This window comes from Prionailurus viverrinus, chromosome C1 (assembly GCF_022837055.1).
Source record: "Prionailurus viverrinus isolate Anna chromosome C1, UM_Priviv_1.0, whole genome shotgun sequence".
Classification (NCBI taxonomy): domain Eukaryota; kingdom Metazoa; phylum Chordata; class Mammalia; order Carnivora; family Felidae; genus Prionailurus; species Prionailurus viverrinus.
Genome location: NC_062568.1, coordinates 70,820,337 through 70,892,425, shown reverse-complemented (window position 1 = coordinate 70,892,425; position 72,089 = coordinate 70,820,337). Strand labels below are relative to the sequence as shown.

The window sequence follows — 72,089 nt, the reverse complement described above, 5'->3', positions numbered from 1 at the left end:
TAACAACGCTCATAAGGTCCTCCGTAGTCCAGCTCCTGCTAGTGTCTCCAGAACCTTCTCCTCTCATTCCCTGCCTAACAATATCCCTTGAGCTACAAGTGAACTGCATTGTATGAACTGGTTAACCAGGAATTCTCAATGAGTATTAAAAAGAAAAACTTCAAGGCTCTTGCTAATTTACTATTCAAAAAAAATAATTTTAGGGAGAATTTCTTTGTCTGGTTGGGATCAGTAAGAAAGAATACAGGTTACTCTCCAAGGGCTTCAGTGATGGCTCTTCTCTCTGATTTTTGATTGTTAAGCTCCAAACATGATATTTTCTTGTCCCTGAATTATAATTTATTTTGATTAGAGATTGACTCTTTCTTTAGTAAATATTTATAACCTTGAAATAGATATGTGGACAGCTGCAAATGCATGATTTTTTAACAATAGGCATTATATTTGTTTTTGCCATAAATTTTCAATAAAGTATAAATAAAATATAAAAGTATATGATTTCCATAGACATATTTGCATCTTTCTAACCATGTATGGGTACTTCACACACCTCCATGAAATGGTGATTTATGTAGACATATTGTTTTCAAGCATGAAATCCATACTTTTCCTAAATCTCTTGTGTTAATTCTTTGAAAAACAAGTGCTTATTTTTAATACGAGCTGTATTATCATATGTATCAACATTTACATACTCTTCATCTTACAGAAAAGATTGTAATTTAGGTATGTGAATTTATTTTCTAAGAGAATGGGTTTTTTCTTTTCTTTCAAAGAAATTGAGCATTTACATTACCCCACTTGAAAAAGAAAGGTATAGAGTGAACATTTCATGATGGATAAATAAAATAGCGTTGGAATAACAGTGACTTTTCTCCCTCAATAGCCAACATCCCTGATTTTTTTGCTTACCTTTATAAAAACTTCAAAAGGACAATCACAACATGCAAAACGTAAAAAAAAAGAGGTCATATTCCACAAACATCTGTCCACAGAAAAATTCATAGCCTTCAAGTGGACCATGCAATTTGATGCTTTGAAGCGTGACCCGGACACCCAGAACGTGCCTTTAAAAACAGAGCACATCATCACTTTGTGGTTCTGGTGTTACCCTTTGCATAAGATTTGTCGACAGCAAGATATGTGACAATCCTGAGTCTGGACTTCGAGTTTAAAGCTGAGAGGTAATGCAGACAACTCTGAATGAGTGTCTTCTTAAAGAAACCAGGCAACGTTTTCAAAGAACCAAGTGTTATTAACAAGCAATTAGTGATAAGAAGAAAGAATAGCAATGTGTATTCCTTTTGCAATATATACATGTACGATGTTGCACACCTGAAATAAACATAATGTTTAGAAAAGCAACAACAGGAAAAAATACCAAGATCCATTAAAATCCTTGCCTTCTGGATACATATACTTATGAAGAACAAGTACTATTTCCATGACCCATTATGCAATAAACTTGCATTCCTTGCAGCAGTATTTATATTTTAGTTTAAATACGACTCCTCTTTGGGGCGCCTGGGTGGCTGAGTCGGTTGAGCATCCGACTTCAGCTCAGGTCATAATCTCACAGCTTGTGAGTTTGAGCCCCGCATCGGGCTCTGTGCTGACAGCTCGGAGCCTGCAGCCTGCTTCAGATTCTGTGCCTCCCTCTCTCTCTGCCCCAACCCACTCGCATTCTGTCTCTGTCTCTCTCAAAAATAAACATCAAAAAAAAAAAAATTAAAAATAAATGAATAAATATTACTCCTCTTTAAATGAGAAAACTTTCTCTTTTTTATTAAGTTTTCAGAGATGTTACAAATTTGAGGTATTCATAAGCTATTTATTTTTCTACAGGAGCATAAAAATCAAAGAAAACTAAATCATTCACTTGGGGGAAATTGAAACTTTGGATCCTAAGCTGACTCGCATGTGTGGTTGCTGATTTATTCTTCTTTGCTTCTTTCTTCTCACTAATGAAAACTAATTATCAGTCATTCCTTAAGACTTTCACAGCCATAGGCTGTTGAACCAATCTTGATAGATGATTTTTTTTGTATGCTTTGCTCTATGCAAGAAAAGCAGAAAATGTTAGGAAATAGAAAGTGACAAATATATTTTCAATTAATAAAGTATAAAAAATCAGAAATAAAGTATAGCTATTGCATTATTATAAAATGACTTCTCAAGCTAGGATATTCACAACTTTTAAGGTATGGATTACAGTGGTAGAAAATATTTTAAACCAACAAGATTAAAATGAGGAATGGGTGCCTCTTGGTTAATTTTATTTGATGGTGAGGAAAAAAATAGCTTTTTTTTTTTAAATTTACCAAACTTATGCATGAGTACATGATCCCTTGAAAAAATCTTCAATGCAGAAATCTACATAATAAAATGGGAAAGGTTTATTCACCTTCTCCAATTCCTTTACCCCTCCACATAAGTAACCACTGTCATATGAGTAAGGGAAATGACACCATCAAGATGACAACATAAGTCATTTCTGAATTCATTTCCATTTTCAAATCTCAGATATAAATCCCAATTGATCATGGTGAATGATCCTTTTAATATGCTGATGAATTCAATTTGCTAATATTTCGTTGAAAAATTTTGCATTTATGGGTGCCTGGCTGGCTCAGTTGGTAAAACATGTGACTCTTGATCTTGGGTTGTAAGTTCAAGCTCCACATTGGGTGGAGAGATTACTTAAAAATAAAATCTTAAAAAAAAAAAAGAAAAGAAAATTTTGCATTTACATTCATGAGGGATATTGGCCCAGCCTTTTCTTTTCTAGTAGCTTCTTCTTCTAGTTTTGATATCAGGATAATACTGGTCTTATAAAATAAGTTTGGAAGTGTTCCCTCCTCTTTCATTTTTTAGAAAAGCTTGACGTTTGGTGTTAATTATAAATGTTTGATAAAATTCACCAGTGGAGCCATCTAGTCATGGGCTTCATTGGAAATTTTTGATTACTGATTTAATCTCATTATTAATTGGTCTATTCAGGTTTTCTATTTCCTCCTAATTTAGTATTGATAAATTGTATGTTTCTAAAAATTTTCATTTCTTCCAAGTTGCCCGTTTTTTGGCATAGAGTTGTTCATAGTAGCCTCTTATGATTTTGAATTTTTAAATTTTTGTGGTATAAGTCACAATGTCTCCTTTTTCACATAAATTTTGTTAATGTGGGTTGATTCTTTTTTTTTTTTTTTTTTTTTTTGCTTTGTTAGTCTAGCCATGGGTTTATCAATATTGGTTATCTTTTCAAAGAGCCCTTAGTTTTGTTAATCTTTACTACTATTTTTCTGTTCTCTATTTCATTTAATTCTGCTCTAATCCTTATTATTTTCTTTCCTCTATTATCTTTGGGCTTAGGTTGTTTTTCTTTTGCTAGCTCCTTAAGGCTCAGGATTAGGTTGCTTATTTGGGATCTCTCTTACTTCTTAATGTAGGCATTTATTGCTATGAACTTCCCTCTTAGAACTCCTTTCGCTGCACCCCATTAGTTCTGGTATATTGTGTTTACATTTTTGTTTGTCGAAAGAAATTTTGTTATTTGCTATTTAAGTTCTTATCTGATCCATTAGTTTTGCAGGAGAATGTCGTTTAATTTCCATGTGTTTGTGAATTTTCTAGTTTTCCTCTTATTAGTGTTTCTAGTTTCATGCCATTGTAGTAAGGGAACATACTTGATATTTCAGTCTTCTTGAATTTGCTAAGACTCTTATGTGGCTTATCACATGGCCTATCCTAGAAAATGTTCCTTGTGCACTTGAGAAAGAGGTGTATCCTGCTGTTGAATAGAATGTTTTATATATGTTCATTAGGTCCAAATAGTCTACAATGTTGTTCAAATTCTCTATGTCCTTATTGATTCTCTGTGTGGATGATCTATCCATTGCTGAGAGTGGGGTATTAAAATCCCCAGCCATTATTGTATCACTGTTTATTTCTCCTTTTAGCTCTGGTAGTTTTTGCTCTATATATTTAGGTGCTCTGATGTTGGGTGCATAAATATTTACAATTGTTATATCTTCTTGATGTATTGACCCATTTATTATTATATAATGATCTTCTTTGTCTCTTTTTATCATTTTCAGTTTAAAGCCTATTTTGTCTAATGTAGGTATAGCTACCCTTGATGGATTTTTTTGATCATCATTTGCTTGAAATATCTCTTTCAAGCCCTTAATTCTTGGTCTGTGTCTTTCTTTTAGGTTAAGGTGAGTCTCTTGTAGGCGGCATATTGTTGGATCTTTTTCTAATCCATTCAGCCATCCTATGTTTTTTGATTGGAGAATTTAATCCATTTTAAAGTAATTATTGATAGGTAAGAACTTTCTATTGCCATTTTATTAATTATTTTCTGGTTGTTTTCTGGATCCATTATTTCTTGTTTCTTATCCTTCTGTATTTTTTTCCTATGTTTTCATGTTTTGTTATATCAAAGTATGCTTTAACTTCTTTATTGTGTGTGTGTGTGGTTTTTTTTTTGGGGGGGGTCTAATTATTACCTTTCCCCTTGTAGTTACCAAGAGGCTTACATAAAATATCTTAAACTTATAAAACTGTATTTTAAACTGATCACCTCAATGGAATTTGTATACTTTGCACTTTTAGTTCTTTTCCTCCTCACATTTTAGCTTATTGTTGTTACAATTTACACAATTTTTATATTGTATAACTAATAACAGATTTTTGTATTTACCATTATTTTTGCTAATTTTTAAAAGCTTTTAAACTAGAGTTGTGAGTTATTTGTCACTCTTACCATAACGTAGAATCTAACTATGACTATATATTTGCCATTACCAATGAATTTTTGTTATCTTTTTGTGTTTTTTGATGTTAGTTTTTTTTTTTCTCCACTCAAAGAATTCCCTTTAGTATTTCTTGCAAGACAAATCTGGTGGTAATGAACTCTCTCAAATTTTGTTTGTTCAGGAAAGTCTTTATCCTTTCTTTCTTTCTGAAGGACAGCTTCACTAGGTATAGAATTCTTAGTTGACACTTATTTTCTTTTAACATTTTGAATACATTATCCCATTATCTTCTGGCCTGAAAATTTTCTGTTGTGAAATCTTTCAATAGTCTTATTCATATATAAAAGAATGAAACTGGACCCCATCTGACACCATTCACAAAAATTAACCCAAAATGGATTAAAGACATAAATTTAAGACCTGAAACCATGAAACTCCTAGAAGAAAACACAGCAACAAAACTCCTTGAGATGGGTCTTGGTAATGTTTTTTGTTGGATATGATATCTAAAGCACAAGTAACAAAATAAAAAATAAACAAGTGGGACTACATGAAACTAAAAAGCTTCTGCACAACAAAAGAAATCATAAACAAGTAAAAAGACAACCTATGGAAAGGGGAAAAAATGCAAGCCATATATCTGATAAGGTGTTAATATCCAAAACAATGAACCCATACAACTCAATAAGAAAAAATCAGATAACCCAATTAAAAGATGCACAAAGTACTTGAATAGACATTTTTCCAAAGAAACTATACAGACAGCCAACAGGTACATGAAAAGACACTCATCATAACTAGTAATTAGTAAAATGCCATCAAAACCACAATGGGATATCACCTCATGCCTGTTAGAAGGCCATCATCAAAAAGACAAGAGATAACAAATGCTGGCATGGATGTAAAGAAAAGGGAACCCTTGTGCACTGTTGGGGAGACTGTAAATCGATATAGCCAGTATGGAAAACAGTTTAGAGGATTCTCAAAAAGTTAAAAATAGAACTATTATATGACCAAACAATCCTACTTTCTGGGAATACATCCAAAGACAATGCAAACACTAACTCAAAAAGATATCTGCACCTCCATGCTCATAGCAGCACTACTTACAAAAGCCAAGACATGGAAAATACCTAAATGTTAAATTGTGAATAAATAGATAAAGAAATTGTGATATATATACAATAGAATATTATTCAGCCCTAAGAAAAAAGGAAATCCTACCATTTGTGACAATGTGGATGGACCTTGACGACATTATGCAAAAGGAAATAAGTTCAAACAGAGAAAGACAAATGCAGCATGATCTCACCTATCTGTGGAACCAAAACAACAACAACAACCCAGACTCATAAAAAAAGAGATCAGGTTTTGATTACTAAAAGCAGAGCATGGGTAAAGGTAGTTGGAAGAAGGTTATCAAAAATGCAAATTTCCAGTTATAAGCTAAATAAGCACTAGGGATGTAATGTACAACATGATGACCATGGCTAACACTGCTGTCTGATACATAGGGAAGTCGTTAAGAGAGTAGGTCCTAAAAGTTCACAAGAGAAGGGTTTTCTTCCTTTCTTCCTTTCTTCTTTCCTTTATTTGGATCCGAGAGGATGGATGTTAGCTGAACCTATTACGGTAATCATTTCACAATATATGTAAATCAAACCATTATGCTCTATGCCTTAAACTTATACAGTGATGTATGTCAATTATTTCTTAATAAGCCTAGAAAAAAAGAAACCTAATTAAAAAAAAAAATAAGTGATATGCAACATTCCAGAAGGTTGTCTGTGCATTTAGATTTATGTGTAAAACATTATATGTAAAATCTATATAATGATCTTATTTATAAATTCATATATTGTATTTATCTATACATTATATATGTATGGTATTGTGATTTTTAGTAAGTAATATGTATTTGGTCTGTCCTCATTTCTGGCACAGAGCTAAACCCCTTGGAATTTCTTAAGTGATGAGTGTGATTTAGGTCTTTTGTTATATGAATGAGGTGACTTTTGGAGTACCCAAGGATCTTGGCTGGTTGCCAGAAAAAACAACCAGGTGATTAGAGGGTTGGACTTTCCGGTCCTACCCTCCCCCCACCTCTGTGAGGGGAAAGGGGCTGGAGACTGAGTTCAGTAGTCAATTGCCAATGATTAAATCATTCAGGCTTATGTAATAGAGCTTCCCAAAAAAACCACAAAAGGGTAGGGTTCAGAGAGCTGCCCGACTGGTGAACACATGGAGAGTGATGCTCTTGGAGAGGGCATGGAAGTTCTGCACCCTTTCTTCATACCTTGCTTTATGCATCTTTTCCATCTGGCTATTCCTGAGTTATAGTCTTTTATAATAAACTGCTGATCTAGTAAGTGAAATGTCTCTGAGTTCTGTGAGGCCCTCTAGCAAATTAGTGGAACCTGAGGAGGGCTTCTTGGGAACTTTTGATTTATAGCCAGTCAGTCAGAAGTATAGGTAACAACCCGCGCTTGCGACTGGCATCTTGAGTTGGAGGGCATTGTTGGAACCTCCATTCTATAGACAGTTGATCAGAACACAGGTAATAACTTGGGCTTATGGCTGGTGTCCAAAGGAAGTTATCCTGTGCAACTAAGCCCTTACCCTATGGGATTTGATGCTTTCTCCAGGTATCATGTCAGAATTGAGTTAAATTATAAGACACTCAACTGATGTACAAGAATTGCTTTTTGGTGTGGGGAACCTCCACACACATTGGAATTAGCACCAGAACCTATAAGAAGATGCTACATAACTATAAATATTATTCTTAACAATATTTCTTAGAGATTTACCATAGCCAGATTTATATATCTTACTTACATTTTTTACCAATTATGCTATATTCTATAGTTTAAATAGATTACATTTTACTTATTAATTCCCCCCCAAAAAAACTTTTTAGTTCTTTTCAAGCTTCACTTTTACAAACAGTGCTATGCTAGGCATCCATGAGCATATATCTTTTCGCTTAAGGAGAATTTCTCTAGGAAGGATACTTAATTTTGGAGCCTATTTTCATAGGTATTGCCAAACTGCCTTCCAAAAATGCTATCCCAATTTACACATACATCAACAATTTTAGGAAATGGCTCATTTCCCCTCATCCTCACCAACAAAGGATACTGTCTGTGCCCCTTAATTTTTTACTAGCTTACAGTTTTAAAAAATGGTCTCTGATTATTGCTTGTTAGAAATGATAGCAAAAAAGAAAAAAGAGAATTGTTGTATTAAAAGATCATTTGAAAAAGTCTAAAACCCTTAGTCTTTCTTCAGGCGTTCCCAAAGGAGAGAAAAAATTATCCAAAAAAAAGAGGGAAAATTTTTCAAAGAAATAATTGCGAATATTTTTTCCAAAACCAAATGGCATTCTATACTGAGATGGCCCCGTGAACACACAACACAGCATCATACATTGAGAAAGACCCACAACATAGCCCAGGAAAATTTTATAATACTAAAGTTAAAAAGAAGATCCTAAAGTAATCAGAATGTCATAGCCAGAGTGATCATTATAAAAATTTAATAAGATGATTTTATTCCCCAACTGAAGTTTCATGGTTTGATTAATTGCTCCCTACTGCTTATTGGTGCAAATATAAAACATAAATTCCTTTGTATGCCTTTGCGAAATCCAGATTCTGATTACCAGTCTAATCCTGGCCAATATCCTCTCCTTGGATTTTATATGCCAGCATTACCCAAAAACCCTGGGCCTTTCATATTTCTCTGCCTTTAATCTTTATATTCCCTTTTTCACTTAGAAGTAAATATCTACTATCTCTGCAAAAGAGAGGGTGCTCCCAGGCATTCTTGGGCACTCCATCACAACATATGGTTTACAGGCCCCTGTTTAGAGTTATTAATATACTGTGCTAAAAGTGTTTGTTTTTATGTATGTCTTCCTTACTAGACTGTAAGAGACTTGAGAGTAGTGACTATGGATTTTCTTCTTTGTTATTTCCCACATTCCTACACTAGCACATAGAGAATCGGCAGTCAAGATTGGTCAGATAAATGAACCCAAAAGAGGCCTTTCATGATGGACAGCATTGTAAACCACCAAATACAACTATAAAGTGATGAGTGGAAGATGGAATTGAAATAAAAAGTACTTGTATTCTCAGGGGCTAATAAGAGAGTGGTAATAGAAATAATAAAACAACCCTACTTTACTGGGGATTAATCATGTCCCGGGCTATTTTCATCTCAGCGACAGATGAAGAAACGGAGACATAGATAGGATAAGTAAATTGCTCAAGATAACACAGTTAATAGTTGGCAAGTCTCAGTATAGATGAGTGTTTTGTTGGTTACCAATGATTGCTACTTTCATTTCAGTGCTCATAGGAAGTATCAGGAATCTTGCTCAATCTTGTACATGATACAGTGCGCTGCATTCTGAAGCTATGAAATAACTATTATCTTTCATATTCAGAACTATTCCCCAGCATACTCCTAAAAGAGTCTAAAGCTACCCTTCCCGGGGGGGGTGGGGGAGCTGGGTGGCTCATCCGGGTGAGCGTCCAACTCTTGATCTCAACTTAGGTCTTGATCTCAACTCAGGTCTTGATCTCAGGGTTGTGAGTTCAAACCCTGTGTCGGGCTCCATGCTGGGCTCCACTGGAGCCTGCTTCTTCCCTTTCTTTTTCAAAAACATATAGGTTTAAACCAGGCAACTAATCTAATTCCTAAAGGATTCCTGATATCAGCACAAGCTACGCTAATTCCTCTCTAAAAACTCCAAATAGAAAAGAACAAGGAGAACAAGATACATACACAGAGTCTTATATACACCACCGAAAACAAAAAGCTCTAAGACAAGGGTTCATCCTATTGAACATGTCAAAATTTCTATTTCACCATGCCTCCAGATCCTAAACACTCAATGGAAGTTCAAGGCACCCAGAATGATGCAAAACTGGGCACTGTGTATCTATCTACTCGCTTATATTTTATCTATCTGACCTAGCCCATTTTAAGCAGACAAACTTTGAACCTGCAAATAAATAAGTTTTATTTTAATTACTAAACAAACATTTTACTTGCCTTCGATTAGGTATGCCATTATTTATGCCCTAATTAGTGTCAGAGCAATTTTGTGTCTGTGTATGTAATAATATGTCTAGTGCCTCAAGCATTTCTTCTGCATTGTGTATCTTAAGAACATAAGTCACTATGTATAAACCCACAAAGAAAGTGTTAAGCAACAAAGCTAACCATTGTCAAAAACTCTCATGTTCATATCAACTCAAAGACATCTTATTCCTTGGAAAAAAATCAATGGAAGTTATCCACATATGTTAAAGAATCATTTCAAAAAAATACTTTTTCTATAAATAAATACATTTTGTATAAGTAAGCCAAATGTACATAATGTAATTTAGATACACTTGGCATCCTAAAAACACTTGGGAGAGTATTCACGAAATCATTCACTAAATGCTATAATATTCTGTCACTGTATCATAATATTTTATATGCAAAATATGCCCTTCCTAAAGTGGGCCTAAAAACACTCATTTCTGAGACGTTTATCTGGAATATAAATGTGTTAATGCACTATGGGGTAAAACACTTGAGTGCGTAAGGATTTTTCCTAGGTCCCAGAAATGTATCTAAAGATAAATCTTTCTTTCTTTTTAATGACATATTCACAGTAGTTAGCATCTAAATATTAAAGTGTTCATAAAATCTTTTTTTCAAATCCTCATTTCATGACATGTTACCCATTGTGCAGTTGGAAACAAACTGGGATACTGGCTCTGACATACAAGAGAAGCAAGACAGTATTGGCCAAGAGAAAGAAAGATGGCCTTAGTCAAGCTTGTGAGACCACTTTAAGCATTATCATTTTACAAATCTGTAAACAGACAAGTACTTCCTAAGAAGATAACAAAAGTTAACTGCCTCAAAAATCAATCTAATTCACAAAGTCGACATTATAAACATGGCCCAAGTCATGTCATGGCTGATAGCAACGTTCTTGTACCCAAAGAAAATTCATATGGTGTGCAATGATGTAGTGAATGTGAAAGGATGTAGAGAACTCATTCATATAGTCTCACTGCATAATTCTGAGCTTCCTTAACATGGCCCCTCCACTCTCGGATTTATCCTATGCCTTCAAAAGATAGAAAGGAACCACAAAGAGGACAGAAAGAGAAACAAAACTGCACAATCACTTCAGGAAGTTTTGTGGTCAAAATCCAGAGCTCAAGGGGTACCTGGGAGACTTAGTCAGTAGACTATCAGACTCTTGATCTCAAGGTCATGAGTTCAAGCCCCACATTGGGGGGTGGAGCCTCGTTGTAAAATAAATGAATAAATACACAAACAAATAAATAAAAACAGAGCTGAAAATAATGTAAGGATTAAATTGAACAAAATGTTTACTATGCAAATTGAAGGGTTTGAACTAAGTTTCCACACTGAAGCCATGACAAGACTAAAAAGAAAAAAAGAAATGGTTAATTTTTTAAAAAACCCTCAATACCACTTACAAACAAATTCCTAGTTATTGAATAAATTAGAATAATAAAAATACCTTGCCATTAAACAGCTTTAGAAATCAAGGTACAAGCACTGTAAACAAAATCACCTAAAAGTCAACACTTCTTTAAATGATCAGAAGAATTAGGGGCGCCTGGGTGGCTCAGTCGGTTAAGCGGCTGACTTTGGCTCAGGTCATGATCTCGCGGTTGGTGAGTTCGAGCCCCATGTTGGGCTCTGTGCTGACGGCTCAGAGCCTGGAGCCTGTTTCAGATACTGTGTCTCCCTCTCTCTGACCCTCCCCCGTTCATGCTCTGTCTCAAAAATAAATAAACGTTAAAAAAATTTAAAAAAAAATGATCAGAAGAATTAAAAATGTTTAAAATAAGCTAGTCATAAAGCTAAAAACAAAAGTCAACCCCCCATCATTCACATTGGTATTTTTAAATGCACAGTTAGTTATATCAGAGATGTTCTTGTTAGAAACGTTTATAGTTAGTTTTAGAAGAAAAAGTCAATGATAGCAGCTTCGTTTATTTCTTTAGTGCAAAAATAAGGTCATTTTCCCACTAAATCATTAACACAATAACAAAAGTAAAACAGTTTAGCAATGACAAATGTTTGCTCACAGCATAGTCTATCTACCTGTGTAATACCTTCTCGTTGCTTTTTAAGGCAAAATGATTAAATTAAATCTCTGGGCTGAAGAATGTGCTAAAATAAAAACGCAAATTATAACCATTTACAAAATGAAAAAAAAAATCTACTGAAATCTTACAGCACCCTCTTCACTTAATAAAACTGTCTAGTAAATACAGTTCATTGACTTTTATTAGGGCAATGCATTTTTTAAAACATCACTTTTTCTCCTTTTTTTCATGGAAATATAGTTGACTAACAGTGTTGTATTAGTTTCATTACATTTTTTTCTTTTTTTAACATTGTTTTTAATAAATAATAATAATGAAGAAAAACACTGAGAATCCCCTGCAGCTAAGGAAGAAGTTTCCATTCAGACACTTTGCAAATCATCTTGAAACTAAAATTATGCGGCAAGTTTTGGTGTACAATACACCTGTTAGAAATTTTAAGATTTTTCAGATAGAACCAATTGGCTGTCATCGACACCAGCTATCATATAGCTACAAACAACAGCATTTCCCCCCAAAAGTGAAACAAACGTGGGTCATTTTTCTTTTCTCTCTTTCAATTAGCACAATAAATCCCCTAGAGTTCAGATATCAACGCTGACTACATAGCTTAGGAGAAAATACCTGTGTGCTCCCCCAATCCGAGACCTCACTGCGAGAAGCTTAAATTCTACATATGGTAAGTATCAGTTCAAATAAAGGCAGACGGTAAGTCAGTATTAGCGTGGGATCGTACACAGGATCCTACCCAGAAATAATTACACGCAGGCTTCTGCAGCACGCGCTTCCAGGAAGCCTGCGTACGTTGGCTTCTCAGCAGCCTGACAGCAGGCAGTTTCAAAGTGCATGGGGAGTGGAGAGCTCACGTTAATGAGATTCTCCTGCATCTCTCTACCTCGCATGCTACATCTTCTAGCACAGGAAAATCACTCTTTCCCTAAGAGAGAGAGAGAAAGCAGGAGATTCCGATGAGCCTTGAGTTCTCTTCCTTCTTTTTTTTTTCCTCTTTGTCATTAATGTTTTTAAATCCATTTATATTTCTCATTGACACTGGAAGGAATCTGTTCCTTTGCTTGGCTTCCAGAGGAGCTAGGGGACGCTTTGTAAAATCCTTTCCCTCGCTTCCACGCTTATTATAATTTCAAGTGGCCACTTCATTCCATCCGTTCTTTTCCCTTCCAAGCTGAGCCAAGTTTCAGAGGGGCCTGCCGGAAAAAAATACTACGGAAAGACAAATGAGAACACTTCTTACTTCTTTTATCAATGTGATACTGGGCTGAGGTCCATCAACATCACCTCCATTACGAGAACAGTTCCATGAAAGGAATATTTTGTTAAAAGAAAACATTAAGATCCTCTTACATAGACCAAGGTAAGGTTACTCTACTATAGAATACACGGTCAAGATCAAGGTAGATCTACTGCTAAGAAGACCCATGAAAGCAGGGGTGGTCCTATCTTTAGGACAGCTTCATTTAAGATTCGCTCTGACCTTTATTTGAATGTGTCATCTTTAATTTAAACTACATATAAAGTTCCTTACATTCTAAATTGAAGTAAACTATTGGTTTTTCTTCCTTTTCCTCTTTCTCATCTTAAAGTTTTCCACTAGTGAAAAGCAGCCTTTTTTTCCTTTGCATTAATAAAAGCGGTACAGTTGACAAATTCCTCAGAATTGCTTCCATTATTTTACACATAACATCACTGAGAATTGTTTTCCTGATAATCTACCAAATTCCTCTTTACTTATTTTCTTCCTCTTACCCCAAAGTTATTGCCATCTTGGAGCAATCTAAACAATTCATCTTCTACCTTGGTATTTACACTCTTCAAATAATCATACATGGTTTTCTTGTCTCTCCTCCCCTGTACTGCTTGTCTTGTGTGGGTAAGCAATACATAATTGGTTCTTTTAATCTTTCCTCATAAGTCAATTGCACCAGCCCCTTAATCATTTTTGTTGTGGTTCTCTGAAATCTGTCCAATTTGTCAACATCCCTCTGGTGCTGGGAAGTTCAGGACTGCATGCAGGATTCCAGCACGGCCTTATCAATGCTTTCTGCAGAAAAGGATTAGCATCTCTCTCATTCTGATGGTGAGAAGTCCCTGGGCAGGCAGCTTAAAAAGCCTATAAGCTTTTCTGCTCCAATTGTACATGGAATACTGTGACCTAATTTTAAGCGTCAGCATTTTACAAATATTTCTCTTGCACTCAAACTCTGTATTTCAAATTTGTAGTGCTGAGGCATATACTGGATATATTTGCTTTCATCTTTTTCAGTTCAGAAGTGCTTTATTTTCTCTGCGCGTGCCTGATCTCTCTTTATGCCACTGTATTTCTCCAGTCTCACCAAGTTCTCCATTCACTACCATTTGTGAGGGTCATTAATACGACGTTTGTCCATTGTAAGGATTGTTAACAATGAGGTTAAATAAAAAACCTTATCGCCGCACCCCCACTGTATCACTCCACACGAGTTGGCTTATTGTCAGATAACAGCTTGTTGTATTTATGGTCTTCCCATTTTTAGCACATTGTGACAGTTCTCTTGTTAATCTGAATGAGATTTCAAATAAGATTTTGTGAAACTGTATCATAGGTTTCATGTTCCTTTTAGTTACCAGGTTTGTAATTTGATCAGAGGGTTGTTAAGTTTGACTGCTGCGATTCAGTCTTCAGTTTAGGAAGTTACCGTTATTAGCCAGAGGAAAAAACCAAAATGAGTAGGCTATTCAGAGGACTGGGAGATTGATTTCTCTAAGTGAAAGCCATAGGGACATAGACTTTTAAAAATAATAAGCGTTCATTGCAAAATCATATACATTTAATAATGTGCCTAGTTTCCATATTTATGGTCCTGTTTCACTAAGTTATCATCAAAATTTATGAATATGTCTACATAATGCAAGTATTTGTATTCTAGCTACAGAGAGAAAAAAAAAGCTTATTTACAGCTTCTGTTTATAGCACCTTGCCTTTTCTATATCATCCATTGCCACTTGCAGTCTAATGAATGATGCATTTCTCACCCACACCAACTTTCCTCTAATCATCAAATTCCATAACTATTTTATATTATTCTACATGGGAATGCTTATTTTGAATACATGTTAAGGGAAATTAACTCAAGAAAAGACAAGCACTTGATTTTCTTTTTCTTGCTTTTCAGTTAAGTACATACAAGAAATGTAATGAATGAATCAACAGTACACATTTTGATGAAAGCAATGTTCAGCATACAAAACACTGCACATTCAAGCAAAGCCTTGCATTTTTTTCCTAACTCATAACCTAGGAAATGAGATTCGCAATCTTGTTAGTGTCAGACTATAATCATTCACACGCCTCTACAAATTAAAATTAATATATATATATTTAAAAAAAAACAGCACTCCACCTTCAACGTTAAACTTTTCTGGTGCTTTGTGTTTTATGAATGAAATTTTGCTCAGGAAGAGCCTCAAAGGGATGCAAACGCCTTAAGGCTTTGTTGGTCAAGAAGAAAAACTGGGAAGCTACAAGTCAGGAGTGCATGCAGGTTGGTGTCTTGATACATTTGAATTGCAAGATGCAACATTAAATACTTCCGCTAGCTGAAAGTAAACTTATGGTATTCTCACAAACCCCAGGCCTCAATTGCTGTGTGTGTCAGGGAGGTGATGTGTTAGTCCCCAGGGAAAGAGGACAAAAGAAAGTGCACATAAAACTTCCACTCCAGAGGAATAGCAGCCCTGACATCCCCAGACAGAGAAAGTTGCCCCTTTGTCCTTCCTCCTGGAGGTATGGTGCTGTCCTAGCATGTGACAACAGGTGGAGATTAAAAGCAGGAGAAATATCTGGGACAAAAAATGTCAAAGCCTTGGAGTCAGTGGCCGTCTTAAAGAGAATAACATTTAAAGGGAAGCCACATTACTATCAACATCAGTTTTAAAGAGGAAAAAAGTAATCAGCAACTCACTGGTTCTGAATTACAAAACTCGCGGCCAAGTCTAACCTCATGAAGCTGAACAGACATTAGGTCAGACTTTGTGTAACGCTCATGTTTATCACATAGGGTGAAAATGGGGCAGCCAAAGCTTTTCAATCAAGGTTGTTGCCTTTTCCGATAGTCAAAAAACAAATGGTAGATCTTTCAGTAACACGTTACTAATAAACTTGGAAAAAAAAAAAAAAACGCCTCACCAAAGATTAGCGGAATCTTTTGAACTCATTTACCTGGTTCTATCTGGAGAACTAACACAGAATAGGGTATGAAGGGAAGATGACCACACTATCAAACCTGTATTTCATTCAGAGAAGGCTGTTGAAAGTTCTGTTCTATATGTATTTAGGTATGTGTTTTCTTATAATATACTTACCTCAAGGCCACCTAGATTTCTCAGTTCAATGGGCAATTCCCTCTATGGACACTTCCAGAAGTAAATGAATAGAGGACAATTCTAAATGCTACTCAGACTGATTTCAAACCCTCTATTCATTACACCAGATTCTGGTACACAAATTCCTTGGCTTCTGAGAGCATAATCATTCCACAGAATTGCTTTTCCTGACTTGTTCATCCAGGACTATAGCAAATGTAAGATGTCTGACATGTGTCAAATGAATTTTTTCTTTAAAAAGTAAAAATCAAATTATCTCTTCTATACACAGCCCTCTTTTTATGGGCCTCGCATGGAAAGCAGTAATAGCCTAATTCATTAAAACGTTATTTGCATAAATAGCAACAAATCATATATCCAATAAGCAGGCGTATAGACCCCAAATATAAACACCAAAAGCTGGATTTTAGCAAGGAAACACGCACTGTTGGGGGAAAAATGCAAGACAGACAGAGCAGTGCACCATACATAAAATGTCAAACATGTCAAAACACTCATGAATACCAACATCTCCCACCACACCACGACCAATTTTAAAGGTTATTTAGGGCTAACACATCTGCAAGTGCAGATTTTACAGCAGCGGACTTTATTTTTCTCAGATATATTAAAAATAAGTCACTGATGTGTCAAATGTTTTTGATGTTGTTTCCATACATGTGGCCCAGGCCCATTCTGCCCAGCACTGCCGAGAGCAGGGCAATTACACACAACACAGATTCTTAGCATCGAAGAGATTCGGTACGGATTTTTGGAAGCTTGGTTTTAGCTGTATCAATTCAGTATGCAGGGGGGATAATTAAGCAAAAGATCAAGAAAACAAATGTAGCTATCTTCATTCCTCAAAAAGAAAAACCCCTGTTAGGGTCTCCATAATTCAACTTTTCAGAAGTTTCATTTCAGAAAGGCACTTTCAGAACATGTCACAAGGCTTCCTTGTCCCTAAGTCACTGATTGTGAATGATTTCCGGATAGCTACAGACGAGTTTTATAAAACAAGAAGCAGAACATACTTATCCTATTCCCAGCCCTCAGACAAGTGAAGCTTACATTAAATGTCAAAGACGAATAAAATCTATTGTATAAGCAAATAGCTGACCTAAATCCACCATATTTTGTTTGTCAACTGTGTATATTCCAATAAATTTTAGAATATAATAAGACTATTTTTGCAACCCTTTGACCATGCCAAGTCGATGCAGAGATTCTTCTGAAGAAATACTACTCTCTGCTTCGCACTCTCAGTAAAATACCGCTTGGTAGCCTGAGAGCAGCTTTAAGAAAATGTTAATAACAGTTAAACACTGTAGACCACGAAGACAGAAATAACAGAAGAAAGTAAATGGCTCATACACGGCCAGTTTTTACAAAGTGGTCTGCTCAGGGCTGTGACTAAAGTAAAGTTACTGATGTGCAGTTTGGTTTTCCTGATAGGAAATCTGGAAGCTGGCTAAAGATCAAACGATTAATATAAAGAAGTTCAAGCAGCTTGGGGAGGAAAAACATTTTTTTACTACCTCTAATAGGACTCTCGCCGTGACGTAAACACATGCAACAATCATTCCCAAGCTTTTCTTTTCTTGGGCAGCAAAGCAAGCAATTCAAAACTCCTTCACGCACTAACTATGAAAAGCAATCAAAATAACCCCATCTAAGAGAAGAGATTATTTTCTCTTAAGAGAGAAGAGCAACATACCATCATCACTTCCCCACTATGATTTTATGTCAATGCTTCCCTCTAGAATCTGAACACACCTGAAAGAGCATCTTCAGACTCTCAGCAGAACCCCATCATCAGTTTCAGCAGATACTCGGGGAAAAAGGTACAGTCCTTCTGGGCCAGGTATCACAAACCCAAGGCAGCTGGAATCGCATGTCTTGGATCTGAGTTTAAATCCCAGCTATCCCATGGACTGACAGACCAAGGTATTCAACAGTACCTTTGAGCCTCATCTCCTCATGTGTAAAATGGAATTAACAATGGGAATGACACAGGTTGGAGCTGAGAGGATTACAGGAGATGAGATCCAGCCTTGCCACATAGGGTAGGTAGGAAGATTGCGATGGAGGAGGAAACTCAGAACCCATGGAACGTGGCCTCATCTGCCACCTGGCTCTGATTTTCCCATTTGCTTGAATCTTGGAAGGAGTCCACATCCCCCTGCTTGAAGACTGCAGCAACCCTTAGGAAACAGGCCTAAGGGTTTCCAATCCCTTCGGCTAGAATGGAATGACAGGAGAGGGACCTTTCCTTGCCAATGGTCTTGTTCCTTTCAATTCCTCTGTGACAAAACCTGAAACTTCTGTGTGGTCCTCAGTAGTCCAAGGCTTCCCACACCTAAAGCCACCCTCTCTCTACCTAATCCTTTTACTATGCCTTCCACATCCAATTTTCATCTCATCCCCTGCATCTTTTCTGTGTCCTTTTTATTAGCTCTCCTTTCTCTTCTTTTTTTTTAATTTTTTAAAAATGTTTTATTTATTTTTGAGACAGAGAGAGACAGAGCATGAGCAGGGGAGGGGCAGAGAGAGAGGGAGACACAGAATCCAAAGTAGGCTCCGGGCTCTGAGCTATCAGCACAGAGCCTGAGGTGGGGCTCGAACTCTCGGAACCGGGAGATCATGACCTGAGCCTAAGTCAGACACTTAACTGACTGATACTTAACCGACTGAGCCACCCAGAAGCCCTTCTCCTTTGTCTCTTCTGTTTTCTTCAAGCTCCTCCACATTACTGTTGGTGCCCAGAATCCTGTATTTCTAGGGCATTTTAGTTCTCTCCTTCCCATCTCTGTTCACCTTCAACTGGCACTCTGATTCAATAGCTTCTCAGGTTTCCCTCTCCTCTTCCATCCCCTCAGTCCCCACTCAGCTCATTCACACTATGGTTCATTCTCTTCCTCTACCCCATCTCCATTTCCTTCAAAAGCTTCTGCTTTTTTCTTTGTATTGGGCAATAGCACACAAATGAGACAGTCTGGTATGTAGTCACTAGACAATGTGACCATCACTCCCTTCCCCTCTCTTGAGCTTCCCTGATGACCTTCACTGTTCACTCTCTTCCCTGGCTCTGGGTTGCTGGGGGCGCGGGGGGGGGGGGGGGGGGGGGGGGGAGGGCGGTGCTTGGCCCTTGGCCCTTACTCATGATGCCTAGTAGGGCTCCAAGCACACAACACGCCAGGGGATAAAGAGATGTGGTACCCCACTGGACTTAGAGAGGGGCAGTGAGGAGATAGGGGACAGAGAGACAGAGAGAGAGAGTGCTAATCACATAACATCGCCACATTGCTGAGGTTTCCTCAGCAGCACCTCTCAGGCACGCCCTCTCCTCCACTTCCGTCACCGTCTGGTCCATCACCAGTGGCTCTCAAACTTTTTAACTAACACCCACACTCACAAATATAGTTGATATTGTAGCCCAAGAGAAGTTTCAGCAGACGATACTTAAAACTTTTCATGCTTCGGCTACTCTTGTGTAAAGCACTTACGATTTCTATTCTGCTATTCTGTTTCTTCGAAAGAAAATTCTGATCACAGCGCATTACACTGGCTTTACAAACCGTAAGTGGGTTGGGACCCTCACTTTGAAACCACTGGCCTACTTGCAGCCTACTGGTCAAGAGTCCTCTCTCTCTGTCTTCCTCCGTCCCCTTTTAAAAGTTCAATTGAATTTGAGATGGTCAACACAGTCCTCTCCCTCAAGCTTCCAGACGCAGAAAATCTTAGCAAGTTCAGTCCCTCTGAAAGTCCCTCTAGCACCCGATGGAGTCCTCATACGTGCAGCAGCCCTTTGAGCAGCTTCTACTACCCAGGGAAGTCTCTAACAGAAACCTGGGCTCTGTATCTGTTAAGACAGGTGACACGTGTCGTGGAAATCCCAGTTTCTCTAAACACAAGTTTAGATAGAAACATAAAGAAATAGGAGTCAGAGAGATCAACTGGGGGTAAACGCGGAGGAAAGCGTAGAAGCCAATCTCTCCAAGCATCCCGGTCCCTGTTCGGCGCTGGGTCCAGTGCCGCCGAGCTAAGCTACGAAGAGGGCAGCCAGCCACCCGCAGTCGGTGGTCTTCAAGGGAAGAAGGAGCGCTCCCGGCGGCAGGCAGACAGGCGGACTGGCTGCCCCGCGATCCCTCAGGGCGCAGCACTGGAGTGGCCACCTGACGAGTCGCTTGCTCCGGATCCCCGCCCTAGGGCTCAGAATTCGCGCAGCGAGAGGATCGGAAAGCGGGACCAGAATGTGCGCCGTCCCTCCTCGGAGCTTGGGAGTTGAGGGCACACGTGCAGGGCACGCGTGTGGCATGGAGGTGTGGGCCCCTCTCTGGGCTCGGCCAGCGGTTTGGACGCGCGCTGGCGCCTCTGCCCCACCCTTTTGTGCTCCCCCCACAAGTGGGAAAAAAAAAAAACGGTTCCCCCCGCGTAGTGTGGATGGATGCCCCGGGAGACCCAACTCTGACCACTGACGGGTGGGTGCAGGGGAAGCCGGGGGCGCGCTCGGCCGCACGCGCTCGCGCCCTGACGCACCGAACCTCGCCACGCTGCGACTGGAACCTGTTGCGGCCTCCCGCCCTGGGGGGACAGGCCTGGGAACAGCTGGGAAAGCAGCAAGGAGCAGCTGGGGAGGGCAGGGCAGGAAAAGGAGGAAACAGAGAGTTAACCCTAGCGAGTTTGTCCTGATGGTTCCCAGGCTCCCACGGCAAAGTGGTGCAACCTGCAGAGTCCGACTCTACGTCTCCAAAACGCAGTGGGCAGCAGGAGCGCTTGCTTCTCCACTTTCACGCTCGGCGGAACCACGAACGGGCACGTCCTCTTCAGCAATCCCGGGGCCTCAAAATCGCACCGCGCTTCTAGGGGGGCCTAGTGACAAAGCGTGGGGCGGGGAGTAAGAGGCTGGAGCCTGACTCTCAGGAGTCCTCCCGCCGCTGTCAGTTGGGCCCGGAGCGCACTTCGCGACTGGGAACCAGGGGTGCCGCTCTCCTCCTGACGCCCCCAGGGTGGGGCGGGGGCTCACCCACAGCTCCAGGAGGCGCCTCCGACCCAAGCGGGACTTGCCCTAAGGAAACGCAAGATTCAAGTGGGAGCAAAGTCCTTGCGGGCCCCAGCGGTCGTTTCCAGTCGTGCTCAGGAAACATACCGAGGGAAGATGGCTTTAAATAACAGGCTCGCTGTTCTAAATGGTTATGAGTGGTGCCCAATTAGTGATTTCTTGTAAAATTTAAAAGTAAAAATGAAAAGCGGGATATTTGTGTTTCCTTTATTATTAAAAAGAATGACTAAAAATGATGACCTTGTTTGGAATTCTTAGCTCTCTTTACCAGTCAAGTCAGCCAATATCGACGGACACCCCCCCACCCTATCCTCCCCCCACCCCCACCCCCAGCCAATACAGCTGTACGAAAAGTGATCGCTCCGGTTCGAGTTCTGTCACATGCACGGATCTAAGCAGAGCCACCGCCAAAGACTGTTGGACCCGCTGCGCTCTTTTCAGTAGTTGCTGAGACCTGTGGGACAGAACGGTTGGCTGGGAGTTGGTTGGGACCCCCTCAACCCCACCCCTCCGCTGTGGGACTCTGAAACTGAGTCAAGTCCCTGCGCCTGGGGCGCCAGGAATCGGATTGCTGAGAAATTCCTGGGCGCGCCCACGAAGCGACAGTTCCTGGTCCCGAATAGAGGTGACAGGTGGAGGGTGGGGGGGACCCTTAGAAAGATGTCTTAGAGACAGATACTCGGTCCCAGACCTCTGTTCAGCCATCAAAATAATACCGAAGAAAAGTTTTTAAATCCGCGGGCCTAGACACCCTCTTCCCGCCCCCGCCCCATGGGTCTTGATAGAACCGGTCTCCATTTCCGAGTTGGCTGCGAGGCACACAGGGCTTCCAGACCCGCGCCTGTCGAGGCGAGGCCGGCGGGGAAGACCCCCAGTCTTGACTCTCTGCAGCCACCTCCGCGCTGCCGCGCCGCGGATAAAAAAGGAAACGGACTTGTGCGCGGACTTGGCCGGGAGCTCGCGGCGCGAAGATGCGCGGCACGCGCGATGCCCAGAAGTGGTCTGGTGTCGCTGCCCTGTGTGGGGCCTGTCGGGGATGGAGAGGTACCGGGGAAACTCTGTGATCAAAACATTACCATGAAATAAAACTTTTTCCTCCCAGTCCTGGCCATATCTTGGACGCATTATTCACTGCCGACGCCTAGGTTTAAAATGTAATTAGATAAGTGGATATTCGTGTAGACGCACTGACACCGACAAAGCCAAGAGGGTCTCAAGGCAAAGTGAAATGAAATCTTCAAGTGACATTCCGAAGTTGGCAAGAATGTCTGTGTCTCCTCGTCGCGCGCCCCTTGCACACTGAGAACCAGTGTCCCGAAAGACTTGCGACGGATATTTTTAGTGGAGGGGGCGCCCAAACTCTCGAGGCACGGAGTCGTGCACCAAAAGGAAATACACAGGATAAGGCCGTTGGGTGCTGCTGTCACTGCGGAGTGCCATCACCCTCCTGGGTCAGGCGTATGTCTCTTGTTCGAATCAGAACCAGAAATGCAAACTTTCCTCTCCTCTCCTCTCTCTCTCTCTCTCTCTCTCTCTCTCTCTCTCAGTCTCTCTCTTCCTCCGACCCCACCCCCCAGCGGAAGATCCAAGCAAGGGCCGCCTAGGTACCTAGGGAGACTTCGCCTGGACAGCGGAGAAGCGTAACCCGCCAAGCAGCGGGGCAGTAGCGAGGCTTACCCGTGCTTTGAATTAAGGGCATCTCTCCATAAAGTCAGGGCGTTGTAAGCAACCACTCAGAGTGAGTCTAGATACCGTGAAGCCTTAAAATCAGACCTTTCAGAGCTGAGAAATGGTCATACCCTCAGAACAATGATTATGTATTTTCCAAGCTGGAATGGTGCATAATAATTGCAATGCTTCGGAGGACGTGGGGAGGTGGGGGTGATCTCAAACCTTCATTACAAAGTTCTAATCTGTTGCTAAAGAAGTTCTGTGCAACGTCTGGCTTTTGCAATGCAGCGTGTCTGTTGCTCTTCCTGGGCTTTACTCATAGACTAGGGCAGGATACGTCCTCAACCGCGCGGGTCTCGGAAGATGCAGGACAGATGCTTGCCACGTTCTTTCCTCCCTACAACCCGGTGCGCAGCCGGCAGTTGGAAATTGACTCGGTAACTGTGAAGCAGAAAAAACACTAGCCACTTTGCAATTTAGAAATTATAGCTGCGTGTACAGCGGTCTTCGCGCGGGCAAGGGAGAGAGACATCCCTCCCTCCTTTCACCCCGAATTCTCGGGAGGCGCACTACCTAACACCCCATTGGCTTCGGGTGATGCGCAGCCGCCTCCTTAAGGGAGAACCCTCAAAAGAGTTCGTTTCAGGGTTCAACTCTCGGGGATTCTGAGTCGGAAGGTAATTGTCTCGGGGCTGCAGACACCTGGGAGACCAGCGCGCTGACGGCTCTGTAGACTCCTAACATTTCTAAACAGCTTTCTCTTTCTCTCTCTGCTTATTAGTGTGAGGCTTTGGTTGGGCACAAGTTGTGAAAATGAAAGGAAATGGCAAGTCCTATCTTTTCAAGAAAACCAGGAAATAGGACATTTCGCTTAGTATTTAATCCCGTATGTGGTCACCCACTTTTGCCCCTCAGAGTTACCTGCAGAGAAATGCATCTGGTTAAAATAAGCTTAAATTATAACTGAACGTGCCTTTTCTCCACCCCCCCCCCGCCCACTAGCAAAACGTGTCTTAAAAAAAAAAAAGTAAGAATAACAACCTGAGAACTCTGGTGGCAATTTACTGTCCTAACTCTGCGTTTTAAAAACAATAACACTGTCTGTAAATTTCAGTGACACGGAAGCCATGTGTAATTCACTAGGTTTAGCGAAGAAGGTGGTCCCCATCTTGCGCTATTAATTCACCGCTGGTCTGAAGCAGAACAGGCAGGACCTCAGCGGCTCCAGGACCAGGTCGTTCAGCGGACCCGACGGAAGCTCAGACCTTGAGCGGCTTCCGCAGCGTTAGTCCCTTCCTTTGCTAAAAGTTGGTGCTGGGTGGATCCTAAGGTCTGTGGTATAACGTGCCTGTAGCAGACCCAGGATCTGACAAATGGATATTTTATGATTTATCTGAGTAGCCTTAAAGAAGGAAATGTTATGCTAAAAGTGTAAGTTGTACCTCATCACTATCCACTGAAGGAGGAAAACAAAAAGTTTTAAGAAACACCTCTACTGAGTCTGTCCTATGCCAAGACCACTGACCCAAGGCCCAGAGCGCCGGAAACGCTTAGCCTTTCCTCGAAGGCCCATTACAACAGTAATAAGTAGAGGAATTGGAAAAACGAGATCATGTACAGCACACTCCAAACCTATGTTGACTTCCTGAGTCTTAAAGAGATACTGTCTAAACATTCGGCAAGACAAAAACTTGATAGGACTTCAGACCTTGCAAAAGTTTAAAGGCTATCTAGAGGTCTCCTGAACTTCTCTTCTGAAAGCTGCCCTTACCAGCAAAATTAACAAAAGAGTTGAGATAGTCTCAAGTGATTCTGACAAATGCAGGTTGCCACACTCGAAAATTCTGGTTAAGGAAAAATATTGTACTGAATTTTCTGGATAATTAGCTTAATTCCCCAGGCTCTTTTGCTAAAATAGATCTAGGCTGTCAGTTTGAAACTCAAATGTTCAATAAGGGACCGATCCTAAATCAAGCTCCAACTCTATTGTAGATTGCTGTTCAGTCATCCTTTTTTCCTGACCCAGAAAGAAGACAAAATTCTGTTCATTTACATAGTTTATTGTTGTAAACATTAAAATTGTCTTTCTCAAAGAAAGAATTTATCAGAAAAAAAAAAATCAGCGTCTCTAACTGTCATACACCATAGAAAAAAAGGCAGTGACTCCATATCATGTGCCATACTGGAAATATACAAAGAAAAATACTACAGAATATGGCATTATTAAAATTCTTACTCAAACATAAAATAATATATTAACTGACAATTTTAGACATTAAAAAAAAACAAAAAAAATTCAAAGTGCTCAGTAATTTCCAGGGAGTTATGTATATTATAAGCACTCTGGAAACAGTCAAAAGCTGCTGCATGCAAGTTTTGTTTAGCTTTAGACAACAAAATAATCAAGATATAAACTTTCTTTTATCAACATCAACAGTACATACAACACTTACAAACAAGGAATGTTGGACGGTGTTACAAACACTATGTGTCCCTTTTGTCAGGATTTTCTGATGTGTAATACTTGTGCCCACCTATTTTACAATTGAGAAAATGTTTAAGCTCAGATAACTACCAATCTTTATAAAATCTAACAGACTACATAGTGTCTGAAATACTATTTATATAATATAGACATTACTGAAATAGCAAGTGCCTATAACATCTTCGACCTAGAATCAACATGCTTGTCCCTTTTGTGTGTAGTTCTTTTTTTCTTTTTTCTTTTTTTTTGCAAACACACTTATCTTTTAGAATTTGTAATATGTATTCATAAATAGGCACAAAATAATTTAAAAAGCCAAACTGCATTGGGTAAATTTACAAGCCTTTCCCTTCTTCAACTCATGCCACCCACGCAACATTTAGTTTTACTATATATTACAGCTTTCTTTACAGCAGAAAACTTTGAAGTCTTTTAAAGGGCAATACTTGTGGGTCCCCTTACAATGTGTGAGGTGTGTGTGTGTGCATGTGTATGTGTGTGTGTGTGTGTGTGTGTGTTACATTTGTCTTAATGGCAACAACCAAACATGGCCAAACATTTCCCATCAGAAATTAGGAATGTTTCTTCTGAACAATAAACTGATTTTTAAACTGATAATAAAAAGTTTATACCACTGTATTTGTGTGTAGTCCGTGTTCTAAATCCAGGATGCCCCGGAGCCAAAATGCCCTTTCAAGTTCTGCCTGCAGGTTAAGAAATAGCAACAGTTTTTGTTGTTTTTGTTTTGTTTTTTTGTTTTTGTTTTTGTTTTTGTTTTCTTTAGGGATCGAGGGGCTGGGGTTTTATGGAGGGGGTGGGGGCCAGCTAGAGCTGAGACAGCTCATGGGGATATCTCTGCCTTGTGACTTGCCCCCTCTGGATAGTTTTAGGTTTCTTTCCAGTTCCTTTGAAGTGCATGGGAGAAGGTCTTAGAAAGGTAAAGTGTCCAGGAAAAGTTTGTCAATTATTGCTGGCGGTGGTACCAAGTCTTCTAGTTTCAGGTAGAAAATGCGCTGTAGCCCCTGTGTGCAAAGAGTACGAAGTTCTGGGAGCTTCCCCAACAGTTTGGACAAATAGTTGGGGCGGTTCAACCCCCCATTATTGAAAGTCACATGGTCTTTGAGACAATTTACAATCTTGTTTTGCAGTTCTTCCACTCTCTTGGGTTCCTTGAGCCCGTGTCTCTCTGCAGAAAACACAATCAGAAACAAAAGAGGAACACACAAAGCAGTTAGCTAGCTGGCAGGACGATGGACGCTCAGGGGCAAGGGAAAATCGCGATAGACCCCTCTGGGCAGTTTCAGAGAAGTGCCCTGCACCTGAGGTACTGACCTGTGACCATAGCCAGGGCAGCAATGCAGGAGAAGGCAGAAATGTCGATGTTCATATTCTGCAAGTTGGAGGAGAATTCAACAATGGAATCAATCCATTCCCCAAAGCCACGAACGCATTGCAACCTGTGCAAGACCACCCCATTGCAAAAGATGAGTTTACCCTCCACTGGGTTGGACCTGCAATTAATACCAAAGAGAGAGAGGGGAGAAAAAGAGAGAGAGAAAAGCTAAACAACTAATTACTTGAAGAGCAATAAATGAGGGATTTAAGAGGCACCTAATTACGGAAGAGTTAATAAAATGTAGACCAGTAGACCTTGAAAGGGTTTAATTTCATAACAATCAAGAACGCCCCCTATCCCACTTCCATTCCATTCACCCAAGGCTTCTGGGCTCATTCCTTCCCTTCTTCTTTTGTCTACTGTCTTTTCCTTCTTCTCTCCCTCTTTCACTTTCTTATTCTGTATTTTTCTCATCCACCCCCCTCCCTTTCATTCCCCTCTGTCTCTTTCTTTCCCTTCTTGACTCCTCTCTTCCTCCTTTCCCAGCCTCCCCGGATTGCCTCCTCCGTTACCTGTACGCTAATCGCAGCACAAACAGTTCTAAGAAAGCAGACTCGAAAAGCAGGTCTTGGTCGGCTTTGGGCAGGTCAGCGAAGCCCGGGATCTTCTCGGCCCAGCCCCTGATGATCTCCATGGAGCCAGTCAGGAGATCATAGAACTGCTGGATATGCTGGGTGTCATCTCCACTCATCTGATAGTCAGGGTTCGCCTGGAACTGGAATTTCATTTTAAAAAGCACTTAATGAGGTTCTCTAAAATATATAACCCGTGAAATTGCTAACCCCGCTTCTAGTAGGGGAGCCAGGTTTTTATAACAATTAAACCTCTCTCTGACCAGTAAGGAAATTAGATGTTCCGGGGCAATTAATTCAATTAGGGATGGTGCTATGAGGTCGCTGCTTTAAATATGTAAATTACCATTTCCATACAGACTAAATACAGTGCCATCCAGCCCTGGGAAACGTTCACTCTTATCTCCACAAAACAATTGACACGTTAGTATTCATGCCAGTCCCAGAGTGGGTCTCGAGCAGAGACGCCCTTTGCAAATCTTAATAAAATTGCAGTGGCTTCTAGGTTTGCCCGACATACTTCCTCCAATTAAAGCCCACACATTTCTCACAGCTGGGGTAAAAAAGGAATCTGACCACTTGATTTCCCACCCCACTGCCATTCCTTCTCTCTCTCTCTTTCCCTTCCCCGACCCCCAAGCAGGCATCCCCCACCCTGACAGTGCCACAGGGGACAAGGATTAAAGGGTCTCTGTGGAAAATTGGGGATCAAATCCAAGTGGGGTGGGGGGAGCGTTTTGTACAGCCTGTGGTTTGGGCATTAGAGGCATGAGTGTGTGAGTATGTGTGTGCGCGGGATGGCAGTAAGAAGGAGGGCTCCCAGAGATGTGATCACTGTAGCCTGTGCTCTCCTCCTTCCTCTGTCCTCCGGTCTACACTCCCAGCAACATGGTTTGTTTGTGGCTCTGTGTGCTGCGGCTCTGCCCACGGCTGTAAAGCCACAGCCTTGCTGGAGGCTGGGGGCTAGTGATGGGTGTGGGAAGGGGTCCTGCCCGTCTGTCGGTTTGTCCACATGCTACCCCCGCCAGCTTCTTACCCTGGAATAGTCCAGGCTGGTCATAGCCGGGTTGGAGTCGACATGGGCCCTGACGAGGGCACTGATCAGACTCACCGGGGGCGAGGGGGGAGAGGGCTCCTGTGGGCTCTTCGGTTTCGAGGGCAAGCGACCTCTCCGGCCTTTTAAACTGTCCGTGCGAACCACTGCAAAGGAACAAACGGGTTAGTGTCGCTCCCCCTAGCGGGACCCAGCTGCCGCCTCGGCCCCTCCCGGGGGAAGGCCGCAGCCCTGGGGCCGCCGGCCGGGCCGCGCAGGGTCCCACTGCTTGTAAAGCCTTTACTGATGAGAAGCATCAAAAATGTGGGGTGGTTTTATGTCTACTTCCAAATGGGTCGTTGGGTTGAAGGCGAGAAGGGCCTGGCTGCTTTCTGCAGGGCGGGATGGGCAAGCAGGCAGCTGCTGGGTCGTGGAGGCCAGACTCTGATGGGGGTGGGGGGTGGGGGGACCCGGAGACCTACCCCCCCCCCCCCGCTGTGGGAAGTGGAAAACGGGACTGGGGTGGGCGCAGCACTTTCCCGTGGGCGCAGACCGGGGAGTGGGCTGCTCCTCCCGACCTACCTTCTTTGACCATCCCAACAGCCAGGCACTTCTGAAATCGGCAGTACTGACAGCGATTCCGGCGCCGCTTGTCCACTGGGCAGTTTTTATTTGCTAAACACACGTATTTTGCGTTTTTTTGTACCGTGCGCTGCAAAAGGAGACAATATAGACCGATTTTTTTTTTTTTTTGAAAATCCAGCAACCCAGGGGATCCAGGAAGAATTTCTCAACGGCTGGGATCTACACTCCCTCCCCACAAACAAACACATATACACCACTCCTTTTTTATTTTTATTTTTTTTTTCCTTTTCTTTTTCTTTCTCTTTCTTTTCGTGTTCCTACCCCAGGGCATTTAACAGGAGAAAATTGATAGCGTTAACATTTGAGCTAACCTCGCCGCTCCTCGCTGTGTTTTATATGCCAAGAGAAGGAGAAGGAGACGCTCAGTAAATACAAATCCGTGGGCATTCATATTATTTACATTCCTTGGAGACCTTCTCTATTTAAAATGATAAGATTATTCAATCAGGATGGCGAAATAAAGAGATCACTTAATTTGACCATAGGGAATTCTGTTCCACTTGGTTAGCTCAGACACGGTTCTCTGTCCTAACCAATTTCAATCTGAACAGAGAAGACAGCTCCTAGCACATGCAAATGACCCTCTTCTAACTCTGGCTCCAGCAACTTCGGGCTGGGGCCTGCCGGGTCTTCTGCGTGCAGAGGATGCGACCCCAGGTCTCCCGGCCTTCTACTTCCCTTTCTCAGGCACCCAGAAGCCTCCGCCACAGTCCGTGGACCTCTGTGGGGCCGCCTTGGCGGACCCGGGAGTTGGGCCAACTAGGTGGGACTGGGTTGCCTGACCCAGGTGCAGCGCGCACTCGGAGGCTCCCGGCACTAGGGGGCCCCTACCTGCCTCCTCCGCCCGGTCCTCGCTCACCTTGAAGAAACCTTTGCAGCCCTCACAGGTGCGCACGCCATAGTGCTGGCAGGCCGCGTTGTCGCCGCACACGGCGCACAGCCCCTCGTTGGAGGGAGAGCCCCGCGACGGCGGCGAGGGCACCTGCGTGTCCAGCAGCTGCGACGCGTGGCCGATCTGCAGGCCTGGGAAGCCCATGGACGCGGGCTTTCGGATGGGGTTGGGCACAGCGAAGGTCTGCCCGTCCACCACGTGGTGGCTGCCCGCCTGCTCCGGGTTCATGGGGACGTGCAGGGGCCCGTCGAAGCGCATCTGGCAGCTAGACACGGGGGTGCCGGGGGGCGACTGCTTAAATGAGAAGAGGGAGAGGCGGGAGACGGGCGTTTTCCTCTGCTCGATCATGTGCGTGGTGGCCACGTAGTTCTGATGGAAGTTGTGGAGGGAGCCTGGGTCATCCCACATGGGGCTGTGCTGCACTTGAAAGCCCGGGGTGGTGGGCGTCGGGGGCGAGGAGGGCTTGTAGTAAACCGACCCGGAGTGCGGCATCATCTCCTCGGACTGAGGGGGCAGGTGGCTGTGTTGCTGGTAGTTGTGCATCTGAATGTCTTCTACCTTAATGGAGGACTGCTGTCCGGACAGGGGCATTTGGTACAAGCAAGGTGGCTTGACGTCGTAGCCTGTGCTGTAGTTGTCCATAAAGGTACTGAAGCTGGGGAGAGAAGTGGTGGCAGTGATTTCAGTGTTGGTGAGGTCCATGCTAAACTTGACAAACTCTGGAGTTAAGAAATCGGAGCTGTATTCTCCCGAAGAGTGGTAACTGTAGCTCTGAGAAGCGGGGCTGGCTCCTTGAGGCGAGGACCCATACTGCGCCTGAACACAAGGCATGGCTGGAAATGAAACAGGGTAATATACACTCAGCCTGGTCAACTGAACACTTTTCCCCGGGCTCGGGTACACCTGGAGCTACACCGGCAGCTCGTGGCGGTCAGAGAGCACGTAGGGACGCGAAAGGAAGGGCGGAGAGCGCGAATGCTGCGAAGCAAAACAGTGCAGGGCATGGAAAGGCTGGTCCAAGGGAGACCCAGAGCTAGAAAGCTATTGAGGGTCTCCATTCCCGGATATCTCAACCGCCTCCCCCCTCACCCCCTCACCCGGCCAGTCCCGCTCAATTGAGCCTTTCCTCTGAAGCTCGGGTTCAGCAGGCTCATTCTAGAAATGAGGATGAATAGCACAATGAGAATGTTGTTCCCCAAGATGATGGGCCAGGAAAGCCTTAAGTGACAGAGTTTGCTGAGGACGGGAAGATCGTATCGCCCTGTTTCTTGATGGTCAGGGAACTCGGAGGAGGGAAAGAAAAAAAACAAAGTTGCACTAACCTTCAGCCGAATTACAGGCGTTTTCGAGGAAATTAAAGGTGGACAGTGTCGTAATTCAATGAAGGACAAGGTTTCCAAGATTTTTAGAAAGGCAGTGGGGAGTCCAGCCTGTCGGATCTCCTCCCTGAAACACAGACACAAGAAGCTTCAGGGTGACTTTCCCGACAGATTCATCTGGGCATCAGTAGAGTCACCAAGCAAGTCCTTCTATACCTTCCTTGGTTGTTTCATTGGAAATTAATGTGTAGCCTTTACCAAACTTAGGAGTTAAGATGAATGTGTAAAAGAGACGGCTGTAAACAACAGGAAATGCCAACCCACTGCACTGTGTAAGTCCTTGCAGAGAGAGGGTTCTGAAGGAGAAAAGGTACTTCATGTACTTATTTAATACTTATGATGTAATAAATTGGGCCCTTTGCTAAGATGCAGGGGGGTAGAGATGGAGGTGGGAGGGTAGTGTCATTTCCATTTTCGTTTAATTCAGACTCAAATAAGAAGAAACTAGAGTTTAATAAAATGCAGCACTGGAAACTTCTATCAAGTGTTTTCTGTAACCCCTGCGGTTACAGAATGCTAGCAAGGCCTGGGCAGCCCTGAAGGCGATCTGAATGGAAGCGTCTGGATTTTGACACAACACTGGGGTTGAGGATACAGGTGAATTGGCATTCACTTTCCCCAGGAAATTTGCCTTTCAACATCTTTAGTGGCCAAGGGGTGGGAGGCAGAGACCCTACTTTTCCAGGAGCATCTTAGGTCAACTGCAGAGGGAGGGAAACACTGCTTATCTGGTGTTGGCACCGAGGTTAGAAGCGTTTCCCAACATAGGAAGCCAAACACCTTCCCTATACAGCCTTCCACAATCTGCCTACTTGCCGGAACAAGGCATTCTTGTGTCCCAGTAATTTTCAGATGTTGCCACTTGGAAGGCATTCTAGAGCACAGTCCTATTACTAATGAAAAAGAAAGCCAAATATATCCATTCCTTCTGTTCTCCTTCCCCCACCCCCATAATCTTGCTTCATGGGGAGGAAGGTTAATCAGAAAAAGTAGAAAGGAAAGCGACCCATGATAGCCACAGCCCTTAAGAGATATGCCTGTGCTGGATATTAACCTCCTGGTAACTTCGCAGTTTCATAACTGTACTCTTTACTCTCTATCTCTCTCTCTGTCTTTCTGTCTCTCTCTCTGACGCACTCACAAACACAAGCACGGCATGTGTCAAAACCAGAAATTTCAAGCAACTTAGTAATAGGACACTGTACCAACAGCAACACCACCCCTTATTCAATAATACCCAGGAAACCCTGGCAATCCGGCCAGCCTCGGAGACGCAGTTCCCAAGCAACAAATAAACTGAAGAACTTTCTCCCTGTCCCTTTGTGGGCAGTGTCCCAGACCCTCGTATATACAGGACCTGGAGTCTCCCTGCCCAATGGTAACAATCAATTCTGCTCTAAGAGCAAACTTTGGGCACATTTCCCCGGGCAAGTCCACAGCTCCCCCAAACTATTCAGGTCTCTCTTCCACGTCCACCAATGAGGAGCCTGGAAGCCTGCTGGGAGCCAACTCCCCCCTAGTGCCAAAGCTGGAGTTCGGGCAAATGACCGCTGTGGCTGCACGCACCTATTCCCCATCCTCCCGCCCCGCTCGCGTTGCGAACCTCTGGCGCCCACTTCCAGAAAACCTGTCCCACACATGTGGAAAGAAGAGACGTGCAAAAGAAGAGAGAAGGATAAGGGAACTCGAGCTGCACGGGCTGCGTCTACTCACTTAGGAGTTCTCCGCGTATTTCTTCATTCATTCAACTCGGCCGAAGTGTAGTTCCCTCTGGGAGTCCGAGTGGCAGGGTCGGGGAGGGGTGGGCGAGAGGGGCGAAGGTAGCCTGGTGGCCGAGAGCGGGGAGGGCGCAGGAGAAGGCGGCCGCCTGGGCAGGCGAGCGGGACCGCGGAGCCTAGCGCGAGCCGCCGGGCGGACTGGCCCTGGCCGCCAATGTGCCTTTGTTTATGTGGCTCGCGCTGCCGCTGCCAACATGCACCTAAAGTCTCCGCGCGTCAGCGCGCGTCAGCGGCCCGCCGCCCAATCGCCGCGCCGCCGCGCTCCCCGGACTCCTGGCCGGCTCTCGCTTTGGTATATTTCCGACCTGACGTCACGAGTAGGGCCGATTTTAAGGTGGGAACCGTTCTGGGTTCACCTTGGTCGCAAGCCTGGGTTTTTTTTTTTTTTTTTCTCTTCTCTCTCTCTCTCTTTCTTTCTTTCTTTTTTTTTTTTTTCCGAAAGAGGTGTGACCTCTCCACTCAGGTCCGCGCAGCCCGCAGCACCGCGACATCTCACCTCACCTTCCCCCCACCCCCCACCTCCCAAACCCCCAGGCCACCGCTGCAGCCCGGCGGCTCATTTGTGGGGGAGGGTGCAACAAAAGCCCGGGCGGCAGGGAACGCTGGCGAGGGCCAGGTAGCCAGCACCTGGACTAGCAAGGGGTGGGGTCTATCTGGCAGTGTCCTAACCTCACGCACTCACAACTGTCACCCCCATTAGCGGAAGCGCGTACAGACGTCCCACGACCCGAGACGGTCAAAGGGCTCAGGCAGGGTGGGATTTCCCTAGTCCGATGCATATCCTTTTTCTCCTTTTTCCTGTCCATGGCCTCCTCCTTTGGCGTTGGCATTCTCTGTCTCTCCTCCCCTCACACACAAACACACACACACACACACACACACACACACACACACACACACATACACACACACACACACACACACACACACACAGTCCAAGGTGGAAGGTACTGGGTAGGGCCTGTTCTCTGTGTTCCCTTCTTTCCTTGCAGTGCCCACGTGCAAGGGAGGATGTGGTGCGTGGAAAGGGGAAGAGAGGGGAGCAGGTAGACAGCATCCCAGCCCTTCAGGGATCCCCAAAGTCAGAATGAGGCGTCGCCCACTTTCCTTTCGCAGACAATGCAGCCGAGCAGCGGGCAACAGGTGCGCCTGCGGCGGAAAGGGGCTCTAACCTCACCTTTCGCCAACTCTAATACTTTCGACACTCCTGGGTGCCCACCAACTTGTACCCCAGTACGAGTTGTAGAGACACAAATGAACCCTCCTCTGAAGCACAAGGGCTCTCGAAACCTCAATCTGAGAGCCAAAAGGGAAAGGCAAAACATTGGGAGAGGGAGGGGTATCTCCGCGAGCGTAAAGTTGTGCGTCTAGCCCTCCCAGGAGAGGGACTCGGAGCACCGTGGCAGCTCGCCGCACGCCCGCGGCTGCCCGAGTCCCCGCCGACTCCACTTTGCAAGCCAATCCGCCCGCCAGGCTGAGGGCGCAAGGCGCTTTCTAGCAAAGGAAACGCCACCTCTCCCGGGATGGAGCCCCCTTCCCTGTTCCTCGGGCCCGAGCAGGGCGGGCCTCTGCGGGCTTCTCCCAAGGGGCTGGACGAGGCTGGGACGTGGGGAGGGAGGCTTCCGAGGTATCCCCCTCTCTGCCCGAGAAGAGTTCCAACCGCCCCTCCTCCCTCGGCAGGGCTCGCTTCCAGGCTGCGGGAGCCCCCTGGCAACTTTCCCCCGACCCCCATCCTGGCGTTCCCTGGATGGGCAAAAAGCGCCACGGAACCAGGCGCGTTCCGGAGCCGCTCAGCTCTAATCTGCACCCTAGCCCTTGCCCGCTCCCCAGCGGCTGGAAAGGCGTAGCCATCAGGTGTCCTGCGGCTGCCCCGGGAAGCCTCGGGCTCCTCTGCGCCGCAGCCTCGGCAAAACCTGCGTGGCCACCTTAAGTTTCCCCCAGATGTTTCGACTGCCGCTGCCGCCGCCGCCGCCGCCGCCGCCGCCGCGGCTCAGCGGTGCCCCAGCGGGCCGGAGCACAAATAAAACCAGGAAGTGTGTGTGAGTGAGTGAGTGTGTGTGTGTGTGTGTGTGTGCGCGCGCGCGCGCGCGTGTGTGTGTGTATGGGGGGGGGGGGCTGTTGTGGTGAGTGAGGATGTGTGAGTAGGGGGAAGAGGGGAGGAGGGCGAAGAATAGCCTATTAGCATGAGCTCGGTAGCGTCAGCGCCCCGTGGGCAGGAGCGATTCCACGCGAACGAAAGGGAAAAAGTGAGAGTTTGGAGAGCCGGGGAGAAGGAAAGGGGTGGGGGTGGCGGTGACGCAGGGGCGCAGGCATTGACGCACCCGCGGGGCTGGGCCCAAAATAGCAGCGGCTCTAGCTCGGTGGCGCCCTCCCGGGTTCCCTTCCCCTTCCGCGAGGGAGCAGGGCGCTGCCAGGAGGAGCTTTTCCTTGATCCCAGCGGTGGGCCAGGCTCCCGGCAGCTATTTTCAGGCAGTCGGAAACTCAAACGCGGCCACGCCGGGGTGGCGGTTATTATTTTTTAATATATTCCTAGGAAAGCGGGGGCCAGGAGAACTTTAAGGTTGTAACCAGCACCCTCCATACACAAACACGCACATCTGAGTAGGTACATTCCCTCCACAAGTTCCTCCTCCCTTATAGCCATTTTTAAAAACACTAGGCTTTAGCCTGGGTTGAGCCTGGGGACAACTTGAGAATTCTCTCCCAGAGAGTGGAAAAGTGTTCTGCAGTTCTTAAAGTGAGCTCTGAGGTAGACACACATTGCAGTGTGATGCGTTATTCTACAGCAGCAACCTGTCGAGTCTGGCTTAACAGAGCCCTTGCCCAAGTCTTAATGCACCCAAGATCAAGAGGCAATTTTCCACAGCAGCTAATTATAATTATTAGTAACTGGAGGTGGAAGGATTCAATATCACATTGAAAAAGAGACAAAAGGTGGACATTTGCCCTTGCATCCTACAACTTGTTTAAGAGTTCTCCCTCTTCTTCAAATTCCTATTTTAGTTCCTGGCAAGCGTTACTTCTTAGGAAGGCACCCTGGATGCAAGACTGATAAACTCATTTGAACCAATTATTGGATAAGCTACTTCTTGGGCTAGCATTTTTGGTAGGGCTTCGGATGTGCTCGGGGTGGAAAGAATGTAACACAATCATCAGAAAGAGTAAAAAAGGACCAAGCTCAAAGCTCCTGACTCCTGTGTCCCCACCAGATTTTGACGGAACGAAGTCTCAGTAGAACCGCCAACGTCTGTAATTGACTGATCCTGTCAGTAGGGGGCCTGACTCCACAAGGATCAGGAAGATTTCACTCACTCACTCACTCACTCACTCACTCACTCACCAGCTAGCTATTTACTACTTAGGCCAAACCCTAGGAGAGAAAGCTGCAGGCCCAAATATTCGGTACTGTGCTGGAATTTATAAATAGCTACAAATCTTTTATTCTTGTCTGTTTTTCTTAAAAGGGGAAAACAGTTGAACACATGGAATTAGGTTCACAATAGATATTCTTTTTTTTCCTCCTGCCCATGTTTAACTCACTGTTAAGTCACGGGGGGGGGGGGGGGGAATCAAAATAGTAATAAAAGCTCTCATTTTATCACCAAGTAGCGCAAATTGGCATATAGTTTGGAAAAATGAAAGCATGTTTTAAAATCCTATGATTACATGTTTAAATAAATTATAGTTTAGAAGAGGATTCCTGTGGGTGTATTTGCTAGTACATAAGAGAATGCTTTTGTGCACAGAGGTTTAATTACACATATAATGGAATCAAAATGTAGAATTGAACAACCTTTTAGAAAATGTTAAAATGATGCTTTAGGCTAAAAGAAACTGAAATTTTGCACTTATATATCACTGCAACCCTTCATAATTTTTTAACATAGATTCTTGAATATAAACTATTTTATAACTCAACTAAAATGACAATACTAGTTTTTTTTTTTTTTCAGGGCCAGGATTCTTATACAACTTTAAATTACTGGGATGTATAAATGTGTAAAATTAGCCCCACTGAAGGTCTGTTTTCTTTAATGAGTTAAATAGGAGTGAAAATTGGTCTTATACATAAGTAGCTCCTTCTTTTGGAAACAACTAAATGACAAAATTGCCAATTCTATCAATCTATACAGTTAAATGATGTCAGAAAATCATTTAGGGAAGTCATGTTACTATATTATCTTTTAGGATATTAACCAATATTAAGCAGAATATATTGACACATGTATAGAAAGATATTTTTATAAAAAATAATATAAATAATACATACACTCACATCTAAACCAAAGTATTTTATTTTATGCATGGCTAGACAGATTATACTTAATAAAATTGAGCTTTTCGTATAATTTAGAAAGCAAACATAGATGTAATCCCATAGGATTTTCCATCTTAATGTATGGGAAAGGGGTCCTTAGGGAATCTTTTCACTATTCTCCCAAAATGAACTCAGAGTAGCCCTTACAATTCAGATATAGTGAAGAGACATCACTGTTATACTGTAGGAGTTGAGGTATGTTTAAGATATTTTGTAATAAAATTACTTAATGGAAACGATCTTAGACATTAAAATGAGATATATATTTTAAGTTATATTTTGACAAATTTATATTCATGGCATTTGTTGCCATTCAGCAAGACATTTTACATTAGTGATAGAAGAGAGAAATTTTCACTTTGGAAAACAAACTCAGTTATGGAACTACAAAATAATTTTTTAATATTGAAGGGTTTTTTTTGCTGTTTTCCTTTTGCCTTTTAATTTGCATTAATAGGATATTAATCGGTCAATCATTTATTCTCTTCCTATAGGATGCTTACACAAGAAGTCAATTGCTTACCTGATATACACATTTTGGGTAGTTATGGCGTTTTACTCAGTTTTATTCAGCCCAATTTTTTTTTTTTTTACCAACATCACTCACTGAATGCAAAATTATTTCTTACTTCAATACAGAACTCCATTCTAGAAATGTGTAAAGATGTGCAGGAGAAAGCAGCACTCTTTTTTTTTTCTAGAAGCATCTACTTGCAAATTAAAATTATAAAACTGAACATATGGTAAAGCCTCATGCCACTCAAAAAGTATTTTGCATAATAAAAATTCTTCATCTTTTCTCTAATGCTTGACTCTCAGTAACCATCTCCTAAACAATTGCTTTTAAACTAATCACTCAGTATTTTCTTTCTGTATGTGTGGTAAAGTACACAGAACATTAAATTTACTATCTTAGCCGTTTTCAAGTGAACTGTTCAGTGATGGTAAATACATTCACATTGCTGTGTACGCATCACCACTATCCCTCTCTACAATGCTTCATCTTATAAAGACGAAACTGTATACCCATGAAATAGTAACTAGCCCTTCACCCATACTCCCAGCCTATGGAAACCACCAGTATTTTCCATGGAAGAATTCTTTTTGGTTAAGCAAGGAAGGGTAACTTTGGTTTTGTATTTCATTGCTAATTTCAGTAAACATGGATGGGAGGGTCAGTCATTAAATTGTACCAAGTCCTAGAAGACATCTTAAAGATTCTACAAATAAGTAGCTACATGCTAAGAAAATATCAAGGGCACTTGAAATTCTAAAAGTAGCTAATAACATTAGTAACTATCACAGTATTATATAGCATACTAAGTAGATAAAACGCATACACTGTGTGACAGTTTCTGTGCTTATATCACAGCTGGCTAGTTTTGGTCTACCTTTAATGACAAAATAACCACTTTTGATTCTCTTCTTTTTCCTCAGACTAACTGGTGGATAGGAACCTCTTGATTTAATAAAAAATGAACATCCTGCACTGATATATTACGACAAAGACATATATGCCCTTTTCCTCATCATAATTCTGCAATTATCAAGCCTACAATTTTAACACTACAAAAGTAACTTATAGCAAGGACCCTTATAGTGATAAGTAATAAATCTAATTACCATATCCTTTGAATAGATGTAATATAAATTTCATTGCTCACTTAAAAGTTCTAAAGTTAACAGCATAAACTTGAAGTTGAGTAATTAAGTAATCCTTATATAGACACTTATTAAAGTATTTATACATATTATCTTAAATCTACATCTATCATTTTGCCAATTAAAATTAGGACTTTAATTGCAATTAAGTAATTTAATTGCCAATTGAACAGCAAAATTGCTAAGTGACTAATTTTAATGCCTATTTTAATTACCAATCATGACTGGGGAGGGAGCTAATCAAGTTACATCAAGCAGTACCAGAGTAATGATGTGAAGAAAAAAAAAAAAAAAGTAGAACAAACATTCAAGGCTACATGCTTTAAAAAAAGAAACATAAATTAAATAAATGCAAACACAATCTTATAAATGTATAAAAATACTGTATTTCAATATCTGAATACAGAACATGAAAGAGAACAAGATTAATTAAAGAAGCCCCTGTCAATCTTCAGTCAAAGTAAGGAAAACCAAGTCAAATTTTTATGTGGTATTTACATGGCACTCACACTAACCCAGATAAAAACAAAGCTGCATATAGCTGAGAATAAAAGACTGTTTCCTGCCTGGCTGGTTAAATATTTACAGATTGACAGTTTTTAAAGAATTCTTTTAAAATGAAATGCTATAAAAGAGAGAAACAAGTTTCCAATGCAGCGATGTAGATTTTAAATTTGAAAAGCAAACAGGGCCAGTGCAGTGGGACCAGCATACTCTTTCCTCATGGCTCTCCTCCCCACCCCCACTCACTTGAATGCAGAGTTCTATTAGAGGCCTAATGCCCATCCATAACTTGTCCCATGTTCCTATGAGAAACACATACATCTGCCCTATCTGCCCTATTTTAAAATACATTCGTGAGTAAAAAATAAGAAGGCAGCTAGGATTACATCACAATTAAAATTAAAGCATGGGGAATATACCCTCTCCTAAGGGTATCTCTTCATTTTCAATTAAAATAAACATGCCAGCTCAAGATAAAAGCTGTAAACCAGCAGGCAACCAGAAACAGTGGTGAAAATCTTCTTGGCCAATACAAACACATTTTCAAAAGTTTTCTTTTCCAAACGAATTCTCAGATTAGCAATATGGAAGGGCAATATTGAACGAGGGAGGTGAAGTTGAGAGCTCAAAAAATAGAAAGTGATTCCCTGGTAGACAATAACAATGCTAGGACTTCCCAGCCACAGGGACCGCCTTGGCTGCCAGCCACCTCATTTAGAGTAACAATGGACATCCATCAAATCTTCATTTAAAATAAAAGTCATGATGCAAGGTCCACATCTTGTTTTTACTACTGGATGTGTCTACCAAAAATATACATCGTTTAGGTCTACAAAAGGACCCCAAATCATTCATGAACTATCTGTAATGTTGTAACTTGAGAAAAAGCAAATCGTGCTGCTTAGGATTTTATTTACTAATGGACTTGAATTCTGAAATGAAGCACAGCAGGCCTGGCTTTTGAAGGAGGAGCACGTTAATAATCATGGAGCCTAACAAAAGGCTGCATATCTGCTCATGACAATAACAGCTTTATAAGGCGAGTTCTGTGTGACTGATTAAAGGACACACTCACTGCCTATTCACAAGTCACGGAGATGGAGTCATTATTGACAAGCTCACTTCTGATCAGGGTTAAGACTCACTGAGTGCTGGCGCTGCAGAGAGAAAACCTTAGCCATTAAAAGATTACCAAAAACAGCCCCCAGAAATGGTCGCCATAACTCAGATATAGATCTTAATGTGTTCTGTAGAAGATTTTTCTGCTATATAAATACACAAAAGGTCTTAGATTATTTGGTATTGCCAAGATGATCGCACTAACCCAAGCACCAGGTAACACGTCATCACTTACGACAAAAGGAGAAAAAAAAAAAAAAAGGAAAAAAATACTGTCTTGTAATTTCAAAATGATACTGAAAGGACATGATGTCTAGACAAACTTTCAGAATGTTAACTTTCAGACCCGGACATGACTGAAAATATATACTTGTTCAGATTGCTTAGGTCTTGTGTATTTTCTTAGTCTGTGAGGTCACATGAATTCACGTGGTGGACATATTGTTGGAAGGGAAATCTTCCAAAGGATAGTATGACCATAGATTTCAGATATCCCTTAATGGGTAAAGGTTAAAAAAAAAATGTTTTCATAAGTTGTTTACTTTTTTGTTTTAGCCTTCTTTCTTGTTTTCCATGTTGCCTCCCTGCATTAGTGGAAGAAAAAGGAGGGATACACTAAGAGACAACCATGTTTATAACCTGAAATTAGAGGCAATCAACCATTTTATTAGTCACCAGGATACTTAAAATAAGACCTGTGAAATATTACAGAAATATTCCACTAAGATCTAAACAGTGACCTCAGTATGCTGTGACTGACATGGTGGGGGGAAAAAAAACAAACGACCAGCATCGCCACATAGATGATCCAAGTTAAAGTACACACATAGTGTGTATGTGGGAGGTTGGGGGGGGGGGTGTTTGTGTATAGAAATTGTTTGGCCAGGGAGTTCTTCCTTATATTTCTTATATTTCATATTTCTGAGGACTGTTTTCTGTAAGTTATTTCCCAAACTTTAAGAATAACTGAAGTTTATTTAAAAAAAAAACAGAATTTCAAATAGTTAATAGGCTTAGGAGTTATATTGAAACAACTCAGAACACATATTTTTCGTAGGAGTTCTTTAATTTTCTGGATTCCAAAAAGTATGGTGTTCCTAAACATTACAAACTCTTAAGTAACTAGCTCTGGAAATTCATATTTTCCATTTCTCCATACTCTCATCAATTAGTATTTGGTTGGCTGACTGGAAATTTCTGAGACAACGGTTTTGCCAAACTTTATAAACTTTGTTTTGTTCGGGAGTGGGGGCGGGGGGGGGGGAGGAGAAACCAGCTTTTACAGCCAGAATGATTTGACAGGGCCCCTCAAGCCACAAATAGATGCTACAGAATTTGAAACGCAGCTCTGTAGCTCAATTTATACCACAGAAAACTGTGAGATGCTATCTCCCTGTTGTTATAACGTATCAGGTCAAGGGATATAAATTGCACCAGGTAATTCATTTTGCCGTTCGGAGAGTCATTAAGATCCTCCCAGAATATATGTGATTGATATCCCTGGAGGTGAAAGGCTAAAGGAACCATATGGCAACATGTTGCATTCCGTATGCTATCTGCCCATCCGTGCTTAAGCTGCCATTAGCAACATCTGTACCTTACGGAAATCCAGCTGCGCCGACGACGGCTGACGGAATTGTACTTGGGGGGGAAATCTAGCTTAGCGCCATTAACTTGAGACTTAGAGTCTATCTACCAGGACGGATGGAAGCTTTCACAATTACACGAGACGACACAAATGCTTTATTAAAGTTTAATTTTGAACTCCCAATTAGCGAAACTGCATTACAAATCGATTGCAATTTCCTAGAAGGCACGGCAAGTTCTCTGCCGGCCTGCCACGTGCGAGAGGCTCCAGAGCAAGCTTTCCCAGCTCGCGGCAGCGGAGAGGGGACGGTTCAGAGCCGGTCTCCGCGTCCCAGGAAGTCCCTAAAATCCCCGCCAGCCCCTCCTTCCGCAGGGTGGGGGCGTAGCCGGCCAGAACCGGCGGGGAGGGGCGGGGGGAGTCCTCTATTATCTTGGTCTCTCGGGAGGAGCCTCATCTAGTCAGTCACGCAGAAGTTTCTCTTTCGCTCTTGGCGTGACACCCCAGATCGGCTTCGGGCGCGCGGGCCAGCGGGGCGGAGGAGCCGGGTGGCCGGAGTCCCGGCAGGGCTGCCCGGCGCTCGCACCCACCCCGCTCCCCTCCCCCCAACCCAAACAAAGCCCCGCTCCAGGTCCAGGATACGTTACCTGCCCGGCGCTCCCGGCCCCTCGGTCACCGCATCCCCCGCAGGCGCGCCTTGTGCGGGTCCCGCTCCCTGGGACGCACAAAGTGGCCGCCCCCGGCCGGCTAAATCCCCCTCTCTCGTCATGTTGGGGGTGGGGGGAAGAGGGGGAGACGGGGGAAGTGGAAGCGGGGAGGCTGGGCCCAGGGGACCTTACTGGTAAAAAGAAAAGAAAAGAAAAAGAAAAAAAAAAAAAAAGGTAGAAGCTGCTGGTGAGGGGGTGTGGGGGGCCCGGGGCCCGGCCAGGGGCAGAAGAGGCCGGTTACCTTTCGGGGAAGTCGAGGGCGGGAGGGAGGGGGGGTCAGGGAGCGGCCGCCCGCCCCCCTCCCCCGACCCCCAGCGGCGGCGGCAGCTGCACACACAGAAGCCCATTGTCACCGGCGCCGGGCGCGCAGCCCCGCGGACTCGGCCCCGCGGCTAAGCGCGTCAGCGGCCCCGTCAGCCGGGCCGGGCTCCGTGACGCGCGCGCAGCCAGCTCTATAAATAACCCGCCGCCGGGCGGCTCGGGCGGCTTTCCAGTGACGCTGGGGCAAGGCGCGGGAGGAGGAGGGCGAGAGGAAACAATAAAGCCGCCCGCCCGCCTCCCCGGCCTCCCTCCGCCCTCCCCCGGCCGCCCTGGGCCCTTCCCGCCGCGCTCGGCTTTCCCCGCCCCGGCCCGCCCCGTTCGGAGCGCCGCTCGCGGGTGGGAAGGGCCGAGCCGAGCCCAACCCACGAGTTTAGCGAAGGGGTCGCTGTGTTACTTACTCGCAGCTCGAGTTCTGCCTCGGGAGGCTTTCTCCACTCTCCGACACCCGTCCTAGTACAGGTAGGGTGTGTTGGTGGTGGCAGATCCTCAGTTCAAAACCAAACAAAAACCTTCCAGCTTCCGTGTCCTGATGTAGCGTATTTCAAAGTATGTGCGTGCGTTCGCATCTCCTAGAGTTCCGCCCACGTCCCTCTCTATATCTGGATCAAATCCTTCCTTCCTTCAGACTCCACCAGGATTGTTTATCTAGGTGGGTTTTTGTGGACCCAGGGCCATGTTACTGTTTGCATTTGGGAAGTTGGACGAAGGGCGCCCAGTAGAAGCAGCGTGGTCCTGGCTTTCAGGACTCATGCTCTCAGGCTCAGCATTTTTGCATACCTTTTTGGCTTTGAACGTAGCGCAGGCCATTTGAATTTTCCAAAAGCCTACAGTCTTTCAACGTGCTGGGCTTTCATCAAGGCTGCCACTTAAAAGGGGCTTTCTCTATGGGTAATTTTGGGGGGGGGAGGGGGAGCCCCCTGTTCAAGTTTCCATACGTAGGCCAGTCTGTCCCACTCCTTAACACTCCTCGTGCCCATTAAGGTGTTCATATACAACTGGAGGTAGTCTGTTTTCTTGTAACCATCGACTAAAGGACTAGTCAGACGATAATTTCTCCTCCTGAGCAAAATGTCTCAGATATATGAACTCCACGAATTTTCTGGGATGCCGATAGGTAATTTGCAGATGGAAACAAAAGTTTTTAAGTGACCTGGCATGGATACAGTGAGTTAAAAGGCCTGAGGAAATGATTGTTGATTCACAATCAAGACAAAATGGGGTGGTGAAGGGTTCGCTGGGCTGGGAGTTTGAAGACTAGGAAATTTGGGTTTTAATTAGGTAGGTCTTCATTGCGATTCTCTGTGCCACCTTGCAGAAATGAGAGCCTTTCCGGCTGCCTGGGTGGCTCAGTCGGTTGAGGTCACTTTGGCTCAGGTCATGATCTCGCAGTTGACCGGTTGGAGCCAAGCGTTGGGCTCTGTGCTGACAGCTCGGAGCCTGGAGCCTGCTTCGGACTCTGTGTCTCCCTCTCTCTCGCTGCCCCTCCCTGATCGAGCTCTATCTCTCTCTGTCTCAAAAATAAATAAACTGTAAAATAGAAAAAAAAGAAAAGAAATTACAGCCTCTCTGCCTCAGTTTCCTTCTCTTCAAAATGGAGAAAGGCTGGTTTCTAAGACCCTTTCAGTGCTAACATTCTAGGATGCTAAAGGACATAATTGTGTTCAGATACATAAAGTTATTAATGTGAATACCTGTGTCTCAAGGGAAAAGGATAACCAAGTATAGAATTACTCAGTCTTCTGACAATTTATTACTTTGTACATTTTCAAAAAGAAAATATATTAGGGCCACTTCAGAAAAAGAATGAATTCAACTATATCATTAAAACTATTTTAAGAGGAAAAACATAGTTGTCACTGTAGGCCTCATTTACATGATAGCAGACAGAATTACAGTCTGATGATGTCTCAGGGCCTTTCCAACACCATGTTCTCTAATGGGAGTGAAAGAGGTTGAGATGCAAAACGTACTAGGATCACTTTTCTCCCATTTTGCCCCCAAATCTGGTTTGTATAGCTTTTAGGAGGCAGTTTTCATTTGAAAGACACAAAATTGTTTGTCAGTGAGTGGTACTTAAGAGACAGGCAAAGTCTTCTTCTGATTGACCCTCATCATTGTCAGAATCTGCCTTATTTTTCTGTCTCCAGGCTGGTGAAGGCAGAAAACATAAAAAAGGCAGAAACAAGTTTAGAGCCGAAACATTTGCTTCACGTAGACACCACTGAGGTGTGATCACAACTAAAAGTTAACCAGTATTTTCCCGGTTCCAAAAGCACATCTGTCTCTCTTTGCCATAAAATGTTTGGTATCTCCCTAATTTAATTTCACTTAAAGTTCTTTCTCCTGCAGCTTAGAAAGAGGTATTTTTCTTTCACTACTACTTTTCTGAAACTTCCAGCGTCTCACATAGTTTTCAGTTAAAACATTTTTGCTTCCTTCTTCTCTTTTTTTAATGTGGTAAATTCCATTCTCCTTTATCCTTACCCTTAAAAAATTTAGCAGCATGAGAATTAGCCTGAAACATGCCCCCAATTTTCTTTTTAGCTCTGGAACCCAGTAGAAATACAGCGAAACAACTAGTTTCTCAAAAACAAAAGAAAAACAAAAAAACCCCAAAAAACAAGCGCGCTGAAATTTGTGAAATAGGAGACTGAAAATGTGGAAAATCTTTCATTGGATCTCCTTGATAGCATAAAGCGTGTTATGATTTTTTAAACATAGTGAATGTTTTAGAATATGGATATTTCTCAGTATTTCTGATGTTTCTGTCTACCTGAAGTTAAAGCCTTTTGAAAGACTCCTCTACAGTAACGGTATTGAAGAATTTCATAAAGAAACTACTGTGCACTCTCGCCTTACTCCTCAGTTAATCCTGCTCCGGATTTAGACAGTGGTGCCAGTCAGGTTGAGGCTTCAAAGGAATGAGCACAAATATTTGCCATATCCTATGCAGTATAGTTTTGGTGATAGAATTCATTTCGGAAAATATCACTGAAGTTATAGTATAAGCAACTCTCATCAACTCCAAGATGGATAAATAGAAGGTTAACAGGAAGAGGGATGAGGGATTCTCAGCATTCCCAAAGAAAGGAAACAAGGTTATAGACCTAGGAGTTTTCTGCATTTAAAAGGCCAAGAGATCAAGGCAGGCAGTGTTCTTATGAAAAAAGTTAAAAAAAAATTCATCAAAATTAACAGGAATCCCGACATAGTTCGAAATATGCACATACGTACGTAACTAGCCCTTCTGATAAGGTTGCCCTGATTTTTTTTTTTTAATTTTTTTTTTCAACGTTTTTTATTTATTTTTGGGACAGAGAGAGACAGAGCATGAACGGGGGAGGGGCAGAGAGAGAGGGAGACACAGAATCGGAAACAGGCTCCAGGCTCCGAGCCATCAGCCCAGAGCCTGACACGGGGCTCGAACTCACAGACCGCGAGATCGTGACCTGGCTGAAGTCGGATGCTTAACCGACTGCGCCACCCAGGCGCCCCAAGGTTGCCCTGATTTTAATGGTTCACCCCAAACTGCACAGTCTTTGGTAACTCGCTGCTGGAGATCCATTGCACACAACTTTTTTCTTCCGGTACACATTATAACATCAAATCAGGATTTGTGAACCGTGAGTTTTAACAAATTCCTTGTGAGGGTTCAGGGTCCTAGGCCTTGTTGCCCTTTGATCCATCCAGACCTTCTCTGGTCTTTATCATGGGGGAGCAAAAGGGGTGCTGACCTGCCAGCTGTGATTTCCCTGCCTTCCTCAGGAGCTGGAGTTCTCTGCTAGCTGGGTGTGACCAATGGAAAGCCAGATCAGAGGACATCCCACCCAGCCCCCAAGGTCTATACTCCCACCCAGGACCTCTGACCCTGGGTTCCAGTAACCTTGCCTTTTCCCTTTATTCCTCCAGCATTTGGGTTGTAGTGGCTTTACCCTGTTGAAAAATCACTGTCCTCTTTTTGTTTCTCAGCCCTTCAGTCACCTGTTTTACAGATGCCTTGAATTAAATTCTCCCTGCGTTGACTACTTAGAGCGGTTTCTGTTTTCCAGGTTGGAGCCTGACTCCCCACATCCTATTGTATGACTGTATTGGCTGCTATACATGGAAAAATCTCTTATTCCTTGATTTTCTTTTGCTAGGAATTATTTTTTTATTGTGCTATTTAGAAAGTGCTCATAAAAGGTTCAGCCCTCAGGGGAAAAAATTAAACATTTCTTAAAATTTTGTTTTCAAACTTTTTACTGTTCAGTCAGAACAGGGCTAATGCTTAACTGAGCCTGATACAAAAATTCCATGCTAAACAGAAGGGTGGCGTATAATAATTGTCAAGGTTTAATTTCCATCACACATCTTCCTTAAGGCCCACTTACTAGCTTATTTGCCAGTGGTTTCTCTGCCCCCTTGTATCTTAGTGCGGGGCAGGGGGGCTGGGGGGGGAGGGGAGGAGGAAGGAAGAGAGAGAGAGAGAGAGGGAGAAAGAAGAAAAGAGAAAATAAAGAAAAAAACTTTCTGTATTATTAATTTGAAATATCATGTATGTGGATCCTTGGGATAATATTTCAAAATCTAAATTATGTTTACATTTTGTTTTCCTCCCTGTATTTTCTGCTACTGCCAAACTTTCAAGGAGAAAAAATTCCAGGAAACCTCCTACAGTATCTTGAAGACGCTTCAAAAGGAAAAGGATTCCCCTGAAGCTGGAAAGATCTTCCTGGGCACATGTAAGGGAAGATAGAAACAGAGGGGTCAGTGTTTCCTGAGGAGAAGCACGGAGCTTGGAGTGATACTGGAGGAGTTGCCCAAGAAGAGAACCAGAAGTTGGCAGAGAAGTCGATGAGGTCATGCTTCCTGGTCTAGCATACAGGTGTGTCAGGGGAAACAAATCATTGCACAGATACCACCTGGCCCTCACTCATGTGTACTAGGGAGGGGTTATACCAGTTCTTCCATCAGTTGCCCATTAGCACCAGATAGCCGCAGTGACTGGTCAGAATATGTGTGGGGGCCACCAGGAAAGAGCCCTCCCTTTCTTTGTTCTCTGTTCTCGAACATGGAGAGATGGAAACTGCCACCGCACGGCAAGAGTCTGTTGGAGAATAGAGCCAACACAGAGAAAGAGGATCCAAGAGATGGAGAAGGAGAAATTGGGTGCTGAAGACATTTGAGCCTGGATCAAGCTATTCTTGGAGCTAAACCTACCACCAGATTCTCAAGTTATGTGAGTAAATCAGTTCTCTTTTAGCTAAAGTCAGTTAGGAGTGAATTTTCTGTCAATTGCCTTAGAAAAGAGTTCTCACTGATACACTTGTCCTTAATACCTTTTCAAGGCCATAATGCTGGGACATAGTAAGTACATCACTTACCTGATGACTAATAGTGGATGCACACCATATGACATCAATTTATTTTGCTACTGCTACTGGGCAGGGCAAGGGGGGCCTTAATGTTATCACATAGGAAGTGGCATGTCAAAATCAAGTGGGAGTGCCCACTGTGGGTTAAACTTCCAGGAATGATGCAACTCTTCTTGCCCCAGTCATTAAGCCTTTTTTTCCTTTCTTTCTTTTTTTAATGTTTATTTATTTTGCAAGAGAGAGCACGTGAGCTGGAGAGGGACAGAGAGAGACAGGGAGAGAGAGAATCCCAAGCAGGCTTCACGCTATCAGCTTAGAGCTCAGTGTGGGGCTCCGTCTCACAACTGTGAGATCATGACCTGAGCTGAAATCAAGAGTCAGATGCTAACCGACTGAGCCACCCAGGTGCCCCTAAACCTGGCGATCACAAGATAGAAATCAACGGTCAAAGCAGGAGACGTGAAACATAGCAGCCTTTGGTCCCTATATATCTCCCACCTCTTTAACACTGCACCTGCCTCTAGCCTCCAGTCCTAGCCAACTAAAAGTAGTTCCCCAAATTGCTCATGCTGCTTCTTCATGAATTAGTAGCTTGGCACTAGCTCTCTCCTCAGGCTGGAATGGATTTCTCCTACAATCTACCCTTTGAGACTCAGCTTGTGCCCCAGCCTCTATGAAATTTTACCTGATAGCACCAACACTGCCCTGCTCCTCACACCTGGCCATCCCCATCCTCTAAAATTGAGCACTTACTGTGTCACACTCTGTACATCCTTCACTGTGACCCATATGCAATTATTTGTTTTATCTGTCTCTCCTGCTGGACTGAGCTCCATGAGGGCAGCAGTTCTCTCCAATTCTTCCTGGAACTTTTGGGGACCTGGCTGTCAAGCTATCAAAAATTCTTTGTGAATAGTGGAAATAACTGAGTGTATGAAATGAACGAATGCAGAAACAGAAGGAGTCATACATTTTCATAGTTGGGACCTTGGAGTTCACCTAATCCTTATGATCAAAATATTGATCAAAATTCCTATCACAATAGCAATTGCAAGGTTATACATTCTAAGAGAGTACAATGTTAAATTTAATTAGAACTCATTATATAATCGTATCCTTTATTTTATTTTTGCATAAATATAGCAATATATTACAAAGCACCTCTAAGAATTCTCATTCTTTAAACTTGGCTACCTTTCTTCTCTATTTCACATTTAAGATTTTTAAATTCTCTTTAAGTATTCTATTTCCTATGCATGTCTGTTTGCTCCTCAGACCTACACGATATTTGTGATTAGATAATATTTTATTATAACCAAGAGCCAAAACCAGTTCAAATAGCACGTGAAATGAGACACTTAACAGAGCCAAGCTAATTATAGTTGGAAAAAGACCCTCCACCCACCTTATACAAACACACACACACACACACACACACATTCATATCCATACTCTTTAATAATTCCAGGATTTCAACATCTTTGTGTAGGAAGGGAGTTGCTGTCACTTGAAAAGGTTACAGTAATGCATCCTGTTTCCTATAGACCTGTAAGAATCTGGGCATGGTTAGAAGCAAGAGGATGAACACAGTGGGAATCGACATAACTGCATAAAAATGTAGCCAGTTCTCTCCATGAAGGGTAGACTTAGTACAGATTATTTTCTGGGAAATGTTTCTTTTTTTTTTTTTAATGGGAATTGTCTTTGATAATTATTCTTTGCTTTTGGAGGATTTGTATGTGTAGAATCCAATAGATGATCAAGAAGAATGAGGTGGCAAATCTTCAGTGCTACAAATAGGCAAAAGTAGAACGGCAAATGCTACAGGGACTACATTGTTAGAGACCTTCTGTGTTGCTTGACTGAGCCTTCCGGAAACGTATTGCTGCAAATAATATCCTGTGGGTTGCACTGGTTGGGAAAGGGTGATGAACCCTCCAGGAGATTCAACTACCATTATTAGTGAAGTGTAAGGTAGTAAAGATATAGACTGTAGAGCAATGGAGGAAGGTGCTTTCTTTCTAAGACGAAAATACACAAGGGTGGACCTTGAGATTAAGGAGTGAGGCTAGGAATCGGGGTATGCTCTTAAGGATCTCCGTGTAAATATTTTACGTTACGTTTTTGGTTGCCCTTATCTTTGAACTATCTGGAAGTTTTATTTTGTGAACAGTTTTTAATCTTTCCTCTATGTTGTAATCCCCTTCATTTGTTTCCAATCTTCAGTTGTTATTAACACCAGTACGGCCTCCTGTGGTGGGGGGTGTGGGACAATCAAAGAAAAGAACAGCATAGGAAAGTACAGCCGTCTGCATAGTGCACCTCCTCAGGGCTGTAGTGTTGTGGTCCCCACTTATGGCAGTGGTGGGGGGGGAAATGGGTGGGGGTGAGGGGTGGAAAAAGAGTGGTGGTCTGAGGAAGAGCATGGAGAACAAGGCTCCTGAAAGGACTGTGAATAAGCAGATGACTCAGGAGCAGACAGTGGGGTGGGGGGTGGAGGGGTGGAGGGGCAAGCGATGGTGGCTGGGGTTGGAAACATTCTTTGTTTAAAGGAATCAGAGCTTCCTGTCTATTCTACCTTTCATTACTGAGTCACCAAGCCTCCCCTGCTGTCCTCAAATCTGGCTACTTTTTCCCTCTTCCTTCAGCTTTCATCATTTTTTTTTTTTTTTTTACCTAGATTTTGGCAACAGCCACCTACATTGTTTCCTGTCACCAGTTGCTTCCTTGCTCTGGTCTGGTTCTCCTCCACAGCATCAAAGAGCGCTGGCCTTTGACCAGTGCTCTTACTAGTACTTCCCTTAAAAAATCCTTCTTTCTGCCTGCTTATTGTCTTGGGGATTTCTTTTGAAAAGTTGGCACCTTTCATTTGGAGACTTAGGTATTCAAAGCTAGCAGATACCTGTTTGGTTAAGAGGTGCCATTAAAGTCATTTGTCCTGCTAAAAAGGTTCCATTTAAAGATTTACCCATTTAAAGATTACGCAAATTTTCAGTATTGAGGCAGGTGGCCCCACAGTAGAAGCAGTGATGTCCTTGAAAATCTACTTTGTTTAGGAAAGCAGATATTCACATACTGATCAAAAGGCTTGTGGGATATGCCTCTTTGACAGTTCTATAAATCCATCAAATATTTCTGTTCATAGATGAATCTGGGTGGAGAGAGATGGTAATATGATAGAGACAATGGTGGGGTCTATGAACACAGATTTTGGATACAAATAGATTAATTCTTGGGCCTGGCTCTTTACCTCTGTACCTCGTTTTATCCTGTTATATCATGGGCTTAATAGCACACACAGCCCACTTAATTTCCTAAAAGTTATTTATAGCATTTAAAAAAGTCTTCTATGAAGTTAATTTCATGCCTGAATTTTTAATACGCATAATGATTTATAAACACATGGAAGAGAAAGGAAGAGCCAGAAAATATGCCCCTTTATGCATCCCAGTAAGTCATGCCATTGAAAAGGGGCCCAGACACAGCTTTGAAATCCAGTCTGGAGTTCCAATTATCCCTCTCTTTTCATATGCTTTGTCTATCATGATTGAATGGATAGCATAAAACTGATATATAAAGTCTTTTCCTCATCTATATTGTAGAGAAGTACACCATTGACGTCTTCATACATGTCATTAATATGAGATTTCTCCTATATCAACAATAATGTGTTATAATACATTCAACTTTGGTATTTAGTTTATATGCCTTAAATTCAAAAGCTCTTCACCCACTACTGCCCACATATGCTGACAACTGTTCTGATCCCAGCAGGAGTAACAGATTTTCTTTCTGAAGCGTTGCAGAACTACAACCAGAGTGTTATTATTAGATGAAAGATCTCATACTGGTTTTGCGATAGAGAAAAAAGAAAGAATCGAGATGAAAATAATCTAGGCTATTTAAAAATGCCCCACATTTTCAAAATTGTATTTCAATTGGGTTTTCAAAGTAACATATTCAAATGGCTCAAAGTTCAAAAGGTAAAAAATTATAATCAGAGAATAATTTCTATCATATCCCTGTTCCCCTGCCATCCGGTTCTTCCAGACTACACTAATGTTATAAAATGTTTGTATTTTCTCCCAGAGATAGTCTACGTATATACAAGCAAATGTGGACACACATATGTGTTTAAGTATATATCTTGTCTATTTTCCCTTGACAACTTATTTTGGAGGTGGTTTTGTATCAGTACATATAAAGCTTTTAAATAATTTTTTTGGTTGCATAGTATTCCATTTCAGGAGTATACATAAATTATTTTACCAGTGCCACGTGAATGGATATTTAAGTGCTTTCCAATCTTTTGCTAGATATCCCTATATGATATCCCTATACCTACATCATTTTGCCTCTGGACAGGTATTTCTTTAGCATAAACTCCTAGAAGTTGAATTTCTTGGTTAAAACTATGTGTTATAATTTTTTAAGGAATGTAATTTATTCATGTTTGAATTGTGATAAAAAAATCAAAAGGAACAAATGGATACATTTTGAAAAATAACTCTTTTTCATTCCCCCTTTGCCGCACCACACACTTCCTTTCCCCAGAAGCAAATATGCCTCTAGCTTCTTGTATATCCTTTCAGAGATTTTACACACACATAAGCACACGCACGTACATATCCGTATGGACAAGAATGCATATATAGGAGAACTTATTTAGTCAGATTTGTATTTTTTTAATGTTTTATTTATTTTTGAAAGAGAGAGAGAGAGAGAGAGAGGCAGTGCACAAGCGGTGGAGGGGAGAGAGAGGGGAGACACAGAATCTGAAGCAGGCTCCAGGCTCTGGGCTGTCAGCCCAGAGCCCTATGAGGGGCTTGAACTCACAAGCCATGAGATCATGACCTGAGCCGAAGTCGGACACTTAACTGAGCCACCCAGGCACCCCCAGATTTGTATTTTATTATGTACTGTAGTCTACAAGGAACAGAAGGCTCTTGCAAAAATGGCTGAAAGGATTCAGTGTAACCATTTAAGTTAGGAACATACTCTTTTATTGCTTCATACACCATCATCATTTGAAGTGATAATTCCACTAATTTTCTCTATGCACATCTGTTCTGTGTAGAGGGAAAGGAGGCTATAAAGAGCCCTGCACTGTCCTCAGCCAAAAATCATCTGATGAGATCCAGTCTGGAGTTTGCTCTGTATGCCTGGAAAAGAGCAGTTACTCTATAATCCTATCCTCCTTATCAAGGGCTTCTCTTTCTCTTATGTTGGATTCCCTGTTCCCTCTGGCCCATGTAATCCTCTTTTTTATAGTGTTCTCCCTCACTCTGTCTTTCTTCCTCTCTCTCTCTCTCTCTCTCTCTCTCTCTCTCTCTCACACACACACACACACACACACACACACACACACACAGAACTACGCATTTTCTCTCCCTTACATCTTCCAGAACAAGAGTGTCTAGGAGGTAAATTTTTTGAGATCTTGCATTCTTGAAAAATCTATTTATTCTTTCCTCCCATTGATTGGCAATAGAGTTTTAGGTGGGAAATACATTCCCCGCCCCCCAGAAATTCGTAGGCATTGCTCCAGTCTTACTGTTAAGAAATACAATGCCATTGTAACTTCTGACCCAATTTTTTTTCCTTTCTGGAAACATTTGTGATCTTCTCTTTGTCTCCAATATTTACCAGTGCCAGTGATATGCCTTCATGTGATTTTATTTTCATCTATTATATTGAACACTGGATAGGCCTTTCAGTCTGGAAATTAATGTTTTATAGTTGTGCAGAATTTTCCTGAATTATTTCTGGCATTTTTATTATTTCACTAGTAATTTCCTCTTGAATGCTCTTTTTTCTCTTTTGCTACTTTTCAAGTACATACATATGTTTAGGTATACGTGTGTGTGTGTGTGTGTATACACACACGTATACACACACACACACACACACACACATACAAGTATGTATATATTTGAATTTGCTATATATTTTGAGAAAATTTCTCAACTTTATTTCCCAGCTGACACTCTTTTTCAAACTAATCTCTATACCCAGTGTGGGGTTCAAATGCATAATCTGAGATCAAGAGTCAGATGAGCCAGCCAGGTACCCCCCAATTGACATTCTTATGTACTTTAAATTTTTTACTTTTATGGTGACTATTTGTGTGTGTGTGTGAGGGAAAAAACCTTTATTAATAAATAGGTTACAGTGAAGTAGAGTGATGGTTTATTGGGGAATAAAAACTCAAGCAGAATCTCAGTCTCTCTCTACCCCAGCTCTAGCTTTCAGCTACTGTCTTCTTACTGGCCAATTTGGATGATGAGGCATCTCTCTCTCTCTCTCTCTCTCTCTCTCTCTCTCTGTGTATATATATACATATATATATACATATATATATCATAACATTTACCATTTTAAATAGTTTTAATTGTACAGTTCAGTGCCATTGATGATATTCACATTGTTGTGCAACCATCACCACCATTGATCTCCACAAATTTTTCATCTTCCAAAACTATAACTCTGTACCCATTAAATAATAACTCCCCATACCTCCCTGCCCTAAGTTTCCTGGAAACCACCATTCTATTACCTGGCTTTATGACCTTGATAACTATAAGTACCTCATTTAAGTAGAATCGTGCAATATTTGTCCATTTGAGTCTGGCTTATTTCACTTAGTATAATGTCTTCAAGTTTCATCCTTGTTACAGCATATGTCATTTTGTTCCTTTTTAAGGCTGAATAATATTCCATTGTATGTATATTCTACATTTTGTTTATCCATTCATCTGTCAGTGAATGTTTAGGGTGTTTCCATATTTTGGCTATGTATATAATATTACTATAAACATTGCTGTATCTTATTTTTTATTTATACTATTATATATTTTTTTCAGGAGTTCTGAATGTTCCATTTGTATTATATTTCATTCTTTTTTTAAAGTGATGAAATCTTGGGGCGCCTGGGTGGCGCAGTCGGTTAAGCGTCCGACTTCAGCCAGGTCACGATCTCGCCGTCCGTGAGTTCGAGCCCCGCATCAGGCTCTGGGCTGATGGCTCGGAGCCTGGAGCCTGTTTCCGATTCTGTGTCTCCCTCTCTCTCTGCCCCTCACCCGTTCATGCTCTGTCTCTCTCTGTCCCAAAAATAAATAAACGTTGAAAAAAAAAAAAATTTAAAAAAAAAAAAAGTGATGAAATCTTATCTTAATTCTCTGAAGATATAAGTGTTATTATATATATGAATATATTATATATGTAAATTTATTTTTCCCTGCATTGTGTTCATATCTTCCAAGTTGCACTTTATTGCTTGTTTATTTTCATCTCTTTTCCATGTTAGAGGTTTTTTTTTTCTTTTTTTTCAGATGTCTTGTAATCTTTGATTTTCTACTCTTGATTAAGAATGAAAGTCTAAAAGCTGATAGGGAGCTCTGAATACATATATGTACATATATATCTACATATACGTATATATGTATGTGTGCATGTATACATACACACATGTATATATATAGGGCTTACTGACCTTGAGCTTTCTGCAAGGGGATCTGGGAAGGCTACGTGTTGGACATCCTTGTTAGCAGTACTTTTAGGTCTTTCTAGTTGGGATGGATGGCCAGATTCCCAGAGTAAAGTCCATCCCTCTCCTTCCTAGAGGGTTGAGGCGTGGCTGCCAGTGTCCTGGGTGCTAAGTATGGAACGGAGTTTTGAGAGGATGTTTCTGATAGAATATTCAGGTCTTCATTTGTGCCTGGCCTCTCTCAGTCCAAAACAAAAACCACAGACTTGTCCAAGGTTGGGAGAGTCAGTCTTCCGCTGGCCTGGAGTTAGGAATCTAAAGAGATAATCGCTTCTCAGTCAGCGTTGACCCAGTCCTTCAGCACTGACCTTGCCCCTTTCACTTTCAGGTCCAGAATTACCTGGTGCTACCATTTCTTGAACCTTCAGAGGATTCTGTTGTGTTAATGGGAAAGCTTCTCAGCTTTCCTCCATTACAGCTTAGTTTCTACTCTGTGACGTCTGCTGAATCAGTCAGATTTCATCCATCTATTTTCTAATTTTCAAAAGTATGTCGCTGCTATCTCATCTCTTCCTCCTGATCTTTTTGTGTCTTTAAAAAAAATGCCTTTCGGGTTGCTTTCACATGATTTTCTGAAGTGGTAGCTGTTGATATGTGTGCATTCAATCCTTACGTTAACCCTAAACTGGCATAGCATACTCTGCTTGTCTGGGAAAGAGGATAAGGGCCTCCTTGATTCACCAAACTTCCAATCAATTTAGGGACTTACAATTTAGTTTTATGCCATTAACTTAATGCTGCCTTATTGAAAATTCTCTCATTTCCTCATTTCAAGGTAATAGTTAGAAATCAGTTTATTTTTCTGTAACTGAGACATTAAAGTTTTGGCCTAAATCACATGAAGCATCTACTCTGAAAAAGCAGTCGATGTGTCAGTAAATAAATCTATTTATTTTAAGGTACGACTTGCCTATAGACATTCTATTAGAAGGAGTAATCATTTAGAAAATTATATTTGCTTACGATGGATTTTAAATTATTAATGAGTTGTATTATTTGGTTCCCCGTTTATTAAAAAAAAAAGGCTCCTCCTGGTGATTTTTAAGAAGAAGTTTCATATATTTTCTTTGAGGTCATTGCATTTGGTCAAATTAAAGTAGTGTTGCAGTAATCAAAATGAATCTGTAAGAGGAAAATAACTTAAAAATAAAAATGGCACCTGTTTATTACCCAGATATATCTGTTCCCTCTGCTTCATTTTAGTCATAGCTATTTAATTTCCTGAAGCAAAAAACAAACAGATTTTTCACTAATGTCAGTGCTGCAGAGCTTGCATAGGACAGAAGAGCCAGCTGTACTCGATTTCGTCTTATGCATCATCAACAAAATTGGCAGCTAAGTTCTGATTTCAGAGCCTTTATGGTTAATGATGATGTACAAGCTGTGCTTGATTTTCAGATACAAGACTGATCTTTGCTGACAGAAAAATCTATTTTTGATTTGTAAATTGAGCAAATTTGATGCAAAATTATTGATGTAGGATAAACGCAGATCACGAAGATATCATTTTTAGACTCACATTTCTACCCCTTAAACCACTTCGCTTTATTATTATTATAATCATCATCACCCTTATAATTATTAGCATTACGATGATGGTAACTAAGATTTAACTAGAATTGCAGTGAAGTTTTGTGAATGAGTCATGTATCGACAAATCTTCTACTAACTTAAGAATGTGACTGCAATGAAAAGGAACAACAGAACTAATTAGCAATCGATTCCATTAGCATCCCTGCTCTGGGCATAAGGCTAATTCAGAACCCTATGTGGCAAGTGATCATGAGTGTAATCTGACATCACGTAAAGAATGCTGGAGCAAATAGGTGTGAAAGAGGGGGGAAAAATGCGTCCTTAATTATGAGCTCTTTGACACCAGAAATATTTCAGTCGTTGCTAAAAGCAGCTACTATATTTTTTGAGTTCATACAAATCATTTTATCCTACGTGCCTATGGTGTACCATTGAATTTTTTTTTTTTTTTTTAGAAGCAGCAGTAATGGCCTTGTGCAAAATCATGTGGCTATAAAGTCTTATCTTAGATGTTGTTTCCTCTTGGTCCCATGCAGGAGCCCTGCCCACATGTATCCAGTTCTTTCATGCTGTTTCCTGGAGTAGTACTCCTACCCTTTGCTCTAGTTTGCCCCTTCCTCATTCCATACCTATCACTCTTTAACCATATCACAGCTTACCTGTCTTCTGTCCCATTCCTTTAAGATTTTGTAAGGATACATGTGTTAGGAGCTTGAAAATACTGTTTTTTAGATATATTATCCTTCTAGGAGTACAGATTTGCATTTTAAGAGGAACTCTTGAAGACCTATTGCCAGAAGTTGAAATGTCACATTTTTCTGTCTGTCAAGAGTGGCAAAAATCCATATCCTACAATAACCGGCTTTTACTTATTGATTTTACGCAGCTTAAAATGTGTGTTTCTGAAGCATAATGAGATAGAGATTAAGATCGAGGGCTTTGAAGTCAAATGGATCTAGATTTGAAACTCAGCGCTGCCACTAACTAGTCCTTAGTTGCATTTTACTTATCTTTACCCCAGTACCCACCTCCTGGGGCTGTTGTGAGAAGTATATGAATCATTGCATGTAAAATGGTTATTGTAATATTGAGCAATAGTAGGGGTTCAATAATTGTGAACTACTATTATTATTTTTGTAATTGTATAACTCAAATATTCTTTCCAAATTATTGATTTTTCTTGGTCTCAGATATTGGTTATATATCTATATATAGATATCTCTATATATAATCCTATACAAAGGATATATATATGTGTATATATATATATACATACATATATATACATGTATATATGTATATATACACGTATACGTATATATACATGTATATATACATATATATGTATATATACACATATACGTATATATACACGTATATATACATATATGTATATATACACGTATATATACATGTATCTATATATACATTTAGATACATGTATATATATAACATATATATAAATAAATATATATATTTATGTGTATATATACACATACATATACATGTATACACATATACATGTATATATATATATACATATAGATACATGTATATATATATAAAACATACATATAAATAAATATATCATGATATATAATGATATATAAATATATCATGATATATAAATGATATATAAAACATATATATATATATATATATATATATATATATAAAAAACAAGGATACGTAAGGCATCAAGCCTTGTTCAACTTTGTTTCCCCAAGAATCTGCATGTAATAATTGCTAAATAAATGTTAAATTTTATTCAATCCACCATAAAATGTCTTTGATTACAATATAAATTTACTATAAGGCAGAAATGGCTTAAATAAAGAAAAGAGATTGGATTTCACATTGATGTATTTTAATTGAATCACACTATATTTTGGGTTTATCTTCAGTAAGGTCGAACGAAGCATTCCCTTACCAACTCTTTTGTTATCGACATAACAGAAATCTCACAAGTATAAGCAATAAACCAGTATCTAAGGGCCTCATTTACTACCAAGAGGCACATTAGATGCTTTGAGATTACTAGCAAAATACTCCAAATTATACTCTGGAAGTCTTAAAGAGTTAATATCTCCCTATAAAATGCTACCTGGTTTGTTATCAAGGGATAATTTAAACATTTGGGGAATCTGTTTAAATAATATCAACAAAACAACATCAGTACCAATGATGTGTGGTCCAGTTCTGTAGAGTATAAATCGGGCTGGGAGTTAAGAAAATCTTTCAGAAATAGGAGTGAAGAGTTGTCATTCAAGAATCATTAAAAATGAACATGCAAGAGACCATCTCCAAGTATAGAGTTTACTTAATATCTGCAGTGAACTCAACCTAGGGATCTTTTGAAGTTGTTTCTATAGACTGAGTTCAAGATGTTGTCATAATGAGTGACTGATGAGTGACTCTAAGTGAGGCTTATGCAAAATACCAGGCCCTCAACTAGATAATTTAAAGTCGAACAAAATATAAAAGACTGCTTGTTTGGAAGCTATTGAATCATTTTTAAACATTGAAGGAACCCAAAGTAAACCTACTTAGTGGCTGAGTTTTGGGATATAGATATGAGTGGAGTTAGAAAACCTTGCCCTTTCCCATATTTACCCATACTTGCATCTTTTTCTTTAGAAACACAGTCCTTGTGTTTCCACCTGTACTGAAGCCTTGTCTTGCCCTTTCCCCTTGAACCGGGGTCAAGTCACCAGACTCGATCTACAACACTGAGCATCCTGGTAAAGTGGTAGTCCCAGGCCTCCCTCTCCAGGCGAGAGCCATCCTGTATTACACTGGGGCCATTGGAAAGCAGATGCAGTCACCAAAACTATTGCTCCTTGCCCCATCACAGCAGTCCCATGTCCGGGTCCTCCCACATTCCTCACTGCCACATCTGGGAGCTGAGGAGCAAACAGATACTTAGTAGCCTCACATCTTTCTTCTTAAACTGGCTGTCCTCCCCTTCTTAAAAGATATCAAGCATCCATTTTGACCCACATTTCCATTTCTTACACAGCTCATAATCAGAAGCCCAAGCTCATTTTGTTACCTGTTATTTCTATTATCCATGGGCCAAATCCAGCCCACTGCATGTTTTTGTAAATAAGGTTTTGTTGGAACACAACCATGCCTGTTTCTTTACATACTCTCTATGGCTGCTTTTACACTAAAACAGCAGAGTTGAATAGTAATGATAAAGGTCATTTGGCCTGCAAAACGTAAAATATTTGCTATATAACTTTTTTGTGTGATTTTTTTTTAATTTATTTATTTTCAGAGAGACTGAGACAGTATAAGTTGGGGAGGGGCAGAGAGAGGAAGTGAGAGACAGAGAATCCCAAGCAGGCTCCACGCTGCCAGCGCAGAGGTTGACGCGGGGCTGGAAGCCACAAAACTGCAGGATCATGACCTGAGCCGAAACCAAGAGTCGGACACTTAACCGACAGAACCACCCAGGCGCCCCTGTTGTTTTCTTTTTTTTTTAAATTATTTTATTTCACTTTATTTCATCATAATAAGGGTACTCTTTAATCCCCATCCCTACTTCACCCCCCGCCCCATCCCCACCTACCTCTCCTCTGGTAACCATTAGTTCGTCCTCCATAGTTAAAAGTCTGTCTCTTGGTTTGCCTCTTTTTCTTTTTTTTTCCTTTGCTCTTTTGTTTCTTTTTAAATTTTTTTTTCAACGTTTATTTATTTTTGAGACAGAGAGAGACAGAGCATGAACAGGGGAGGGACAGAGAGAGAGGGAGACACAGAATCCGAAACAGGCTCCAGGCTCTGAGCTGTCAGCACAGAGCCCAACACGGGGCTCAAACTCATGGACCGTGAGATCATGACCTGAGTCGAAGTCGGCCACTTAACCAACTGAGCCACCCAGGCGCCCTAGTTTCTTAAATTTCATATATGAGTGAAATTATATTGTATTTGTCTTTCTCTGAGTGAGTTATTTTGCTTAGCATTATACCTTCTAGCTCTATCCATGTTGTTGCAAATGGCAAGATTTCATTGTTATGGCTGAATAATATATCATGGTGTGTGTGTGTGTGTGTGTGTGTGTGTGTGTGTATACAACATCTTTTTTATCCATTTATCTATCGATGGACACTGAGGCTGCTTCCATCGTTTGGGTATTACAAATAATACTGTATAATACTGTAATAAACATAGGGGTGCATGTAGCCCTTTAAATTAGTTTTTTGTATTTTTTGGTTAAACACCCAGTAGTCCAATTACTGGATCATAGAATGGCTGTATTTTTAAAATTTTTTTTTAACGTTTATTTACTTTTGAGAGAGAGACAGAATGCAAGAGGGGAGGGACACAGAGAGGGAGACACAGAATCTAAAGCACGCTCCAGGCTCTGAGCTGTCAGCACTGAACCCGACGCGGGGCTCCTACTGACGAACCGCAAGATCATGACCTGATCTGAAATCAGACGCTTTAACCAACTGAGCCATTCAGGTGCCCCTCTATTTTTAACTTTTTGAGGGACCTCCACACTGTCTTCCACAGTGGCTGTACCAGTTTTCATTCCCACCAGTGGTGCACAGGGGCTCCTTTTTCTCCACATCTTCACCACCATCTGTTGTTTCTTGATTTTTTTTTTATTTTAGTCATTTTGACAGGATATCGGGGTGATATCTCATGATAGTTTTGGTTTGCATTTCCCTGATGATGAGTGATGTTGAGGATCTTTTCATGTATCTGTTGGCCATCTGGATGGCTTCTTTGGAGACATGTCTGTTCATATTTTCTGCCCATTTTTTAATTGGATTATTTGTTTTTTGGGTGTTGAGTTGTATCAGTTCCTTATACATTTTGGATACTAACCGTTTATCAGATACATCATTTGCAAATATCTTCTCCCTTTCGGGAGGTTGCCTTTTAGTTTTGCTGACTGTTTCCTTTGCTGTGCAGAAGCTTCTTATTTTGGGCCCTTTTGTAGAAAAAGTTTGCTGACCTCTACCCTATCTATTCATCCTCATAAGTGTATGTGCACTTACCTGACCCGATCTCTCACTTCTATTGCCACCTCAAGCTCTTCCACTCTAATACATGGTGCTAACTGTTCATGATCAGCAAACTTGTCTTCATTTTCAACTTCATTTATGGAATGTTCCCTTTGCTCTCTTACCGTAGGTATAACCTGGATATGCCCTGACAAAATCATTCCTAATGCACTGTAGTCAAGGCAAGCTGTCTGCTTTTACATCCTCTGTAACTACAGGGCTGATCCTGGAATGAGTGTTCTTGCTTTTCAGTGACATTTGCAAATCTATTCTCTTCCCTCATCCATCCAAATGCCCAGCTCTTTGAAGTTCGTGTCATCAGACTTTGTCACCTACTACCCCTCCTCGTTGTTGTCATCTAGAGAACTTGGTTGCCTTCTTATTTGATACCTTTAGCCCATGGCTCATTGTCTTTTTATTATTCTGCCATTATTCTGACAGACTTCCTTCTTACTGACTTCAGCACCATCTAACACTTCAGACTCTGGGTTTCTGGACCTCCCCTCCCTTCATTCTCTTCTCTCTGCTGTCCTCTCTTACCTGGCTGAACTTTAACTCTGGTTACACCCACTGGTCCCTGCGCACCAAAATAAACTGAAGACTGATGAAGACACAATAACTATGCTGGCCAATATCACTTTAAATTCTGGCTATATATCTCAAATGGGTAGTTAGATTAGTCAGGATTTTCCAGAGAAACAGACCGATAGAAGATGATTAATGGATGGCTCAATCAATAGGTAGATTTATTATAAGGAATTGGCTCATGTAATTATGGAGTCTAAGATCTGTAGTCAGCAAACGGGATACCCAGAGAGTGAATGGTATAATTCCAGCCCATGCCTGGGCGCCTGGGACCAGAAAAACCAATGATGTAAGTTCCAGTCTTAATCTGAAGGAAGAAGACTGATGTCTCAGCTCCAAGATAGTACGGCTGATTGAGCGAATTCTCCCTTGCTCATCTTTTTTTGTTCTATTCAGGTCTTCAGTGGGTTGGATGAGGCCTACCCGTTTACTCAGTCTCCCTATTCAAATGTTCATCTCATCCAGAAATACCCTCACAGGCCCACTCAGAATAATGTTTAACCAAATATCTGGGTACCTCATGGCCCAGTGAAGCTGACGTAAAAAGTTAACCATTGCAGTAGTCAAGAACGGTCTTCCTTCTTCCACAGGACTGTTGCATTCCCAGTTTCCAAAATGATCATTCCACCTCTTGTCTTTACTCCTTAAGTTTCCTAATCTCTTTTCCCCTCCATACTCTCAGCATGTAACATCATTTCATAAATCAATGAGAAAATGGAGGTAATCCAAGAAGAATTCCCTCCCCCTTTCAACCTAAAACTCTCTGCCCATCTTGCTCTAAACCTGTTCTCTTCCTGCCTTGTTTTATTATGGAGCAAGTGTCTCTGCTGCTCTGACTGGTGCGCCCTACCATTTGTGCTCTGAATCCCCATCCCCCTCACCTTCTCGAAGGCTTGGTTTCTCAATTATGTCTTCATCCTCTTCTGAATCCTCACTTCTTTACTCAGTTACTCCCACTGTCATAAACCACTTCTAGTAACTCCTTTCTTCTTCTTTTTTTTTTTTAATTTTTTTTCATGTCTATTTATTTTAGAGAGAGACAGAGTACAAGCAGGGCAAGGGCAGAGAGACAGGGAGACACAGAATCTGAAGCAGGCCACAGGCTCAGAACTGTCAGCACAGAGCCCAATGTGGGTCTCAGACCTACAAACTGTGAGATCGTGGCCATGATCTCATGTAAAAGTAGTTACACAGTTATTCTCCATCTTATCATTCTACTTGAAGTCTCTATATTGCATGTGTCACTCCCTTATATGTATATATGTTGATGGAGTTTACTGTTTTCCCCCCATCAATAAATATGATTTGTGAAAACAGTTCTCTTTTTGTCTCCGTATTATCTGCATATATGACAGACAGAGAGTCCTCAATAATGATTCTTATGAGTGATTGCATGCACTATTTCCTTCTTTTTCCATTTCTACTCCTAGACCATAAAATTCTCAAGGGTAAGGACTTTGTCCTTCTGTCTTCTATGTCTTTGTAGTTGGTTTCATAAATGCTTGTTGAATGAGTGAGTGAATCATTGATATAAATGAGCAATAACCTAAAGATAAAAGTTATTAATATGATGTTCTACTTTTAAAATTTGCATTGGCATTTTTACTTGAAAAAAATCAGAATGATTTCTTTTAGGGTTATACTAATTCCTTTTAAACTGCTGCTAATTTGTGTGACTTATCCATATGCATCTAAATTAATTTTTCTAACTTTAACTCAGGCTTATAAATAAATAAGTATACATATATGTATGTAGATGGATGGCTATATATACACCTACCCACACATATATAAAACATATGTTAGTCCTGTTCTAAGAATCTGCCAAACTCTCATGGTAAGACTTGCCAATTGCAGTCATGTGACAGGATGACAGTTCTCTTCTCTGGGAGAAGTCCAGACTTCCAGTGTCTGGGACAGAAATAATATAGACCAAGAAACATATATAGCTGATGAGGGATGATTTTTGGCTCCCATAATGTGAGGTTTGGTCTTCTTATTGGGAGACTTTGAAAATCATTAGACCAGAAATCATTTTTTTATTCCTACAAGCCAAAATTTTTCCTTCTTGTATTTCTTGATGCAGGCATATCGCAAAGACAGTCTTCCTGGTCAGTATGGGTTTAGACTAAACTCTGCCACTGGATGATAGCATGAGATCTTTTGCCAGTGCAGCTGCCTCATTTTTATCAGCATAGTAAATATGTATCCAGCTATACTCAGTTACAGATACTTTCCTGTTGTCAATAATGTAGGACTGCTGAGGAGTAAAGATGTTTTCATTCTTAGGCAGAATTGATTCAGAGGAGATAACTGGGACACTTCACCGCTAGCCTTATGCACACAGAGGAGGTAACAGTAAGGAGTGCTTTCAGCTGCAGCCAACAAAAGAATCAGCTAGCAGTGGTTTCAACAAAGTTAGACTCAAGTGGCTTCATGACATTAAGGCTGCCATGTCTGCAGTTCTGCTGGCCTTCCCTTCAAAGTCAAACGATGACTGTAACATAGAATGTGTCCGGTGCACTTGGGCTAGCAAAGAAAGTGTTTCAGTGCAGGAAGCAGGGTGTGGTCTGTGCCAGTGCATTTCTCCCTGTATACTAATCAAGGAGAGAAAACCATTCAACAGACTTCTCTTTACATTTTACTGGCTACAAATTGGTCTCCTCACAGTCCTTAGACCCACGGCTAGAGCCACTTTTTCTGAGAACTGGGGATCGTTGCCTGATTCCTGAACAGATTTGGGGTTAGATTTCAAAAAATAAAATGGGAATGGCTTTTGCGTGGGTAAAGAATAGTGCCTTCCACAGAGGGCTACCAAGACCATTCATGCTTATGAAGGAAATAATGCTTACGTGGAATCGTGAATTCAGGTAGAAGTTGACCAGGTAAATAAAGTTTAGAAAGGTTGAAAAGGACAAGAAAGAAACTTCCGCGAGTGTATGGAACAAAGAAGTGCAAAAAATGAAATATAGCTGGTCGTTCTATACGAGTAGAATAATGAGAGGAGAGACTACAGAGTTTGGCAGGAGTCGTGTCATGGAGGCAGTGTGGGAGCAGGAAGGCAAGTTCTCACACCTCCAGGCATTCATTCTGAGGTTGCTAAAGTAGCGAATAAATACCAGTCTGGGTTTTCCCTTCATATGTGGCTACGAAAATCCAGACTTTTAAGGACAACACTGTGATCTCCCTATTTTGAAGTAGAAAAGTAAGAGCAGTCATTACTTAAGATATCTTGCTGCGCACTCTCTCTCTCCTCTCTCTCTCTCTCTCTCTCTCTCTCTCTCTCTCTGTCTGCTTAACTAAGTCTTACCTGGAGATTTTTTTAGCTGTTTGCTGAACTGGATGGTGTTCACTGGTCATGGAGACTCAGAGGATTTTCCAGCTATATTACCTCTACTAAATCTTTGGGGAAAAAATAGCTGAATGCTTGGAGTGAGACCCATCCTGCTACTTTGATCATTGTTGATTCGACCAAGGGATCAGTACCTGAGCCCAAAGCTGCCCGATAGGAATGTACCTTGTTGGGTAATAACAGACCAATATAATCACATCTTCTCACAGTGGGAAAGCTAACAGAGTGAGGGATGGATGCCAGAAAGGTCAATAACAGAGACAAGATGTGGAGGAGGAAGGAGTATGGAGAGAGAGAGAGCTATAGAGAGAAGAAGAGAAGGGGAAATTGAGCAATAGCAGAGTTCTGGCTATAAACACAGTAAGTCTTTGTTTTTGTTTGTTTGTTTTTTGTTTGTTCCGTATTTTTAAAGCTTTAATTTTAATTCCAGTATAGTTAACATAGAATGCTGTATTAGTTTCAGTTGTACAATATGGTGATTCAACAATTCCATACATTGCCAGGTGTGCATCAGGACAAGTGTACTCTTTAATCTCTATCACCTATTTCACCCATCCTCCCACCCACCTCCCCTCTGGTGATCATCTATTTGTTCTTTAGTGTTTAACACAGTGAGTCTTTGATCTTGCAAACTGGGTGAAGAAACCGACAGAGGAAGTACCAACCATTGGGGCGGCTGGGTGTTTCAATTGGTTAAGTGGACAACTTCAGCTCAGGTCACGATCTCATGGTTTGTGAGTTCGAGCCCAGCGTCAGGCTGGCTGCTATCCGTGTAGAGCCCGCTTCAGATACATTGTCCCCCTCTTTCTCTCTGCCCCTTCCCTGCTCATACTTTCTCTCTCTCTCTCAAAAATAAATAAACATTTTTTTAAAAAAAAAGTATCAACTACTGAACAGTTCTTTAGTGAATCTGGATCATATTATCACCATCACGATCATCAGAGCCTGGGAATAATTGAGTCTATTTTCAAAATGCAATGGAATTCTGTTGCCCCAAATAATATAATATATTTGGATAAAATTACTGATGAAGGCTGCAATCATACATTATTTTGAACGGATTTGAACTACCCTCTACCTTCCAGGGTAAGTATCTAAGGTGTGAGGTCTTCGGGAACAGTCATGGTAGTGTTTCTTTTCTTGTGGTTAATTTTTCATAGAGAAGCCTTTTGTTCTCTTTTGGGTAGTTCTGAATAAGAAAACAAGAGTCCAAATGGAGCCAGGTAATCACAGAGGCAACAAGAGAAACAGAAAAAAAATGTTTAACTGTTAGAAATGCAGGGCCAGAAGAGACATGTTTCGTGGGTCTACTGGGCTGGGAATATGGTCTGAAGTGACAATAAAGCAGATTGGAGAACAGGAAAGAAACTTCTAGAGAAAGTAGGCAACAGGGACCTCTTCCAGTTGAAGCATGTCTTTATGTCTCCTAGAATGGTAGTTCTCTGTGGTGGTTACTCTCTAGAACTACCGGAAGAACGTTTGAAAACACATTTCCAGACCTTTCGCAAATCCTGCTGAATCATAATATGACTTACACAGCTGACTCAGCACCTGCCCATGAGGCTTTCACCTGTCCACAGTGAAAATATCCATATAATGATGGCAATAGTGCTTTCTTGAAAGGGACTATCTTTAGTTCTCAGACCATGGCCATCTTAATTTTTAATTTTATGGTGATCATCTATTCTTCCTTTTATGAAATTATTGTGATAAAAGATGCTACTTCAAAAAAGGTTCTTAGCAAAATAAAAAATTAGCTAAACTGTTGTTCAGTTTTGACCTTGGGTAATTTACCAGGACTTAAAATCTGAGTGATGACATGTAACAGCGTGGTTTTGTACAGATAAAATGAGAGAATGTATAGAATATGCTTGGTACATAAATACTGAAGATGTCCTGTGTTATCCAGTGAGATACTTAGGTTTGCAAAATTTGACTCCCACTGCTTAAGCAGTAAAGTTGATTTATTGTTCCAGGTAAGTGAAAAGTGTAGATCTTGTGGGGGGCCTCAGGTATTGTTTAAATAGGACTCTGGTTTTACTTCCCTGTGATTCTTTCTGTTTTGCCCTCTTCTGTATTTTGGTGTTGCCTTTGGACTAGCTTCTCAAGGTGGCTGCCAGGATCCACACAGTGAGAGAGAATGCTGTTCCTGAAACCAGTAACAGAAGTACAGTCCTAAGGAGATGGGACCACCCCTCAGCCATGACTGCAGTCAGGGAGTCCCATACATTGACTCAGTCAGCCCTCTCAGTTAGCCTCAGTTAGCCTGTTCCTTAACACAGCGGGACCAGTCCTTGAAGCTGGAGATGCTGTAAATCCCATAAAAGCCACCTGCACACAGTGGGCAGGAGAAAAATTAAAGTTGGAAGAATTCCCACAATCCCTCTCCATAGCCGTAGTCCCAATATACTTGCCGACTGCATACGGCAGCCCTCTTCACATACACTTCCTGCCTGCTATAAAGCACTTGAGTTAAAATGAAAGAAGCTGCCAACATTGCCTTTAAGGAAAATGTTATTCACTTTATTTCATACTTAGAAGTACGAAAATGTTGCTACTGAAGTTTGAAAGCTATGGAAAATTAGAAGAGGAAAAACAGGTTCTTAGCCTATCAGAGAAGATAACCATCTTTAAAATGTAGTGTCTTGGGGCGCCTGGGTGGCGCAGTCGGTTAAGCATCCGACTTCAGCCAGGTCACGATCTCGCGTTCCGTGAGTTCGAGCCCCGCGTCGGGCTGTGGGCTGATGGCTCAGAGCCTGGAGCCTGTTTCCGATTCTGTGTCTCCCTCTCTCTCTGCCCCTCCCCCGTTCATGCTCTGTCTCTCTCTGTCCCAAAAATAAATAAACGTTGAAAAAAAAATTTTTTTTAAAAAATAAAAAAAATAATAAAAAAAAATAAAATAAAATGTAGTGTCTTATCATTGTCTTTCTCTTATGTGTGTGTATGTTGTACGTTACATACAAGTTTTTTATGTTTATAGTTTGCTATAAATTGAGTTTTAAACTGATATATATATTTTTTTTTCTTGAGTGTAAGAGAAATATCTAGTCAGGTTTTTTAAATGGGAACATTGAGAAGTGTGAAAAGAAAAGGAAGGAAGGAACGAAAAAAAATAGGAACCTTATTGAGATACCATTTCTATTTTTCAGTGTGCATCAAATATTTGCTCTATGTAGTTGAGGTAGAGCTATTTATACCTGTGTTTTAAGCATAATTAACAAAGAAATGCTCATTTGTCTTAGATGACAGATAATATTTACCACTGGATGGTTTATTAGTCTTTCCCCATTAAAAAAAAAAAAAACGACTCAGGTAATCAATATGAGTTTGAAAGATGTGGAAACTTATAACTCAAGCTTCTTAGTAATAAAAATGACCACTATTGCTGTATGTAGTCCTGTTTTGTAGAAAAGAGGAAAGGGGCTTGTGTATGATAATTGTCTCAGTGTGGTTCACAACTTAGTGAATAGTTTAGCCATTTTTGTCTCTTAATTTTTTTTTTAATCAAAGCAGTATGTGCATATAATTCTAAAAGACAAGTACAGACACAGAAGCCTTCTCCTCCACCTTTTCTGGGGGACCCCACTCCTCCCATGTCATCTCCAGAGCAGTAACCACTTTGAGTTATTTTAACTGTGCCTTGTAGATGCTGCCATCTTGTTTCTTGATGCTTTTAGTACTGTTTACAATTACTGGCTTTGGACATTACTTATTTTTTTTTTTCAACGTTTATTTATTTTTGGGACAGAGAGAGACAGAGCATGAACGGGGGAGGGGCAGAGAGAGAGGGAGACACAGAATCAGGAAGCAGGCTCCAGGCTCTGAGCCATCAGCCCAGAGCCCGACGCGGGGCTCGAACTCACGGACCGTGAGATGGTGACCTGGCTGAAGTCGGACGCTTAACCGACTGCGCCACCCAGGCGCCCCTGGACATTACTTATTACTTCCCAGCTCTAACAGATGAGGATTTCGCACTCTCTCACGGCTCCCATCCTCCAAATATTTTTACATCACACTTTTTGGTTAAGTCAACATAAATTGTTTGTATTGTCTTGTCCATGTAAATATTGTTTGTAGATGAATATGGAATTTATTACGTTACATTTCTTTTTTTTTTCCTATAACTTTGGTTTCCTGAGTTATTTATCATCTAGTTTTGTTGTTGTTATGTTTGTTTCATGTTCTGTACATCTAGCATTCCTCCTGAAAATCTTAATATTAATTTTTAAAAATTGAACTATCTTACTGAAATGAAAAACATATCAATAGAGCCAAACATATCAAGTTCTCTTTGCTTTACTTGCTAATTTTTTTTGTGCTGTCCCCTCACCCCTCTGCCTTCCTGACAGATGGACTTTTTTTTTTTTAACGTTTATTTGTTTTTGAGACAGAGAGAGACAGAGCATGAACGGGGGAGGGGCAGAGAGAGAGGGAGACACAGAATCGGAAACAGGCTCCAGGCTCTGAGCCATCAGCCCAGAGCCCGACTCGGGGCTCAAACTCACGGACCGCAAGATCGTGACCTGAGCTGAAGTCGGACGCTTAACCGACTGAGCCACCCATGCGCCCAGAGATGGACTTTTTTCTAGGCACCCTGCATACCTGTCATTGTGAGAATTTCCCTTGCCACTCTTTTTTGTTGACTATTTTCTGAACCTAAGATTTCGCCTCTTTCCTTGCCCTCATATTTGTAGAGCAAACCAAACATCAGAGGGCTCTTTTTGGAGAACTTGCTTGATAAATTTTTATTCACTCACATTCAATAGATAGTTTGGATAGGTAAATAATTCAAGGAAGGCTAGACATTTTCTCATGGTACGTTAAAGGCATTCCCCCCCCTTTTCTGGCATTTTGGGTTTGCACTTACCTTTCCTTGAATGTGATCTCTGCTTTGTCTCTGGAAGTACTTACACCTAACAGAGGTGTTCTGAAATCTTACCATTCCATGCTTGGATGCCTCTCTCTTTTCATTCATTGTACCAAGAACTCATTGGAAACATGTTCACAAGTAACAGGATATTTTCTTATATTATTTCTTTAGTATTTCCTCTTAACAGTTTGTGTGTGCTCTATCTCTATCTCATTCTCTTTCTGGAATTCTTTTTTTTTTTTTTTAATTTTTTTTTCTTAAGTTTATTTATTTTTGAAACAGAGAGAGACAGAGCATGAACGGGGGAGGGGCAGAGAGAGAGGGAGACACAGAATTGGAAACAGGCTCCAGGCTCTGAGCTGTCAGCACAGAGCCCGACACGGGGCTCGAACTCACAGACCGTGAGATCGTGACCTGAGCTGAAGTCGGACG

General features: G+C 41.6%; 1 protein-coding gene across 6 annotated transcripts; it reads right to left on the bottom strand.

Moving 5' to 3' along the window:
* Positions 1 to 25,048: 25,048 nt before the first annotated feature.
* NR4A2 (nuclear receptor subfamily 4 group A member 2) lies at positions 25,049 to 43,883 on the bottom strand. 6 transcript variants are annotated; one of them, XM_047872492.1, is made up of 9 exons: positions 33,122 to 37,314; positions 31,352 to 31,475; positions 29,997 to 30,862; positions 29,075 to 29,204; positions 28,496 to 28,659; positions 27,400 to 27,602; positions 26,986 to 27,002; positions 26,824 to 26,881; positions 26,443 to 26,677 (listed from the first exon to the last, which is right to left on the bottom strand). In XM_047872492.1, exons 3-9 carry the CDS (start codon positions 30,858 to 30,860, stop codon positions 26,590 to 26,592), a joined length of 1,524 nt encoding a protein of 507 aa, XP_047728448.1. In that variant the 5' UTR covers positions 30,861 to 30,862; positions 31,352 to 31,475; positions 33,122 to 37,314; the 3' UTR covers positions 26,443 to 26,589. The 6 variants fall into 6 exon arrangements, 5 of the variants coding, with proteins under 5 accessions (XP_047728445.1, XP_047728443.1, XP_047728446.1 ...); XM_047872489.1 differs by lacking the exon at positions 33,122 to 37,314 and adding an exon at positions 43,801 to 43,883 and having other exon boundaries at positions 25,049 to 26,677; positions 26,824 to 27,002; XM_047872487.1 differs by having other exon boundaries at positions 25,049 to 26,677; positions 26,824 to 27,002.
* Between the last annotated feature and the right edge of the window lie 28,206 nt (positions 43,884 to 72,089).

What these genes read in the sequence shown, in the direction of transcription:
- NR4A2 (XM_047872489.1), bottom strand. Translation starts at nt 30,860, where the DNA reads ATGCCTTGTGTTCAGGCGCAGTATGGGTCCTCGCCTCAAGGAGCCAGC. An exon ending in GCTGCAAAGGTTTCTTCAAG is followed by an intron (nt 29,205 to 29,996) that starts GTGAGCGAGGAC and finishes CTCCTTTTGCAG; the next exon opens with CGCACGGTACAAAAAAACGC. An exon ending in TGCCCTGGCTATGGTCACAG is followed by an intron (nt 26,678 to 26,823) that starts GTCAGTACCTCA and finishes TGTTTTCTGCAG; the next exon opens with AGAGACACGGGCTCAAGGAA.